Source organism: Ambystoma mexicanum, chromosome 8, assembly GCF_040938575.1.
Source record: "Ambystoma mexicanum isolate Mex_15411 chromosome 8, UKY_AmexF1_1, whole genome shotgun sequence".
Classification (NCBI taxonomy): domain Eukaryota; kingdom Metazoa; phylum Chordata; class Amphibia; order Caudata; family Ambystomatidae; genus Ambystoma; species Ambystoma mexicanum.
Window position 1 is genome coordinate 1,166,895,126 of NC_090929.1, and position 72,089 is coordinate 1,166,967,214.

The window sequence follows — 72,089 nt, forward strand, 5'->3', positions numbered from 1 at the left end:
TGGTAAGATTCCTAGAAATTGTAACTTTATTAAGGGCAGGTGAATTCATAGTTGCATTATGAAGAAAATAAGGGTCATCAGAAGTAAAATTCATGATATTACTTTGCCATTCTCTTTTATTGTCAACCATAATGCAATACGCAAGTGGAGATATTCATACTTTGACCTTGAAATGTCCTTGACTGGTAATGAGCTGTGCATGACACTATTACCTACAGGTCCTCCTGACTTGAATCTCCTGGAGTAACACTGTTTGACTAACTGCGAGTTGGCCATGAGAATTAAACATGCTCAGTCCCTAAAACTCACAAGAAACACATTGATATGGATGAACGAACTCCAATTTGGTTAGAACACAGAAAAGCTTAGCAACATCATAGTCAATGCACATGTTTGTTTAATAGAGCGTTTGTTGTTTGGTGGAGATGAAAAATTGCAGCAAATGAATCAAAGGACACCCAGGTATGTTCTAAATGGTTTCTGTGCAGTGCTGTAAAAGTAGCAGATGGTAAAGCATGACATGTAAAAGAAGTATCTTAATGCACGTAAAGAACGTTGGATGACTGCAACGCTAAAGTATTGAAAATAAAAGTAACTTTTTTATGTGAACTCGAATGATAATATACGCTGGATCACACAGAAGCCAACATTTAGAATGGATACAAAGGCACTGAAACGCAAGATTATTGAATATGGTGGCAGCCTTTTTTTGTTACTGGAAATTGCCCATGCACAATAAGCCTGGAGGCCATGTCCAGCAACAAAAAAATAAGTGTAACTATTGCACTTAGAACGGGACCCCCGGGTGTGAATAGCTATCGCCCCCTTGTAGGGCGGGGGTGTGCACCTGGGCTGGTGGGCTGTTACTGGCCAGTTACACCCTCGCCCCACCCTTCCCGGGCGTGGGTGGTTGCTGCAATCTCTGTGCTATGGCAGTTCATTTAGCCTGCGGATGTCCAATGAGAAGGCTTTATCAGTATTCCAAGTGGGATAAAATGCACTCTTGACTCATTTCATACCATTGTGATTGCGGGGAATATAGTTCATTGTTGTTGTGTGCGATGTGTAAAGATGATATTCCAGGAACATGTATTACTTCTTCCGCTACTGCTTCTTCCATCCATTCCTGCCCTGCCCTGTGATGTGAGGGTGATGTATTGCCAGACGGACTGCTCTGCTCTCTGTATTGCATCCTTATCGTCAAATATTGGGGCACAACGTGTTGTTGATCATGTCGGGGGCAGAATCACTTGTTTGCGCTATGTGTAAACTGACGTTTGCAGGCCTCGTTGGCAACACTAGTGCAGACGTGCTGTAAAAAAAAAGGTGAACGTAAAACCATGGAAAATAAACTTTAGCATGGTCGATGCCCACGCAACAAAACAATTGAATGTTCTTGAAAGGCATCAGTGGTTTGCATTCATTCAAGTACAGGGTCGGAACATGCTTCATACACGCACTATGTTTTTTTTCGTGATGTCTCGGGTTCTGTTGCTTGATGCTGTATGCATATATCTGCAAAAACGCTGCAACTGCGGGCGAGGGGCTCATTTCTGCTAATCACCGGGTTGGCAAGATGGAAATTGTCTGACAAACGGACCATGCCGCTGCTCTGATATGATTTATGGCCCAGAGCCTGCAGACATCTAGTAATGAAGCGGTTCTGAGTCTGCTAATGCTTTCTCAGCTTATTTGGAAGCAACTGCTGTGAAGCAGAGTGCGCTTTACTTCCATAACTTTTGCATTCTGTCGTGTGGCCACACTATTCAATTTAGGAACTGCTCTATGCATTATAACACTCCCCCAGTCAGCCCTACCCCCTCACTAAATACACAGCTTATTTAGAACAGTGAAACCGTCAAAGAGAATAAGGTCAAACGCATCCTGGAGTTGTAACACCTGCATACGTCTACATGATCTTGTGCGCGAATATAAGTACTTTAAATGAAACCGTATATGAGGGAGTATTTTGTGAAAAGTCGTGCTTTAAGAGAAAGACGATGTCGAGAAAAAAAAACATTCCCATGTGATCTAAGGCCTTACTTAGTCGCGCGGTGTGACGTCAGACCCGGGTCACCCTTGGTTGGCGGAAGATGATCTCAACCCATCTTTATCTTTTTATGTATTGTTGAACCTGTTTGATTGTTGTGGCTTGCAATGTGCTAACTCAGCACAGGCAGCCTATCTGCTTGCATTTTATATTTTAGAATGGCAAAATATATGATTCGATTAAAACTGTAACATTATTTTACCCCTTTTAAAATATTTAGGAACCCTTTAGAACTGTGAGATCATGATCAGGAAGGTTGATTTCCGAATTTGATTAATGTGGGTGGTCGCAGTCCCTTGCTCCTGGCACCATTCCCTTTGCTATGAAGTTCAGTGGCTGGAGGTCAACATCTCACATGTATCCACACTGGAGCAATCCAGGTGAGTATGTTATGTTATGGTATGTTAGGTTAAAGGTTCTTCTAACGTGCGCTGTTGCCACCTGCGTAGTTTCTTGGCGCTCTGGCGGATCTGTAAAGCAATGGGGTAGGGGTAAGTTAATAGGACTGAGCTGGAGAAAGAACAAGAGAGCTGTGATGTGCTGTTGGCAGCTTGTGTTCGGTTGACACAGCTCACTGAGCGTAGAAGTTTTTTTCGGTTGATAGCCGCCATGTGCTGTTGGGCGAGGCTGTACGTGTTTTGTTTTGGTGCTGTGGTATCAGACTGATGATGTCTTACCCTCTCCTGAGATGCCCCTAGTACTTGCAAATTATTTTCAATAAATGCATGCTCTTAATTCTAAAGAACAAATGCACCCTGAGAATGTTTAACCGAAAGTCAAACATCAGAAAATAATTCCCTCTTACGCATGTCTTTCTATTCATCTCTACCAAATTATACTAGCAGAATCAGGATAGAAAGCATGAACTCGGCTTAATCCCAATTTATTTCATATCACAAATCTCACAATATGCCATCTCAAACTGTGAAGCCTCTGTGCCAATAAAACGCATCCCTCATAGAAATTGGTCAAGCACTATGACGAATGGCCAATATGACGTATTGCCATCTGTGATGAAGTGAAACGTTTGGCCCTTTCCATTTTTATTTTAATAACATGATGTAGGTAATTCTGTTTTCAAAACAGAAGCTAGTCACCCCCACGTTCATGAATGCTCCAGTCCCAAATTAAAGTGCAAACATGTTCCTTTGCTGACTACAGGCCACCATTAGATACACTTCTGTTATGGCATCAAGCAGGTTCAAAGGTCAGATGTGCATTCGTGAAAGCTGTTGGAACGCAAAGTTCTTAGAGGCACAGCTGGCTTTTTGGCTTTTTAATCTTCTTTACCGATAATATAAATTACAATAAGCGTATGCTACAAACAGTCAGGTGGAATTAAGCTATAAATATAAGCCTATAAGGCATGGCAGTGTTAGGGCGTGGTGACTGCTAAGGACACCTCAATGCAGGCAGAGTAACACCTTCAGCCAGGGCACAGAAACCTCTCCCCGGATTTCCCCAGGGAGTTGCCCTTCAGAGGCAGCATTGAAATAATAAAGTCATTCTCATAGCAGGGTGCTGTTCACTGGAGTACCTTTGAAGCCAGAGGGCCTAGGATGGTGGAAGGGAAGGTAGGCCTGGATAGAGGCCCCACCATCTTGATTCTGTTAGGGTGCTCTTCCCTTTTCCTGTTCCCTTTGTTTCCTCTGAGGAGAAGTATTCAGGGTGTTATCTCATAGGGTAAAGGGCACTTGTTGCAACAGTGGGGATTGGACCCCTTACAACTGGTTTGCTTGGGACCAATCCCCTGTGGCATGTTCCCTTAAAAGTAGAAGAGCACTCATCTACCTTTAAATAATACTCTGATCTCTTTTAGGGATTTAGACTATCTCAATCTCCTCTGGTGAAGACAATAGGGACCCAAGGTGGAGGGGAGCCCTCTGAGGAATGGTAAGGTTTTAAAAACTCTCGCTTGTGTCACCTGTGTGCATGTTATTAAATATTAAATAACAAAATAAGGGTGATCTGCTAAAGAGACTGCAGATTCAGAAACCTCCATGCCAAATGCATAGCACCCACCTGCACTCTCAATCTCCTGAACTGCAGCACCTGCTCTCCAGTAGCACAGGGCCGGTTCAGAGGTCACTGGTGCCCCTTTTGGCAGATTCTGTGGCAGAAAGGTCACTGAATTGCAGAGGTCGCATTTGAGTCTGCACCTCTGTTCCAAAAACATAATAATTATGACAAACTATCACCTCGTGTCAGGGTCATCTAGGAAATATAATCCATACCAGGGTTTTGTTATGGTGGCTGATAGCCACATAATTATTAAAGCCACATCTGATTTACAGCATACCAGTGTCGACCTTATGAATTCAGACCAGCTATGACAGGGGATGTGGATTCCAGGAATCTGAATGTCTGTATTACAGTGAATATGACAAAATGCAGAAACCCTGCATCTGTTGACACACTGGGAGGATAGGTAACTCCCCCCAACTGACACAGTAGCTCACAACAGCAGATTTTCTGGGGACCTTCCTTCAAAGAGGCAATTCTATTTCAAAGGCATGCCTCACACTAGTGCTTTGCACATCAGAGAAACTTTGGAGTTGCAGGCTGAGAAAGGGGCAGAGTTAGGACAGTCAGGGAGAACAAGATAGCTTGAGTAAAGGTTCTACATCTTGATCATTGTGGAATTGAATCTTCTTCCTGTCCCCTGCATTTCTTGCAGAACAGGGTGCCCTTGATGTAACATCACAAAGGAAGAGTTGGTTGTCTCAAGGACAGGGGTTAGACCACTTAAAGCAGGATTGTTTTAGACCACTTAAAGCAGGATTGTTTTAATCCAATAGCCCATAGCCTTTTACCTATAAAAGATGGGCTCTCCCAATCCTTCTGTGATTCACGTTTAGACCTTCAATGACATCAGGAAGAAGTCATTTGGAACTTGTTGGGAGAGCTGTCCTTTCCAAAGCCCTCTGCCAGAGATGAAAACTAGTTTTCTAAGGGAGATTAAAGCTCTGCACCTTACCCATTCCCAGAGCACATTGGGGGTGAATGTCCTGAGGACGAAGGCGTACCACTCTGCTAGCAAAGCTCTCTAAGCTGTACAATCAGAAGCTGAAAAGGTATCAACTTGCCCTATAGCTCCTTTCAGTTCAATTCACAGCATCCATATGGCAAAAGCATCCATGTCTCCTGTTTTCAAAGCTCAAACATCATTCAACCCGTGCTCACCACTTTCAAGCCACCACGACCCGCTATGCTGCCTTTAGCACTCAGCTTCAAACTTTGAACCGCTGTTGCTGCATCATTGAACCAGATCAATGCCACATTGCTCCAGCAGAGCCTTATCCTGTCCAGCTCAAACACCAGCGCACTGTTCACATGACTTTGAACTGCAGCATCATCAAACCAAGCATCAGACAACTAGAGCTTTGCCTCGCTGCTCAACTCAAACCATTGGACAAGTGTATCACCCATCTACCTAAACCAATGTAACATATCATTTTAAACCACACTTTATGGTCAAACCCCTCCTGGTGATCCATAGCCCTAACTCATTCGACACCACCTTCAAACCGGAGGACTTGTCAGCTGGGATCAATGTGATGTGCCACCTTCAAATCGAGTTCGACTTGCATGCACCCCTTCAGAAAGGTTGGCTAATCCTCATCCATACTCTTTGGAGCCCCTGTCAACCCTGGTCCATTTGTGGGGGCCTTCAATACTGGGTAAGGCCTTTGTTGTATCTCTTTCCAAATGAACATACCCTTTTGAGTGACATTGCTGCAATTCTTGCCTTTTTCCTCCAGTTCTGCATGTTCTGTCTTCTTTTACAGGGTTGGGTTTTTAATAATTAATTGGACCTTTATTCGACATTGGACAAGGATATATATCTCTTGGCTGTGCATGTTTTACCTTCATGATTGGGACAACTGTTGGTTTGTAGAAGTGTGAGGGTTTGTAGAAGTGTGAGGGTGACTAGGGTAGTTTAGCCACTACTAAATCATGTACTTCGGCAGAACAGAAGTCATTTGGTCACAAGCCTTGTCCTCAGTAACAGTGGGGATCATTGCTACTGTACCAAGACCTGGCCCTGATGGCTGCTCTGGAACCAGACATATGCTCACTAGAGATGAAGGATCCTCTGTGGGTGCCAGTCAAGTTCCCTAGAGTGGGGGTGCAACTGAAGGGCCTATCATGTCCTGGAGTCCCTGGTAGTAACTTCAGGAACAAGAAAATTAACCAAGACTTTCTCTGCATCTCAGAACCACATTGCTGCCGGTTCGGGCACATTCAATGGTGTCCAAGTTGTAAAACAGGAACTGCTGGAGCATGTGAACATGGTTACTTTCAAGAAAAGTAATCATATTAGTGATGTGGCATTGGGCATAATCACATAATGTGTGCTTACACAGCATCCCCTTGTACAATAAAGAGAACACATGTAATGATCCATTCACTCAGCACAGTACAAGTAGCAGTACCTTATTGTGTTTTTAGTTTAACAATGAAAGAGAAATGTTTTAGAGAATCCTCATCACTAGTACAATTTATCAACTCATCAATGAGTTCATATTTTCTCTCCGCAATCCAATATCTTTCTCATTCAATCAGTCCGCCAATATCGGCACCTTGTGAATCATCTTGATCCTTCTATTTCATAAATTTGGCTAGTAGGATGATGGCTGCTGCTGTAAAGCAGAGGTTCCCACCTTGGATGAAGTGCAGCCACCAATCATCCATATCATATGATTTGTATTCCATCAGATATGTATGCAGGCTTTTCATCCTTATACTAGCAACCCCAATACAGTCCAAAAGGACATGTCGTGTTGTTTCTGGTTCTGTTACTTTTTTGAAAAAATCAACAGGATCCATTCTTAACGCCTTGCTTTCCTGTATTAAACTTGTAGGCATTAGTCGGATATGCTCCCAGTATTATTTGCATCAATCTTTCACTGATATGCTTAGTGTAAGATTGATCTAAGTACGCTCGTAAGGATCCACTCTTACCATAATCTATTGCAGCAGCCTTTTGTGATTTATATAGTAAATGTAATTATCATGTTAATATCCAGTCTTGAGTTTTTTCTTTGTTTTTATTTTTCTCTGGATTATTTATTAATTCGTCTTCTGAAGAGCCAAGTTTGTCAGTTCTTCTGTTCACTTCTTTTTCCACAGGGTCAGCATCTCTGCACTTTTACCAGGTTCGAAATTTGTGAGAATTTGATAGCCTGATATTGGTTGTGGCAAAATAATTTTTCTTAGTAGGGACATCGATTTCCATCTTATGACAGTATAGAGTGATTTCAGTCCCAATTCAGCTCTTATTGCCACCATAAGTGTACATCTTGGGAGATTTAATAGTCGCTTCCAAAACTGACTTTCCAGTTTAATCAAAAATTTCCAGGATACTTGCAAGGTTGCCTCACCTCCATAAGTTAAAGCTAGCATTACTTTTTAGTTTCCATACCGTCTGTTCACAATTGCCACTTGTGTACTTAATCTTTTAGCTTTAACGTACAGTTCTAGCTCCCAGTTCCTTTCAGCAATTGACTGATTAAATCTGATCCCCAGATATGTTATTTATTTGACTTTTTCTACGTTTTCCTTGCCTATTCTCCAGTTGAATCTTTTCTCTTTCAGCTTTTTGCTTCCTCCAATCGAGACAACTTTGGATTTACTGATGTTGATTTCCAGGTCATTTGACTTCATATAGGCATGTCGATCAGTCAACATATGCTGTAGTCTAATTATGTACGATCTATTAGTACATTATCATCAGTGTAGCATATGATAGGTATTTCCACGTTATTCAACGTAGGTGGAAATTTCCTTGTGTTTTTGAGGCTATGTGGGAGATCTGCTATGCAGAGCTTAAAAAGCGTTGCCGCTAACAGGCAACCCTGTTTGACTCCTTTTTTGGTCTTAATGTCTGTTGAAAGAAGACCTTTGTTGTTTATCCTAATTTACATTGAGGTCTTGTCATGAAGGACCACTATTGGCTGTAAGATCTCACTCGGACAGTTCCAGGCTGTGAATTTTCTCCATAATGATACCCTACTTACACCATCAAAAGCCTGTCTCAAGTCGTCTATGAAAGCCAGATGTAAATTCTCTTTGGCTTTGATGGAGTGAAGTCTCAGGGGTGAGAGAATAAACAGGTTGCGCTCTGTGCCTGTGTTTTGCAAAGCCTGTCTGTGGCCCGTCAATGATGTGATTTTGCTCAGTCCACTGGCTTAATTTCCTTTGCAAGTCACTTGCAAACAACTTTCCAATTGGATCCAGTAGGGCTATGGGCCGGTAATTACCAGGATCACTTCTCAAGCCCTTTTTGAAAATTGGAACAATAATACTAGTTGTCCAGGAATCAAGTATTTTCTTATGAGTTTTGATGTTCGTATTTATTTTACTAATCAGACTACTCAATGTAACTAAATCTTTTTTTAGATGTATGTTTGTAATCCCGCCAGGACCAGCAGCCGAGGAAGTGGATAGTTTGGATATTCTCATCCTGATTTCTTCTTCGTCTGTTAGCACATCCCACGTAGCTATGCTTTGTGGCAGTTCCTTGCACATCATTGCTCCCAAATACTTTTGAATAGTGTAGTACCCACACAGGCTCGGAGACTCCACACTGCAGTTGACTTTGTAGATTGAAGGTTAGATTATTAATGATAGGCCACAGATCCCTGGTGTTTGATTTGGTTACCACCTGTAACATTAGTTCTCCTTGTTTTTGATCTCTAATTTTCTTTAAGCCTTTCAGTCAGTTCTTATATGCTTGTTTTTGGATTTTTATCAACTTTCTTTGGTCATCAGGATGTTCATTCTTCTTAATTAGTTTTATTTGTTGTCTCACATTTTTTCTTTTAACCACTACTTCTTCACTATAACAATGTTTGGGCTCTAGGAGTGGATTTTTCAGCCCTGTCTTTTTACATATATAGTCCTTCAAAAGTGGTGTATAGGAAAGGATACCCTTTCCAATTTCATTTTGTGAGTTAAATTTCTCATGCAGTTCCAGAATAACCTTTCTCCTTAGTCATAGGCGATTACCCCCTTGATTGATTTCCACTTCATTCAATATCACATTTGCACATTCGTCTTAAAGGCCATCATGCCATGCGAGTCTCAGGATGTTGTGATCACTACATGATTGATTCAAGATTTCAAAATGGACCACATGTTGTAGATGACATTTTTTAATCCACATATAATGAATCGTGGACTTTAGCATACCGTTTGACCATGTGTGTTTACCCGGTATATCGCCATCCACCTGTCCATTTAGCATAAACATGTCAAATGCTGACATTTGAAGCCTTTGTGCTATGTCAGAGTTGCCTCTGATTTTTGATTCAAGGTCTGGCCGGCCCATTGTGTCAATACATTTAATATTTAGATCTCCAACTATTATTACATTTAGGAGGGGATTTTTTCCTAATTCATTTTTTATTTTTGTTGCCATTGTCTTTATTAGTTTCCCGTTTTTTCTTGGGCATGATTCCAGTAAATATTTACAATCATTTTTCGCTGGTTTATGCTGCAGCCACATTGTCTTTTTTCGACTAATGCCCATTGGCTGAAATTCATCAGACTGCCATTTTCAATAATCTATATATTTACAACTTGTTTTATGAGCAATAGTTACCCTCCATATGGCCTGCCATTTCACCCTTTTTGTGCCGGATTCATTTATACCTCATAATTCGGGCAGACAGTTTGTTCTTGTACCCACGTCTCTTGTAAGCAGATGATTATGGAATTTTCTAGTTCCTTATCCATTTTGTTGAAGAGGTGCTTAAAACCTCTACTACTCCAGGACAATATGGAGTCCCTCACCTCTTTTATGTTCTCTTTTGGCTAATAATAGAAGTAGAAAATGCACTTGCAATCCAGGCCCAATCTTCCTGTTGACTATCATGATGTTTATGATCATTGCTTCTATTATGGCCTTCGGGTTCTCTCAAGGCATTTTCAAAAGTGATTTTTATGTTCTCTCTTTGAATTGGCTCCTTCTTATTTGAGACTGCATGAGCTTTGGTGTCTCTTTCCTTTGGTTGTGCCTCTGATGGTCTCGCATAACAATCTTCTACCTCATAGCTGAAATTTTAGAAGCATATCGCCTGAGTCTAGCAGGATTTATTTGACTTTTGATGAGTTCAGATGAATTATTACTCGATCCACTATAACTTCGTCCACATATGCCACCACCACTATGTCATCTGTTTCAATATTTCTTAATGAGCGAACCCATGTAACAGATGCAAAACATTATTTCTATTTAAATTTGTCACATTCTGCTCATTCAAAATATTCGTTAGTTGGATTTTTAGTTTGTCATTTTCTCTTTGCGTCACACCTTTATACTCCTTTTTTCTCTGAGTTGCTTTACCTTGCTAACTTGCAGGTTTCTTTGGATTCCAATTATTTCTGTGGAGTTTATCAGAGTCTTCTTCGTAGATTGCTGTTGTCTCGAATCCTCAACTTCATATTTTTTGAGTTTATCTTCCATAGACATGAAGGGGGAGTAAACTAATTTCAACAGCAATATCTTGATCGGAGATATTATTTATATCTTCCGTGGCTGTGTCCTGCATGTCACTTTCCTTACTGCCAGATGTTCTTGCATCTTTGCTTTCTTAGATGTAAAAGGAGGCATCATCAATTAAATCATGCGTTTCATTTCTCTCATCCTCAGAGTCAACATTTGCTTGATCGTCATCAGAAATGCTCAGTAAAACCACCTCTTTCCTCGGCTTCGGCTTACAGATCTTAGCTTCGTCCCCCTTTCTTCTCCACCAATTGAGAGCCCACATGTGGCATCATGACTTTCCTTTGGGGCGGGGCTGTATTACTTCCTTCCTTCTTTGTCTGTACCAAGCTATCCGTTTTTTTATGAAACACAGTGTATGTACTATCAGACGCTCCATTTTTCGTTATTTTTTCATTATTAGTTCCCAGCATCATCTTCCCTTTAGCTGATTTTTCTTGTTTTTTGGCCCTCCAATTAGGAGTGTCATCTCAGGAAGAACCCCAGCTGTTGTGACTCGCTCAAGACTTTTCTTTATTTCTGCAGAAGATGAGCTACCTGGTGGTTTATTGGTCATCATGTGCTCCTCTTTTACACAACCTGTCATACCAGGTTGATTAATTGATTGCTTTGAGTGTGCCAAGCATTTATTTCAGGCAGTTGCTCTTTCGGAGTACACCTCAGTGTCCTTGCTTTTTGCAGTTCCATTTCTGTGACTTCCGACACTTGAAAGTGATCACCCTTATGTTGTTGGTATTCTTCTCTCATATGCTCCAAATAATGTTGTTGGTCTTTTTCATTTCTTTCCACTAACTTCCTCATCCATGTCATTGAGTCTAGGAGAGCTATCGCGATGGTGGCAGATTCCTTTTAACTGGCAATAGCTATGTCATTTAAACGTCTTTGCCAACTGGTTGAAGCTTCGGCTTCTCGATTTAGGCATTCTTCTATCTTGGAAGTAAAGGATTCAGACAAGTTTGGAATTAACTAGAATTAACTAGAGCTAACAAAGTGGTATTGTCCTTCACATTTTCACTAACTGATTCATATAGTTTTGTATATGGTGCCAGGGAGATTGAGAGCACTGCCATTACATTGTTATGAATCTGCACTCCCACGGCTATTGACAGATTGTTTTTGTCAGCTGGGAGCTGAATATTCTCTTCTCTATTCTTTAGGTTTTGGCCCTGCACCTCCCGTGGCTGTAAGCTGGAGCCGTTCTCGACTCCATAGAATCCTGTTAATTTGTTGGGGCCTCTTATAGATTCAGCCGCCGGCTTTGAACTATTAATGGCCCCTACACAAAGGTCCCTATCAGGTGTTCGATATTCACCTTCAGAGTCTGCATCATGTATGGACTGAATCTCAGTCACATGAGTGGTTCTTTGTTATGATATTGGCAGCTGACTATCCGTCACTGTTGTTCTACTTCCTCTTTGTAGAGCAATTATTTCCTTCTTTTTTCTTGATCACTCATAGCACCTCCTCTTGTTCTTACTGAACGATTGGTATTTTGACCTTGTGCACCCTCAATGTCTTCAAATTGCTTTTGATTGACATGAGGCCCTACATGTACACCTAGTGGATGGCCCTTGTTGTCTTGTATTAATCATTTTGATAAAGGAGTGTCGCCATTCAAGTTCATGAATTTCATCAGCAATCAATGTTTCCTGGAGACTTATGTTTTGTTTCTTTACCTTCCTACCAATCAACGGTGTAGACATTTGGTTCTTTTGTAGTATTTTGTCAGGGTAAGTCTCCTCTGACACGAGGTTGGCAGGACTTATTTTCTTCATCTGTCTCATCTCGGTTTGTGTGGGCTTTAATAGGATGACTCCTTTCATCCATCCATACATCCTCATCATCCAGACCGAGGGTAGGTTCTTCCCTATCCTTGTGCCATAGTCGTTGTTCCAATTCCTTATTATGAAGCGACTGTTGCGACTGCTGCCCAGCCTCTACGGAATCACAGCCTCCTTGCTTAATTCTGTCTGTAGAGTCGTATGTGCAACATTCTTCCTTTACTCAGGTTTATAGACTGCTTTTAAATCAGATATCTGTACTTGTGAATTCTGAGCACCTCGCTGTGGGGTCCCGCAGTTGCATGATCATTACTGGGTTGAATTGGTGTACCCATTACAGGGTCCAGTATTGCACTTTGCTTTTCCTTCTCCATCACTTGGTTCTCAATGTATGGGTCGGTAGGTCTCACTAATCTATCTACCATTCTAGCACCCATACACATTCCTTCATGGGTAGAGTAAGAACACAGGCTTTTGTCCGTCCCGCAATCACCCTTTGCTTTCACTCTGGCAACTAATGTTGCTGCTTTACTCTGCTTGCCGAGCGTTTGTTCTTGCTCACGCTCGGCTGTCGTCATATCCAACACTTCCTCGGCCAAAAATGCTTGGATCTTATTTGGAGTGATCTTATTGGGGTCATTACATTGTTTTTTTTTTTTTGTCCCTGCTCAAGCGTTCAGCAAATGGTTGGGTCATGCTCTCTCCTTCTGATTGTGGTTCTGCATGTTGTGATCTCTGTCTCCGTCTACATCAAGCGGGCAGATGGAGCACCCGCTCCATTGATATGTCCGATGTGGCGTTGGAGTGGGAGTAGACTTCCCTGCCCTCTGCGTCTATTGCAACCTCATATACTGCAACTTCCCGCATCAAGCCGCCATAGGTCGCCAAGCCAATTTCAATCAGCTCTTACGTTCATCACATTGAGGCTGTACTAGCTTCTAATGACACAACGGATGCTACCAAAAAGCAGGCAGCACTCATTTGCTTTATGTCCAGTTTGTATATTGACGGCAGAGGCACTTATCCATCGACACCTGGTACCTATCGTCCTCACCTTCTCACAGTGGGCGTTCTGTAACGCTGATGGAAGTAGCAAGGGCTTCTTGCAAGATGAGCATGGGTGTTAGGTCTTCTGGCTACGTCCACTGCATTTTCTTCTCTCGCCATCATCCCTGAGTCAGACTGGAGTGTGACTGGAACTCCTGCCGAACTCACACGTCGCGCTACGTGCCTGTGATGGGTTTTTATCGGAGGTCCTCAGCAGTTAAAGGCACAGTCTTTTCCAAACAAAAATGCTGAATCCAGTGAAGCTTATTTTGGCACAACATCTCTCACACTGAGTAGTAGAATGTGACTGGAACTCTTGCCAAACTCATGACATACAAATGGGGTCACCATTATGGAATCAGATGCACTGTGTGAGAAACCTGAAGGTGTCTTCCTGACTAGTCCCTGGGGATCTGTCATCCAGGTGCCCAGGACACAGCCATCGCTATCAGATCCAGTTCCTGGAGTTGGAGCAGTGAGGGAGGATCACCTGGATGGGCGGTCCTCAGGGAGTGGAAGTGGGACACCGATGGATGAGATGTGGTATCCCCCTTCTTCCAACACCTTTTCCCCATCCTACCATGTAGCATACGCCAAAGCTTTACCCCCTTTTCTGACACAAGTACATTCGCACACCACGAAAGACAGCAGACTAACACCAGAGCTGTTTATTGACATGTCCCACCCAACACAAGGATCAGGCAAAGTCAGGCAATTGGCCAGAATCACACACACTTGATGGCCCTTCCCTTTCCCACAGGGATAAAAGGTGGAGCAGAGAGCACACAACGAGCAAGGCAGACCGCACGAAGAGACAGCTATCCCAGTGCGGCAATTCAAGAGGAGCAGAACGGCAGTGAGAACCGAACGGGCACCAAGGAGAGAAGTGACCTTGCCCTATCCGACCCAGACCTTCAAAGCCCCCATGAAAGCAAAGTAGGACAGCGAACAAAAGCCAGCATGTGTTGCAACAGATGTCAATGGTACACTAAACCCTATTACACTGATAATCAGGACAGGGATAGACACTTACTACTGTGGTACCATCCTTGACTCCAGAGATAAGAGAAGCCAAGTGGTTCATCACAGCTGGTGAGTCAAGGGGAGAACCGATAAGAAACGAAACTGTGTTGAATGAAAGTTGAAAATGGCTAGTTAAGGGAAAATCAAAGAACTGTTAACTCGTAAGGGGAAAACCAGCTGCAGAGGGGTCCAGGACCACGTGGGTGATCACTCGAGAGACTCTGGTAATTCTGCCATTGTTGAAACTACTGATACCAGAATGCCTTGGGAAAGCCACAAGGAGCAGGTCAAAGTGGTCATGCTGTGAAAACAAAATCAAAATATCGAGGCTGAGTACCCCAAAAGGAAATACACCGAACACGGGTTACAAAGGAACATACAAAGTACTTTATTTTATACTGAATCCAGTTACGAAGAACAGAGCAAAATCAGATAGCTATCGGCCCTCAGTGCAACACAACAAACTCCAGCGTGGTTCAGTGTGTTCAGTGAGAGATGCTGTACATTAGAATGCATTGGTCTTTTATACTCTTCGTGAGCACAATGTCCAGCCCTACTTTGGGTTAATATTCCGCTAATACATCACCGATCTAGGGTTCATGCCGAGTTTTGCACATCTACATGTAACTGGTTTGCTTTTAATACATATATCAACAAGCATATACGGCAACTGTGTATTCTGGGATTTTCCATGCAGGTGTTCTCAAACATTAATACAATGTAGTTAATCAAGTGTTCTACGTTCAGTATTTGAATACATTGTTCTTAACATATGCTCGCGGATTAGTTTCATTGCACGAGTAATTCTTTATACACAGGTCAACGAAGGACAAGGTCTCAGTTCACGACCTCAACAAGTGGCCTGCAGGCAAGTTACATATTAGCTACATACAGAGGTCAAGACAGCCATGTTGTATTTCAGAATGACATTGTCCACCATTTTAACTCACAAGGTGACTTTACAAAGCAAACCTAACATGGCGGATTGACCTAAAATGGCAGTTTACATTGTTTTTAAGGTCAGGACCTTGCAACACGGACCTCAGAGACCCTCTTGACGACAATAGGCGCTCTGGTTAATGTTCACAGGACCCAAGGGCACATTCCCTTGTGGGACATACTGACCTCCAATCTGAGAACTACCCGCTCTGGGGCCTCTAACAATTTGTTGTAATGGCACTTTAGTCTTCAAATCACCTTTTCGTTTTTCAACCCTATCTTTTTCATTATTGACACGTTTCTCAGAGTACTGAGCCATATGCAGCACTTCTGATTGGGACTTTGCCTGCCAAGCACTCTCAGAAGACATCATTTGTGACTGGATGTCAGGCAGCAATCCACGCACAAATTTCTCCACAAATAACCTTTTCCCAGACTCTGTGCCTAGGTCTTGTCCGCTGAAATCGGAGAATGCCTGTTCGAACCGATTAAAGAACTCGGTAGCACCCTCAGACTTCCCTTGGACACAGCCCGTAAATTTGTCCCAAATAATTCCTTTCTCCGGGATTATAGTTTTTAATTTTGCAATGATTCTATCAGGCAAGGTTTGTATCACCTGAGGCGGTCTTTCTCCAGCTGGCCTTTCTCCATCGAGTCTAGTTATATTCACCCATGTATCTCCCAACCCTGGCACGTCGTCTATAGTTCTAACTTGTTTCCACAAATCTACGGGCAGGGCTACAGGAAATAACAGACCAATATCTCCTAAGGTGAACACTGAGGACTGCAAGATGGACTCTATTTCTTTATAGAATCCTGTCGGATTTTTCCTAATATCAGGAATAGATTGCCTAATAGTATTCACTTCCTGTCTTGAGAACGGGATGTGAACGAATTGCGATACTTAATGTGCAGGAATGTTCACAGCGACTACATTTGTTGCAGGATCAGCCGCAATCTCAAACTTTGGGACACATGTCGGAGGAACCTCTCTCATAGGCAACTGAGAAGTAGGTGACTCCGAACGCTTACTAAGCAACAGAGCCAAGTTGAGCGCTAAAGCAGTTGAAGAAGTGTCAAGTGAAAAAGCTCTCTTATAAATACTCAATAACTCTGTGGGACAACTAATCTTTCGTTTTACACAATCATCCTGTAGGTACTCTATCATTACCTGTATCACTTTCCTCTGCATTTCTGGCGTATACTGACTATATGTGTCATATACTTCAACTGGAGGTATCGACATATCTGAAATCCATCTAAGCGCATACTTCGTACAAATTCGTGCTTCCTCAGATATCGATTTACGACAAGGAAGGAACCGTTTCTGTACATACATACTTTCCCCCTCGTCATCCTCATTCTGCAACTTTTCTAACTCCTTTCTATACCCAAATAACCTCTTGACATGCTCATTTACTTGATCCACAGTGTCTCTAGAAAACGCTAAAGTATTTAGATCCCGTAACCCTTGCGGGATACCTGTATTATTTAATTTTCCCCACATTACACATAAATGAATCCCTAAACCTTCAATAAAAACATTTTTCTCAGGAAAATTATCCATATTACAAAGTGTGGCAAAAACATTAGCTTGATAATCCCTTTCCATACAATGCTTAGCCTATGCAATCAAATCACGTTTCTTCTCTGGTGGTACAGTATTGCGAGTGACAACCTTCGACCCTGCACCTCGAATACTACAAGCGGCTCGAGACCACTTGGAAGAGAGGGAGCAGGCAAATTCAATGGAGGTACTGTAACTGGTGCGATAAGAAGAGGTGGAGGAGCTGGAGGAAGGGGGACATTAGGGGGAGCGGGAACAACGGGAGCAACAGCAGGTAGAGCAGGAATAGCAGGAGGAAGAGGCAAAGCAGCAGGAAGAGTAACATACGGAGGTGGGGCAGAGGCACCAGGCCTTCGTTCATTTAACAATTTGTGTATGAATTCATCGGAAGCATGGAGGTCTTTGTAAGGATTGATTTTCTGAATTCCAAGTGAGAAAGCCCTATCCATATTCCTAGTCGATTCAGAATGTTTATCTTGGTCATACAATAATGCTTTTTCGGCATTCGTCTTATGACGGCGTGCATGTTTTTCTCTACTTTTAAGTTGCTGCAACGCTTCTTTTTTCCAATTCTGCAAAACATCACATGCTGCAGGTCTAGCCTTTTGCTTTAAGAGAATTGACTCTAAATACTCAATATAAGGGATTTCAAACTACCATTGATTGGACACTGAAGTTCGGAGGCATGTCTGGTTTGACTGTGCAAAATGTCATTAAATACTATACTTCCAATGCCATGCTTACAGTACATAGTACATGTCGGCAACCCCTCCTGTGGTGCGGGACGGCTAAATTCCAAACATTGTCTATCACTGTGGAACAACGCCCTGAAGCAGGTAGACACTTTCCCAGGCATATCAAATCATTGGTGTTACCTGGTAAATAATTGTGTCTGCAGATACAATGCGCCAAATTCAAATGATCAGGGTTGAATTAAGAGTTGGGTCATGACTCACCTGAACAAACCTAAGGAGGTCCGATCGGATTTCAAAGAATCTTACCTAACTAATCTTACCTCGTTTATGGTGATTTCCGCAAATCTGCCCGCCTCGATAAGTGGACCCTCGTCAAGATGCCGTCTCGGACCACAAGCTAATCGTCCAGGGATTGGGTCGTGCAGCGCTGCTGAGGTGTCGCGCCTCGTTCAGTGGGGCCCCTTTTTGTCACACTGTCTGATCCCGGTCCGATAGCCAGCGTCAACCTTCAACAATCCGGCATCAATCATGAGGGTCCCTATTCGTGCGCCAACTGTGAAAACAAAATCAAAATATCGAGGCTGAGTACCCCAAAAGGAAATACACCAAACACAGGTTACAAAGGAACATACAAAGTACTTTATTTTATAATGAATCTAGTTACGAAGAACAGAGCAAAATCAGATAGCTATCGGCCCTCAGTGCAACACAACAAACTCCAGCATGGTTCAATGTGTTCAGTGAGAGACGCTGTACATTAGAATGCATTGGTCTTTTATATTATTCGTGAGCATGATGTCCAGCCCTACTTCGGGTTAATATTCCGCTAATACATCACCAATCTAGGGTTTGTGCCGAGTTTCGCACATCTACATGTAACTGGTTTGCTTTTAATACATATATCAACAAGCCTATATGGAAACTGTGTATTCTGGGATTTTCCATGCAGGTCTTCTCAAACATTAATACAATTTAGCTAAACAAGTGTTCTACGTTCAGTATTTGAATACATTGTTCTTAACATATGCTCGCGGATTAGTTTCATTGCACGAGTAATCCTTTATACACAGGTTAACGAAGGACAAGGTCTCAGTTCACAACCTCAACAAGTGGCCTGCAGGCAAGTTACATATTAGCTACATACAGAGGTCAAGACAGCCATCTTGTATTTCGGAATGACATCGTCCACCATTTCAACTCACAGGGTGACTTTACAAAGTGAACCTAAAATGGCGGATTGACCTAAAATGGCGGTTTACATTGATTTTAAGGTCAGGACCTTGCAACACAGATTTCTTTGCAGGCAATTTATAAGCAGCTTGGCGCAGGCCAATATACATATATTTATTGCGATAGGAGGCATGATATAATTTCTCATTTGACAATACAGGGGTCTAGCAAAATCCTTGGTACAGCCAAAAGTCTTTGACTGGCAGGTAATTGGAAAACCAAGGGAAGTGAATCCTGCATAGGACAAAAGTGGAAGAAGCTGAGAGGCTGGCAAAATGTGAACCGAACAGAGGGAGGCCTGCAGAACGGAACAAAGCATGATGCCCAGATGAACAATGTGTTTGACAAAAGTGAATCCAACGGAGGGATGTCCATAGTGGATTGTGTAAAAGACATTAACACTTGTGAATACAACAGGTGAAAGTGTTTTGAGGAAAGCCGTAGTGAATCTGACGGAGGGAGGCTAACATTCGAGAAGGGTCTGAGCCCAGAAGAGGGGGTTACTGGGGTGAAAAGCCATTACCCAATGACACATGAATTTAGAAGATGTAGAAGATGTTATCTTTAAATGCAAGACATAGTGAACCCAATGGAGGGAGGCTGAAATTCAAGAGGGGTCTGAGACCGGAAAAGTGAAGAACCATCACCATACTGCAAATCAGAAGGGAACATTTGTTTATTATTTTGAACATATCAGGCCCTCAGAAGCAAGAAACCTAACCACCTAGGATCTGAGCCCAGAAGAGGGAGATCCATGGGTAAAAAGTCATCACCCATCTTGCATGTAGAAATTAACTTTTTGTTTGTTATTTTGAACACATCAGGTCCTCAGAGGAAAGACTTTTTGTAGAAAAGAGACTTAACCACTGAAGCTCCTGATTGCTGAGAACGAAACTGTCGTCTCATGCTGGGAAAGTTTGAGAGGGTTCTGTGCTCAGGAGTCTCACTGTGTTCCGTGCTCAAAACGTGGGGACGGGAGATCCACGCCTACCACATTCTGATTTATCATTTGTGAGCACTTCTTTATTTCTTGTGAATCCTATCCAACACTTTATTTGTATTTAGTTGCAAGGATTGGTAATTGTTTTGCTGTTAGTATAGGCCATTTTATTTGACAAGACGCCACTAGGACTGCCTTATTATTATTTAATGGTCATAGCTTGCTCCCATCTTAGATATAGGTTTATATTAGGTGTTTTTCCAACCTGCATATACAGTTTAATAAACACCCTTGAACTGTGATCACTTGTGTCTGTCTTTATTGTTGCCACCATGAGTTCCTTACAACTGTAATGGTGACTGTCCTATTCTGCCATGGCTCCCTCCATCCCCGGTGTGTGTTTCCTTTTTTTCGCTATGTCTGACTTTCACGTCCAAGCTGCTTATGTGGAGTCAATGGGCCTGGGATAAGTGGTGGTTTACAGTCCACTCTGTGGGCCATGATCATATGCATAGTTTTTCTCCTCTTCTCTGGCTGTTTCACAGGCCATGATCATGATTGTGAAATGTGTTAAAACACACCCTGGGTTCTCCGGGAAAAAATGTTCTTATTGCATTCCAGAGAACACTTTTTTTGCTTAGAGGGTAGGAATGGGGGAGCATATGACCATTAACATTTCCGTTGAAAACCAGGTGTTCAAAGGCAGATAAATTATGGCAAGGCTTCCATGTCCATTTGCCAACTGTTTTTGTTTTTAATTACTTTTTTAAAGGAAAAAACAATATTGAAAAAAAACGAATTGAATATCTTTTTTTCTATTTGGTGGTGTTCCCCAGCAAGCACCCCTTCCCTGTATTTGTAAACCTACCCCAACCCCTCCCAACCTCTTGTGTCCCCTTATCCCCCCACTCCCTACATCCTAACTCATTTTTTTATGGAATGTTTACCGAACAAATTCCAACGAAAAAAGCTTGTGTTGGCCAAATGACTGTATACGATGACAAGATGATTCTGGAGTTTAAAACCAAATATTATTCTTTAAGACCTTCAGTAGGTAACTATTTGATGATTGTTTTATTTCTGGCAATTTCATTAGTGTAGGGAACAGGTAATTCCCAGGACTGACTAATTCGGATAATAGATTTGTCACACAGATTAGCAAGTACACACAAAGGTGGGCTAGATATGAAGGGTAAAATGTTGGAGAATGAATCTATTGTAAAACAACTCTCGAAATGGAGATTAGAACATTTAAACTGTTCAGGTATTTCCTTTTCATAACATTTAAAAATTAAACAAAATCTAAACATATGATAGGGAAACATATAGTCATACTTATCAACTATATACATTGAACCCTGTGGCCAACATAACATACAAGTGGATGGTAGCATACTAAATATTTTTTTCAGAAACATCTGAGAATAGTGGAACACATTTGAATGATGAGGAGGTAAGGACCAGCAAGACTGACAGAGATTAATGGTACATAGCACCCCATCACTCTTTTTTTTCCAGACATGTGGGGCGAGAAGGAATAGCCAGCATTTTATCATTTTTGAAAACCAACTTAAAAACAAACCTGATGAGGGTAATTCAACAAAAGCAATCAACAGATTCATTACTGTACCTATCGTCAACCCATCATTGTGAAAGAAATCAGTGAGCTAGTTGTGGCCCAGCCAACCGTACCAATTCATACTTGTGAAAATATAAATACAATTGTTCCTGTGAAAGATATGTTTAGATTATTATTTCAGTTAGCAGACTTACTTAGCAGAACATGCCATCATCAAATTGATGCCCCATATGGTTTTACATTTCCCATCTTCAACTTGAGTGTAGGGCTCATAATATTTGAAACCGCAAATTAGGGAGGCATAGATAAGGTAGAGAAACAATGTCCAACCATAAGGAATACTATTGCTAAAACATCAAATTATCTGATGGTCACTAAATTACAATGAAATTATTTGATAATCCTTGATAAGTCTACATACCCAAATGGACCTGAACAAACAATATGGTGTTCAATTAACCCTAAAAAATGGATTTTCCTAGCTTGTTGAAAGAAATCCTCATTGTTGACAATGTGCCAACAATTATTGGATGGATCAGTAATAAACCAAAATCCCATCCATTTACGCAAGTCTTAAATTCATACACATTTGATAAACACACTGGATCATGACAAGCATTAGATCCGTTTACAAACCTTTCTTTCCAACTTCATTTTGTAGAAATCCCTGTATATGCCAGTTGCTGCCCCCTCATAATCTCAATGGTAGAGCGATTACCGCCCAAATAAGGAAAGGCGATAATGGTCGTGTTACTTTTAGAAACTCTATGCACACAATATACCACAGAGAGAATGCATGAAGTGTTTTTAGAAATGTCGAGGAAAGGTATGATAAAAATGTAATACTCAGTGAGTTCATGAAAGAAACTACCGAGATAGCTATAAACAAGAATTATTTCATTTTCAAAACAGACATCTATTCTCACATCAAGGGCAAACACACAGGCACAACATTTGTGCCCAGTACAGTACAACTATGTGTTGGATCATGTGAACTAACGCATATTGAAAGACCATAAACTATGCCATATATACTTCAGAAATGTGTTGTTTCTTTGAGAGTGCACAGAAGTAGAGGTGTTGCTGGGTCTGGAAAAGATCCAGGGCTGCGCTGTCAGGACTGTCGGGATTCTGGGCTAGGCTTTTGGGTGTAGCCTCTGAGCTTCTGTTAGGGTATATAACCAAAAGACACTGGGTTATAGCCCCTCTATCTGCCCCTGCCCCAAGCAATGCCTCTGCACCGAAGATGAAGTACATGAACTGTTATGTGATGTACATGGTGCCCACAGGTCAAATTTACAAATAATTGAAGCAGGTCAGTAATGTTGTTTCTAGCTATCCTTTTCAAACATGAAAGTCAAATTAATTGTAGCACCTTATTCATTAAAAGTATGGACAAAAACACGCTTTTCTGTTTCAGAAGCTTGCAAAGTATTGTCATTATCAGGGATAACATATAAAAAAGGTCTGTGTAGTCACAATAAAACTTTTGAATATGAACAAGATTCAAATTGAGTAATTCACATAAACATTATTAGTAAATACCCCAAACACCTTGGTAAATATACCATGAAAAAAGACAAAATTAATGGTGCAACAGTCCTGCTAATGACAAAAGAAAAGACAGATCAAGATGGGAAATTGTGCTCATTTCAACATTTCATTTGTTTAGCAACAGAATAAACAAATTGATACAGAAATATTGGCACATAATTTGAGACAGTACACACAAAAAACACTGGTTGCATGGAAGAGAAATTGAAATATCAAACAGCTTCTAATGGATACTAGCAAGAAACCAAGAGAGAGCAACATTGAAAATGCTGGGGCTAGACTTGATTGGGTTCATATACATTTCTACACATGTAATGGGTAGCGTTAGTTTACCTGCCCCTCTTGTATTACTACATACAGTACCTGTCCTCAACATTTGTAATATTGACTGTATTGACTGTCACTCAATGCACAATTCGTCTACGATTTGAGAGTCTTCGTCTAGGCGAACAGCCTCTGAGGAATGTACTTCTAATTTGCTAGCAGAGATAGGCCTACAGAGATAATAACACCCCCACTCCACTCACTCACCTGTTTGACACTGGACCAAAACCACGTTGCCCATGTGCAGGTTTTTGGCAGAGTCCATAGTAAATTATCAAGGTGCTTATGCACACGTCATAATCAACACATGTGTACTGTAGATTAGAAGTGACAGCACTTGTCTCCTAAAACACAGCAGCTGGAAGCTGAGTTCAAACCCTGTCTTTAATTAAACATTTTTGGAATGGTCTGCAATTACAGCCTTTGTTGATTCACAGGTGTAGATTAAACCAAACTACTAAAATTAACGGTACTGTGCATTGTATTTATTTTCGGAAACAATTAGACTCACTACTTTCTGTAGGGGTTTTGTGTGGCAACCAATGGCAGAGATGTTTTCCTCCCTACAAAAAGTGATGCACTTTTTAATTCTTAAAACAATTTATTTTTAAAACACATCATACTGCTTCATTACAATATAGGTACGTTTGCGTATTATAAAGTGCAGACATGGCTATAGCATAGCAACGTAGCTCTAAGCATAAGGCAGCCAAACATGGAGTAAGAAGTACAAACACATGGACAGTAGAGGAGCTGGGATGGATAGCAAAAGAAGAGCAGCTTACGTGATGGATAATTAGGGTTTAGTGAAGAATTCAGCAATTGGCATGTTCTTGTTTGCCTGGTAGGGTCTTCTGGTACTTCCTAAAGTGCAGGATAGAAGGGCTCAACTGTTCTACTTTATGGGACAAATGTTTAATAGGTTTTCATTTGAATCACACAGAACTATGGGCAAAGATATATTCCTGGACTTGGTAAGTGGTTAAAGTGCGGAGAATCACATTGTTTTTGCTACATACAGATGTCCCTGTTCTGTGCTTCAGCTTACAGTGTTTAATATACTTGTATGTTCACAAAATATGTTTCACTCAGCTTTGAATATGTTAGTTACAAAAGGAGTGGCTATTAGAGCTGTCTGTTTATCCCTTATTTTCCCTTACTAGTGTAATATTGACCTTAATCTAAATGTATTCTGTTGTACTGAAACTTGGATCTCACAAATGAACAATGTCGCACCTGCTGCGCTTGCTACTGCTTCCACTGCCATTGATACATACCCCTCACCCCTCAGGTGGGAGGCTTGGGTCGGTGTAGGCATCCTCTATCATTCGTCTTTCTTTCTCCTCCTCCCTCCTCCTAACTTTCCTACCTGTTCCTCCTTCGAATATCAGTACTCATGCTTTTAAGGCCCCTTCTCTGTCACCTTCCTCCTGTTCTATCACCCCCCCAGTCCTATTGCCTCACTCTTGAAGGACCTAGACTCACTTCTTTCTATTCTTTTTCCCCTTGAGGCTCCCCACATCTTCCACATCTTATTAAGGAATGTTAACCTTCATCGTGTTTCTACTTATTCTTCCATTCTACTTATCCCTATTCCTAATTCTTATCATCTACTTTCTGTCCTATCTCCTCCTTATGAAATCTCTGGTTCCTCTCTTGATTGGATGTTTTTGTCTCCCAGATCTACTACCTCTGTTACTGCTCTGCCTATCCATCACTCTGTTCACCATCTCTTCTCCTTTTCTATTATCCCTAAGCCTTTTGTCACCTGCGACTTCTTCCACCAAGTCTGTCCTTCATCGTGATGTTTAGGCATTTGATATTTCTCTGTTTATCTGTACTTGTACTGCTTTTCCCTAACTGCGCTGATCCTTCTCTATCCTCCTCCCTCACTGCGTCTCTTGATGCTCTGCATCCTGCAACTCCACGCTTTCCCAACCAGAAGTCCCTCCAGCCCTGACTCCCATCCCAGCGTCCCTCTTTATGCCTCAATCTTCGCCATGCAGAGTCTTGCTGCACAAGTCTTTTACTGATTCTGAAGCTGCCCATTTTCCTCTCTTAATAGTACTATACTGACAATCTCCATTCCTATTCTTCTTATCCTTGTCATCTTTTCCAAACTTGATCTCGTATTCTCTCTCCTCCCATCCTTGATCCTGCTATATATCCTCGTCCCAATTTACTTTTCCTGTAAGGTCATTCTTCTTTGAGATTTTTTTTCCCTGTTCTTCTTTGCCCACCTTCCTCACTACCAATACCTATGGTGTCTCTGGTCTCTTTCGTTCCTCTCTCTGATTCTGACATGGCAGCCTTACATCCTACTTCTGCCCCTCTCGGTCCAGCCCCATCTACCTTTATTCTTAAAATCTATCCACCGCTTTTTCTTTTTCTTACTGCTCTGTTCAATGCCTCTCTCTCCACTTCTGTTTTTGTTTCAGAATTCAAACACACAACTATTCTTCCTATTCTTGAATAACTCACCTTGAATCCTTCTTTTCCTTTTTATTTCCACCGTATTTCTCTTCTTCTGTATATTTATGAGCTCTTTGAAAGGCAGTGTACACCTAAGCCATCTCCTTTATCACTTCTCTTATCTACCTTATTTCCATTCTGGCTTCTGCCCCCGCCACTCCACTGACACTGCTCTAGTCTTTGTCTGCAACTCTCTCCTTTCTGTATGATATTTTAAACATTCCTCTCTTTTAATTCTTGTTGATTTATCTGCAGTGTGTGATACTGTCGATCACTCTCTCCTACTCCCTTCTCTTTCTTCGTTGGGGTTTATTGGTCCTGTTGTTACTTGGTTTAAATCCTCTCTAGCTAAACACACATACTCTGTCTCTTGGGCTGGCAATGTTTCCCCTTCCCTCGCTCTTTCTCATGGAGCTCCCCAAGGCTCTGTTCTTAGTCCTCTACTTTTTTCTCTATACAGTACATCGTATAGCTTCCATTATTTCTTCTTTTGATCTTTCTCAACACCTATATGGGGATGATACTCAACTTGTTCTATCCTTCTCTTCTTTTCCACCTGTAATTTACATTACTATCTCACCTTGCCTTTTGTCCATCCAATCTTGGATGGCTGATCACTACCTTGTCTTAAATCCTTCCAAAACGGTGGTTCTTTTATTTCCAGCTTTTTCTATTCCCCTCCCTATACCTGCCCTTCTATTTATTTCCCCCCCTCATCACTGCCACTCTCTTCCGTTGCTCCTCATATTGTGGTTTATTTCGATTTTTCTCCCTCTTTTTCTTGTTCTTGCTGAGTTCATCTTTTAAATTTCATAAGGCCAGACCTTTTCTTTCCTTTCATGCCACTAATCTTCTCTCATCTTTTCTACTGCTACTCCTTGATCTTTTGTCTTCCTGCATCTCGGTTATATCCATTCGTATCTATCTTAAACTCTTCAATTCATCTCTTATTCTCTATATCTGCTTGTGACTCTATTAAACCTGCAATTTCTTCTCTGCTCTAGCTCCCCTGCCACTCTCAACTCAAGTTAAATTTTCTGTATCTCATCTTTAAATCTCTTCAAAATGTATTCCCTCCTTATTTTTCCTCACTTGTTTCCTTCTATTCTCCTATTCGATCTCTTCAATCTCAATTTTATGTCGCCTCACTGTTCCTCGTCCCCTCTGTTCCCAATCCCATTTTTGCTCCTTTACTCTGCTTGCCCCACTTCATTGGAAAGCGGTCCCACTGGTTCTTCACTCTCCTCCTATCCTCGATGTTGACACTTGTTGTACCGACTTAATCGTGTACAGCGCTTTGGTGTAAAGTGCTATATAAATACAAATACAATCCAACAAAAATATATCCTGCAGATTCCCTGGTACCTTTGGCCTTTTACAAGGTGTTCAAACCTTTTTACATGGGTGATACATGGGTGGTTTCTGTCTACCAAGGTTAAGGCGCAAAGTGGTGCTCTCGGTACACAACACTAGTTTAGGAAAACATGAAATCCCAGAATTCTGCAGGTCCTGTTTGCCTGAGCTCCTACTTGTCCTATTACCTTAAAGGACCCTGTTTTGTATAGGACCACAAATGTATTATTGGTACTTTGAAACTTGTGAGCTACTACATCTGCTGTATTATCCAATAGCCTGTTACAGCACAATGCATATAAACACCTGCCCAGATATGGGTGCCCAGTAGTAAACACTTTTCAGAAATGCTAACACAATTAAAGAAATAAAGAAATGTCGTGTAATTCGTGGGATTTTCCCTATGTGGTATACTCTCTGCTCCCACCCAAGAAATAAGCACATTCACAGAACGGGAGGATTAAGCATCAGGACAATTTTCTATTTTCTCTATATACTTCCCCTCTTGCAGCTGTTATTTCTTCCTTTCATTATTCACATCACTTTTATGAAGACAACTCGCAACCTTTTCTCTCTTTCTCCCTGTCCTCTTCTGAAATTCACCACACTTGTTCGGCCTGTCTGGGAATGGAAGTCCTCTTTTTCCCTGCTAACAGTCTTCCTCCTCTCTCTCCACTTTCTTTCTTCTCTTTTCATCTATCACAGTTTCCAATCTCACTCACTGCCCAAAATATGGCCTTCTATTTTAACTCTATTCTTTCCTTCTCTCACCACATTTCTTTAACCTTGCGCCCTGTCGCTTTCACCTACACAATATTCTTAAAGCCTGTCCATTCTTTACCTTTCAAGCTGCTAAATTTCTAATTTCCTCTTTAATTTTTTCTTGACTCTTCTACTGTTCTACAGCACTTTTTGGACTTCTTAGTTCTCGTCTTGACCCTCCCCAACCTGTATTTAATTCTTACATACATCTTCTCTGTCTTGTCTCTTTCTGGGATTCTATCTCCTGTTCTCTTGCCACTCTTGACTGGTTAACCTTTCCTTCTCAAATGAAATGTAATTGTCTTTGTCTTGTTTTTAAATCCATGTATGGTCTTGCCCAGAGCTATCTCTCTGCTCTGATATCTTTCTATAATCCGTCTTGTTCTCTTTGTTCGCCTTCCCAGTTTTTACTGGTGGCACCTCACCCTCCTTGTGCCCAATCAGTCAGATTGACTCTCACACAGCCTTCAGGAAAGCTATCAAGTCTAGGCTCTTTGTATGACATGTCTTCTTGGGCACAGCCATAAGCGGCTGCACACACTGTATGCTTCCTTGTAATTTTAAATGTAGTTGATCACTATGTAATTGATCACTATGCACTAAGTACTTTTGTGGGGCCGCATTCTTGTAACCCTGAATCATGCCTTCATCCAGGTCCTGTAAATAAATAAATAAAATCCTGTTTTCGCTCCTTTAAGCTTCAAGCCCCTCTCATTGGAATGCTACTCCCTACTCTTTTCGCTCGATTTCTGTCTATTATTTATTTTGTGGTTCACTGAAGTCTCACTTGCTGCAACACTCTTGACTGATTGCTTTCTGAATTCTTTTGTTTATTATTTTTTATTGTACTGCTTTTATTTTTCTGTACAGCGCTTTGGATTAAGGTGCTTTACAAAACACAAATAAAATACAAATGATGTGCTTTGGGCTGCTAGACAGTGTATGCTGATTTTGGGGTTAGTGCAATATATAGGGTGTTGTGGGAGTTCTACAGTAAACACTTAAGTAGGAGGAGAGGCTCTTCTGCATGGAAGTGCAATGTCTTGCGTGGTGTTTTGCACCACTATAACTACACTAATTTCTTTGTTTGACCTCTTCGGCAACTGTGAAAGATCATTGAACCTCTCAGTAAGGAGGATCACAGAAGAACTGTGTCCTCGCTCACATCTCTGCTGTCCCCTTTTAACAGGGTTCAAGTTATGAATAATTAAATATACAATGCTTGTTGAGCTTTGGGTTGGAAACTGCAGACTGCTATGAAAGTCAGACTTTATAGTTGGCATGGACATAGTGGGGCGATCACACGTAATTAGAGTTGTGTGTCTGTCAACTGTTTCTCCACCTTACAGTAAGGGTGCATTATTAAGGAAATGTCATTTGGTTCTTGAGCATTGAGGATGATTGGTTCAAAACCTGTATGGGTAGCAACTTTTTTGGTAACATTCTATATTGTTGCCTATGGTCTGTGGATTGAACAAGGAGAAGTTGGTGTTGCAATTAAAAGTGTGGTTCAAGACAAGCAAAGACTTCAAACACGTCTTTGCGTACAGCTATGCATAAATAATAGTACACTAACAATAATAATAATAATAATATTAATAACCAATAATAATAATATCATAAATACAAATTACTAAGGTCTTAGCACCAGTTTAGACTGAGACACACAAATATACAAATCGGAATGTAACTTTAGCATGTGTTATTTAAATATTATGTTAATATAAATATATTGATACAGTATGAAAATCATCTCACATAATATTATACTGTAAACAAATAAAGCAGTGCACATTAGTTAAGGTTTTTACTGAGATGACAGCTAAAGTTGAGCAGATGAGAGCAGTCTGAGGAGCACTTGCATTGATACTTGAGAATGCTGGTATTGCAGGTATTGAAGACAGGGATTGACGAGGTACAGCAGAAGTCCAGGGCAGGTGGTTAAGTGGATGCTGCTTGACAATTGGACAATGGCTAAAATTGTGCAAGTGTGAACAGTTTGGGGAGCACTTGCGTTCCTTCTTTAGTTCTTCCTTAACCAGCTGCATTTTCTGTGCACCAATCCCCCATGCTATTGGCCCGAATCATATAGACAACAAAAACCAACACTGTTATCCGATATTCCAATATTTCTATGCCAAATGAAAAGGAATGACACTCTTGCAAATTGTAAAATCCCTGCACACAACACTGAAAAGCTATATCAAATATTTCCAAGGACCATATTGCAAAAAGGGATGGGAAATGCACTAAATAATGGCAACATGTTAATAGCCAAATGGGCTAGCTAATATTGTACAATATGTCGAAAGGATACACACCCTACAGCAGCGTGCCCTCGATGATGAAGTGGAACTTTGTTTTTCATTGTGCCTTAGCCTGTGGGGGGGTGTTTTCTGTCTTGTGCAGTTTGGACCCCCATCGGAGATTGCTGCCATCAACAGACTTGATCTGGGCACATGAAGTCTTCAGTCTTGAACAGGTAGGTGCCCCTGATGTGTTCCTCATGTCACCGCGGCTGTCCGTGGACATAAAAAATGCACTTCTGGCTATTTTACATTACTATCTTATTGGTTTTGGGTTGTTAGTACAGCATTGATTGTGGTTTATATCCTGTATAAGTAGCCCGTATAGCACACTAAAAATGTTTGATTCTACGGGTGTGTTATGCTGCACTGGTTGTGGCCAGGGCCTAGAATCTTGGGTGCATGTCCGAAGTTTGTGTGCTGTTTGATTTGTATAGTTTGCATGTGAAGTTTTGGCTACGTCATGCAATTAAGATTGTAGAGTTTGGTAACAAGCACTGCAGTAGAACATATCCATTGAAGTAAACATTTTGGATTGTGGTCTATGGTTAGATATTTGCTTCAATGATTGTGTTATGGAGAAGTATTTGTGAGTGCAATTATTATATACTTACTGTTTGATTTTTTGTGATTGCATATATTTTTTTCATGACTTGGGTAACTGGAGCAGATATTCTTTTTCAATTTCTGTGATAAAAGAAAAGATCATGTTAGTGTAGGTAGTTCATAATGAGTTATTGCATTGCATAATAGACATTTGTGAATTATTTTGACCCTCATATTTAGTAGTTTACAAACCAGTGTACTTTGCAATTTTCTCAGTTTCCGTGTTTTTTAACAAATCATTGGGTTTGTGGGAAAAGAAATCCATGCTGGTTAAAAAAAAAACCTTTTTTGTATGGTACAATATATTTCTTTCTTTGTTTTCAGTGTTTATTTGTTGTTTCTGGCTACTTTTCTATCTGTTGGCTTGTTGAAGATTTTTTGGGGCAGTTAGATACCAGTTGGCGTATTCTAACTGGTTATAGGTTTTCATTTATATTTTCAAGTTACTCATCTATCTGCTGGGTTGTTGCAGATTTTTGGGGCAGTTAGATACCTGTTGGCGTATTCTAACTGGTTATAGTTTTTTATTTATATTTTCAAGTTACTCATCTATCTGTTGGGTTGTTGCTGTTTTTTGGGGCAGTTAAATACCTGTTGGCGTATTCTCACTGTTTATTTCTTCTTAAATTTTAGTGGTATTGATGTATCGGTTTGGTTGTTGCAATATCTTGGGGCAGTTAGAAACCTGTTGGCGTATTCTAACTCTTTATATCTTCTTATAATTTAGTGGTATTGATTTATCTGTTTTGTTGTTGCAGAATCTTGGGCAGTTAGATACCTGTTGGCGTATTCTAACTGGTTATTTTTTTTTATATTTATATTTTCAAGTTACTCATCTATCTGTTGGGTTGTTGCTGTTTTTTGGGGCAGTTAGATACCTGTTGGCGTATTCTCACTGTTTATTTCTTCTTAAATTTTAGTGGTATTGATGTATCGGTTTGGTTGTTGCAATATCTTGTGGCAGTTAGAAACCTGTTGGCGTATTCTAACTCTTTATATCTTCTTATAATTTAGTGGTATTGATTTATCTGTTTGGTTGTTGCAGAATCTTGGGTCAGTTAGATACCTGTTGGCGTATTCTAACTGTTTATAGTTTTCTAATTGAAGTTTCATTAATGTTTATGCCCAGATTAATTATTAAATTTTGGTTTTAAGAATATTAAATAAGCGTTTATAAGATTTGCAGGTAATCTCTGCTTTCGAGTAATGGTACTATCATTACATTCGAACCATCCACAATTCTTTTTTATATATGCAGTGTAGTGACCTGCATTGGTTGTGGCTCCTGTGTGGTAGATTATAACTATTATTATGAAGGTTTTCTTACCAAGTGATACTTGACCATGTGTGAATTCAGTCAGCTTGCAGTTATTTTTGGTACCATCTGCATTTTAACGTAAAAGCATTAGTATTACGTATTTAATATGTGTTTGTATTTGTAAGGTGGAGAGATTATCTGAATTGCAGGTAGTACATAATCTGCCATGGTTTGCATTTTGTACAAGTTGCTGAAATGGAATAGATTCACAGTTAGGTATGGATACATAAACAAAGTGTTCATTAGGGATTTGTTCCTTTGCCACATGGTTTCAGAGAGTGCATTTGCAGTGAGATCCTGATGCATTTCTGTTTGAAGTAGTTTTCTTTTACAATGTTTTGCTTTTTGTGGAACAGGATAGGTTTTTAGATGGAGGTGTGCAGTGAACGTAGTCTATTGTATTCTAAAATGCAAGGAATATTAGCATTTACTTTACTTGCATCAAAGTTGATTAGAAATACACTGTCAAGTGTATGTAAGCGTGATAGTGCTGTGTAGCTCATGCCTTCTTTAAAGACGGTGTTTGTAATATCTATCAATGCTTTATCCAGGGTAAGACCTTGTGATTTGTGAATGGTGACTGCAGTTAGAGAAAATTGTTCTCTGCCTACATACATGTCTTTGAAAAGAAGGAATGGAGCTGTTGAGCGTCCTATCCCTTTAACTTCTGATAGTTTGTCAAAGAGAATATTGACAAATTGAATCTTGTTGTCACGTGTGTATGTTTGAAAGCCAACAACTGTACGAAGTGCTCCATTAACTAGTCCTTGCTCCACATCAAGGTTACGTTTAAGCATTACTCTACAGTTTAAAGATAATTTTAATATTTTCTCCAAACCAGCTGTGTTGGAGATAAAGTTTTCTAAGGTATTTAGTCTTGTTGTAGCTTGTTGACACATGGGTAGTGTCATACCATGTATGTCCAGTTTGTCTTTGGAGAACATTTCCATTATTGGTTGCATGTCTTTTTTCAACATTGTTTCCATGTTTCCATGACATCAGTAGCACATGAGTTATGGCCATAAAGTACATGGAGACCATTCTCACTTCATCTATTGGTAGCATTTTCATTTGTTTTAAATCTCTGTGTAGTTTAATTTCAGCTTCTGTAGAAAGTTTGTAATATTGTAATTTGTTTTGGTGTTATACTGGAAGGAGTAGTAATCAGTGTAAATTGATACTGCCTATTTTCTAGGCAGCTTAACCTGTGGGGGCAGTTCCACAACAGCTGACAGTTTGTTGTTTGTCAATTGTTGAAGGAACTTGCTGATGATTTTGATTAAGAATGTTTTGCCTGAACCAGCTTGACCACTGACTTATAGTAGTATAGGTTTGTAATTTTGGCAGGTACATTCTTTATTTTCATGTTGTACACCGTGTGCAATTTCTTGTGTTACATCTTAAAAAATGCTACGCTGGTCATTGTTCAGTTTTGATTTCAGTACAGTTAAGTCTTCTGTATCTTTTTTCATAGTGACACATGGTGTTTCCTACTTCTGTCATAGCTAATTGTGCCTCATTTGCTATTAGTGGCTGTCCCAGTGGTTCTTGGCTTCCTGTTACAGAAGGTTGACTACTGTCAGGAGTGTCCTTAGCTAGTTGGGCCTGGAGTTCTTCTTTGTGTTGCCGTTCATTGTGCAACATTGTTTTGTACTGTCTAAAGTTTATGGGCCTCATTACACGGATGGCGGTAAGGGTTTACTGGTACCGGTATTTTACCGGTACCGGTAAATCCTTACTGCCTTACTACGAGGTCCCTTTGCGGGTTGGGGAATTTAACGCCTGCTTTTTGCAGGCATTAAAAACCAACCCGCAAAGGGACCCAGGGAGCTAATTACGGTACCATAATTTGCGGTACTGCAATTAACGCCTTCCCCATTCCCATTATGCCCTATGGGGCAAAAATGGGAATGGGGAAGGGCAATGGTGGAAGGGGGAATTACCGCCCCGCCGACCTTGGAATGGGGCGGTAATTCCCCTTTCCACCAAGGCGGTGCCGGTATTTTACTGACATGAACCATGGCGCTATAAGCGCCATGGTTCTCCGCCATCCGTGTAATGAGGCCCTATATCTGTTATAGTGCTTTCATTTGCTTTGAAAGTGTCTTCATAGGATTCATAGATATCTAGTAACTTTTCTTCTTTTCTCCATGGTTTAAAAAGTTGTAGCAGGGACATGTAATGTAGTTCTTTATGTTGAGGAGATATTAATGACAATTTGATATGATTGATTAAACTTGGTTTGGTAAGTTTTACTAAGCTGCCTTCACAATTTGTCGCTCTGTATCTACCTTTGTTTTCATCTGGTTTTATATTATTTTTGTATGTGAAGTTTTGGGCTATGTGGTATAGAAACATGGTTTCCAAAGTGGTACTCCTGTTTGGGTAGTATTTGTCTAGTACATTGTTTTTCAAAATGTCTTGGCTGTTGGGATCATTTTGGCTATTGTTTCTATGTTCTCGTATGATTTGAGAACTCTTTTTCTAGATTTAGCAGGACCAAGACTTAGTCATGCTATATTTTCAGACTTTCCATACAAACCAGTACCGGTTAAACGGTCTGCAGCTTCATAGCAGCCACATTCTCTATGAGAGAACATTTTTATGCCTAAGCTGTCCAATTTCTGAGACAGTGTTTTGTCTGATGATAGGTCATCCCAGAGGTCTTGAAGCTCTGTTTTTTCTGCTTTGTTTAAGTAGGCTCTAACATATTGTGCAACTGCAATGTAGTGCACATCTATGTTTGCATTCCATAAGAGGGCAATGATTGCATTGTAATCAGTGATATAGTTTGCTTCTTCTGTTCTTTTTATGTAATCTGTGTTCTGAGGTGATTTACCTTTAAGACTATGGGCCTCATTACACATTGTGCGGTAAAAATCAACATTTAATGGCATGGCGCTATTAACGTGTCCGCCTTGGCAAGAGGCCGCTAATAGCGTACCATTACGAGTACGCGGACACGAGCATAGCGCCATGCCGGTAATGACCCTACCACCATGCCGCTAAAGACCCCAAAAAGACCCTTAGCGGCACCGATGAAAGCGCTGATAGCACTTCCGACCTCCCGCAACATGCAAACAGCGGTCACCCCTAATAGCGGCCATCACAATTAGCGGTCTCCGCAATTAGCGGTCACCGTTAAATAGCGGAACCGGAAATAGCGTACATTGCACAGGAACGGGAAACAGCACGGCGGCCATCTTTAAAAACACAATCCATTGCTTTCCTCTGCCCACTGGACCTGTATCGAGAACTGTGCCATTCCAAAGCCACAAGGACACCCTCGCCATGCCTAAGGCCATAAAAAAACAACCGACCGCCAGCACAAGGAGAAGTTCACCAACGAGGAGCTAACAATGCTCAGTGAGACCCTTGCAGCGAATGCCGATGTGGTATTTGCCAACAACATGCGGCGTGAGACCCTGATCCGGAAGAAAACTATCTGGGCAGAGGTTGCCCTGAAAGTGAGTGCGGTGGGCACCACCACCCGCACTGTCCGGGAGTGCAGAAAGCGGTGTGATGATCTCCGCCTCTGGGTCCGCAGGATACTGTCTGCGAACCGCAACATGGCCATGGCCACAGGAGGTGAAGCCGAATCGCCAATAAAATTGAAGGAGTGGGAGGAGACCTGCACCAACACGATTAGTGTTGAATCAATCGAGGGGGTCGGGAGCATGGAGCATGGTGTGGCCACTACATCAGAGGTCCCCCCAAATGTGAGCCCAGATTCACCTCATGGATGCACAAACATCTATACATGCATACAACCCTGGCCATGTCAGTGTCAAACCCAAACACACACACATGCACGCATCACAACAGACAAGTGCCACACAGAACCATGCATGGATGACCCACTCAACAGACCCATCACCTGCATCCCTGCCAATGAAGTTCCAATGCACACAACAGCATGATTAACATATTCTGCATGAAGTACATTGAACCATCACCAATGCCATCCTCCTCTTTGTCCCCCACAGGCTCACATACAGACAGTGAAGAACCTGGCACTGCGACTCAGGCACCCCCTGCCAAGAAAAAACCCAGACCACAAGACACAGGGGACACCCCCACTACATCAAGGGGCAAAGGGAGAAGTGTTCCCATGCAGAGTGCCAAACATCGTCGGAGTGCCACTGCTACCATACCGCAGTCCACACCAGCAACAAATGCCACACCTTCAGATGTGAACCCCCACCACAGATTCCAGCCATGGAGGGCCCACCCTCCGCTGCCACAAGTTCCACAGGTGAGGCGGCAGCCACAGCACCGCTCTCAGATGTGGAGGACCCGATAGAGTTCTCCATGGAAATGCACACCCCAACCCCCCCAGGAACCCCGGAGGCAACTCCACAGCAAACACCAGGGTCCAGTGTCCATGGCCAGTCTGGCGAGGACAACACGGGAGGATGCAGTAGCCCACCGGTGGCTTCACCAGATGTCCTGGATGCAGAGGAAGGCGCAGCAGCCACACCACGAGCACGCCACAGTGCCCTTGACCTGGCCAGCATCAGGCAGTGCCAGAAGGACATTACTGTGCTGGTTGGGCAGCATGTGGAAGAGGCTGCCCGTCTCAGGGGGGAGATAACAAAGACTGCCAGGCACTCGAGGGAGGCGATTGAAGCCTGTACCAAGAGGCTGTGCGTGGAGATTGGCCAACTCAGGCAGGTCCTCACGCGTATAGCGGACGCGATGGACCGCCAGTTCCCACCACCACCACAGGGACAGACAGCCACCTCATCATCTGCTAGTTCGAGGCAGACAAGCCCCCTCTGCTGCTCCACGCACACCACGAGGCGCATGTCAACCCAACCTCCTAATGCTGGTGGTGGCAATGGGGAATAGGGACTGCAGGGTCAACCTTCCACGTGTGCAGCAGGACAACAACATTGTGCAAGACACATAAGGGGTTGTTGTCGGGGGGAGGGGTAAAGGGTGTTTCGGGACTGCTGTGGGGGGAGGGAGGAAGGGTGTTTCGGGACTGTTGTGGGGGGAGGGGGAAGGGTGTTTCAGACTTTTGTGGGGGGAGGGAGGAAGGGTGTTTCGGGACTGTTGTGGGGGAGGGAGGAAGGGTGGTAGGTAGTTGGGGACATGCACTTTTACATCTTAATATTCCTTAATGCACTGGTGATTACTCAAAACACAGGCTTGGATTTCTTCATTGTGTATGTGTACTTTATTGGTGACAGGGTCCATTGTGCGCTTCAACACAGACACCATTGCATTACTACCCATATCCATCCTACAGAGTTAAACCATGTTACTCAGAATATTTGGTTGATCAGATGCTGTCTCACATCACGTCCCTCCTGGCCATCACCTCTTGCATGACCTGCATCCCCGTCACCTCCGTCCTCATCACCATCATCATCCTGATCAGGTGCTTGTATTTCAACGTCAGGGGGCAGAGGCACATTCCGTCTGATACACATATTGTGCAGCATGACACATGCCTTGGTGATCTTGGCCACCTTCTCATGGCCGTACAGGAGAGTGCCACCAGACCTGCTAATGCACCTAAACTGTGTCTTCAAAAGGCCAAATGTCTGCTCTATCATGACGCGGGCACGGTTATGTGCACAATTGTAGTCCTCTTTGTGCTGGTTCTGTGGGTTCCATACATGGGTAAGGAGCAACCTCTTCAGGGGATAGCCGTCATCGCCTGTATGGGGGGAAGAATGGGGACCTGTTACTGGCCACCTCTGGAGTGGCCTGTACATATCAGACAAATCGATTTTGCATTATGATTAATATCCATGACTAGCAGCATGCATGCAGACAATCTGTGTGACTGCAATGTGCAAAGGTGAGCTTGACCCTGCAAGTGGACATGCCCAAATCATGGCGGCTCCGACACCAATTAACATGTCCTGGGTGAGGCCAGGTCTTAGGTGTCCCTGGGCCCAGGCAAATTTCATACCACACTGCTAGTGTGGTGGCATTCCGACATCGATGTTGCAATGCTGTGTAGAATCACTTCACCGGTGCTATAGGTGTGTGGTTGAATGCTATGGCTAGGGGTGATCCCTTTGCATGCATTAAAGGGCACATTTCTGTATTGATGTTGTGCTGCGCTAATTCTGTATTACCATCTTGCCGCCATGTTGCTGATGTGTGTATTATGTGGTGTGGCATGGTGTGCAATGTGGATGTGGATGGATGTGTAGCATTCGTTGACCTGGATTGTTCTCTATGTTGTGCAGTTTATCATTGCTTGCGTGAGAATACTGGTTGTGAGATGCCATGCATCTGCCCCACTGTATGCTGATAGGTGCCTGTGGCCAGGAAGTGGAGCACAGTCACCACCTGTCTATGAGGCTCACTATGTCGTCATGTATCATGTCCACGATGCTGGTGATGGTATCCCGGTCCAGATGGTGCAGGGTGTGTATCTGCTCAGGGGTTAGGTTAAATGGACTGGCTCTGATCCTGGGGATTGGTGGCTGCCTCTGTGGTATGACTAGGTGCCCTGGTGGTGCTTGCTGCACCTGTCTTGCCCTCCTCCTCCTCCTCCTCCTGCTTCTCCTCTGTGCTGCCTGTTGTTGTTGCAGCTGCACTGTAATCATGTCCTCGAGCCCATGTAATGCTGCAAGTATTGGAACCATCTTGGTGTGGGAAGGGGTGTGGTGTGCTCCTTTTGTGCTTCCACAATCTCCATTGCCTCCACCTGTGCTGATTGTGTCCACCTGTGGCAGGTGGGAACACTGCTCTGTTCTTTTAACGGGTGGTTCGCGATGCCGGTATTAGCGCCATGCCGGTAAGGGGTTTTTGGGGCTTTACCATGACGCTATTAGCATGTCCGCATGGCTTGTGATGGTGGGCTATTAGCGGCATAGCGCTATTTACGGGATGAAGGGTCGCGCGCACGCGAACTGACCGCTATTAGTGGCACCGTAGTTAGCGGTGCCGCTAATAGCGGTAATCTGGGTCGTAATTGGCATGGGGATTTAACATTACCGGTATTCCCTTACCAGTAACGTTAATCCCTTACCGCACAACGTGGTTTAGTACTTAGGGCAATATGGGACAATAGTTCTGTTTTTGTCCTCAGCAACACATTGCTAGGTGTGCAATCAACTGAGGCATGTTTGCTTTCATGCTTAGAGCTGGTATGTTGTTCTGTAATAATGAGAATATTGATTCCAGTAATGCTGTTTATTTTAAAGAAGATGGCATTTCTTTATCTTTTATGGGAAATGCCATGCTGTTTTGGAACGTAAGGGTTGCTTTGGAGAAGCTTATGTGAAGATTTTAGGAGTAAAGTAAGAACAAAAAAAATCACAAAATAACTGGTGTCTGTCAAGCATCTGCAAACCCCTCACCCACCAAAAAACGGCTCTTTTCAGAGCCAACCTCAAATGGGAAATGGGGCATGCTATTTAAATTTAAATTCATCACGTTCAGATTTTCGATATGTCCGCGGACATGGGGGTAGTCTGCAGACACTGCGTATTACATATGTGGATTTCGGGTTGGAGAGGCACGCAAATGTGAAAGAGCAGAGCAAGGGATTGGTCAATAAAGTTCACTGGGTGTGTTGTGTAAGCAGAGAGTTTGTCTTTTTTTCCTGAGAAACGAACACATAGCTATGGCTGTGTGTTTCAGAAAACAGATTATCTGGATTTTTAGAGACTCATGGATACATTGGTTGGAGGTGCATGCAGAATGCTGTGGAGTAGCTGCACATCTTGGATTCCCTCATGTGGAAGTGGACTGCCATGGAGTGCGTGGAATTAAGTGGCTGGACTTGGTACCTCTCTGTGCTACTTTGGAGACACAGCATCATCCAGACATAATTATAATTAATTGTGGAGGAAACAGTTTAGGACATGTTTCTGGAATTTCTTTGCAATTTGCAATGAAAGAAGGACTTGGGAAGGTCATGGACATGTTTCGAAATGGCCAAATAATTTTTTCTCGTATTGCGCAGAAACAAATGTGGCTGCGTTCTTCTTCATTTGGTCCACAAATGGAGAAAGCGAGGTGTAATGTCATTAAGGCTGTTTGTGCCTTTTTAAGAGATGCTGGCTTGTCCTCTTTTCACAATGAAAATATTATGTTTCACAGAGATGGAGTCCATCTTACTTATGCTGGAAAACAGATTTTTCTGAGTAATGTACAAAATGCATTGCAACTTTTTTTGGAGTTGCAGCAATCCATTTTGCAGTAGGTGTTGACCATTTGAAGTTTGTCAAACACAAAAAAACCCCACCAAAAGGCTCTTTTCAGAGCCATCACGTCTTCCCATAGAAAAGTGCCATGGTTCTGATAGGGAAGCACCCCCCAAAAATAAATGTCTGCAGACTACTAAAAAATGCACAAATCCCAGCCCTATCTATTTATCACTTCTATTTTTAAACTGTGAGAGGAAGCTTTGAAAACAGCCTTTTTTTTGGTTCTTGTTGTTTTATTTTTTTTTGCTATTTTAACACAACACACAAAGAAAGGAGGGGAAAGGAGGGTAAGGAAGGGACCCAACCACGGGGATAAGAAAGGGCAGGTGGAGAGAGGAAGATGTAGGGTGGACCTTATTCAGGTATTGGGCAGATCGTCTTGTGCTCCTTGACTGCAGTCTCCAAAGCACTCCGAAGATTCTCCCCGCTGCAGAGTACTGTGTCGCAGTACATTCACAATATTGTGACCCTCGAAAGGTAAGGGTCAACAGCATCATGAATGGCCTGTGAGGCAGATGGAGGGATGCGCTGTCCCACAGGAGTTTCTCTTGTGGTGACAGCAGCGGAAACGGAGGATGTTGTAGAGGAACTCAACTTACTACGTTTATCACAAGGTACAACCTTGCGAATAGCCCCACCGTGGAACGACTTTAGGTGTTGCTTCATTGATGTAGTACCAAAGCTATACGAACCAGGCCTCCCATGACTCAGCACCATGTGGCACTGATCGCAGGTGACCTTATTTGCACATGCTTTTGGCACTCCACCAAGAGTGATAAACAAGCACCACACCAAAGACTCACGGCGAGTGCTGGTAGTAGGGACTTCCACTACCTCATCCTCTTCATCGGTCTCCTCTACATCCTCACGCCTGTTCCCCACTGCAGGCCCTTGGGAGGTGGCCATGGTGGAGGGGCTGGGGGTGGTGCTGAGGGAGAAGTAGCACCAGCTGGAGCATCAGCAACCATGGATGCCATCAGGTTAGATGATGGAGAAGAAGCAAGAGCAGCAAAAGCCGAAAAAGGAAGTCAATCTGCAGTAGTAGAACGACAGAACAAGGATGAGCTCTGGGGTGTGCCCTTTTATTTGGGTGCAGGCACACGGACAGATCGAACACCAAAAAAAGGCTTAAAAAAGTTCCAAAAAGTATGTAGATCACCAGGGACATTGTCTGGGACATGTGCAATGGTGAACTTTTACTGTAAAATACTTTGGATTGTCCAAAAAAGTACTTTTAAAATGTTCGGGGACCTGGACAGTGCCCGCAAATCAGGACACATGCTCAGCTTGGGTGCAGTCACATGATGATATCGCGGACACGTTCACGAATGGGATCGCTGTCCACAGGACACCAAATGTGCAGCAACGGTTGTGCCCAGGCGCGCGGTCGTTCTACGGACAGTTTTCGTGTCCTCAAACTAATTAAAAGTGTGACACACGTGCGACGGACATTTATGGACAGGCGAGATACTCGTAGGATCTGTGGTTGTGGTGCGCATGTGTGTAGATGTTCTACGGACAGTACGGACACTCTCATTTTAATTACGAACAGTACGAACATGTAGTGTGTCCTTAGGACACCTCCATTTTGTTTAATTATGGACATTCCAGTCATTGAGTGTGTTTTAAGAACAGTTCCATCTTGATTGAGGACAGTACAGACAGGTATAATGTCCTTAGGACACCTCCATTTTCGTTAATTGTGGACATCCTGGACACCGAATGTATTCTAAGAACAGTTCCATCTTGATTGCGGACAGTACGGACATGTACATTGTCCTTAGGACCTCCATTTTGGTTAATTGCAGACATTCCGGACATCGAGTGTGTTCTAAGAACAGTTCCATTTTGCTTGCAGACAGTACGAACAGGTATAGTGTCCTTAGGACACCTTCATTTTGGTTAATTGCGGACATTCCGGACACCAAGTGTGTTCTGAGAACAGTTTCATCTTGATTGCGGACAGTACGAACAGGTATAGTGTCCTTAGGACACCTCCATTTTGGTTAATTGTGGACATTCCGGACTCCTGCGCTGTCCGCTGACACCCGAACTGCCTTTTTAAAAGACACAAAGGACTGAATTAAAACACGCATAATATTTGTTTTTGTTTTTATTATATACAAATATATCATTTATGAAAGAGAGGGGGAAGCAGAAACTGACACAAATACAATGAAATTAGGGGTTTGAAGAGGATGGATGGGAGGGGATGAAGGGATGCAAGTCTCATCATAACATTTTTCTAGGTACCGATGGTTTGGGGATAGTTGACTGGGACATGGAGAGGGGGAACAGGTACATGTGGGACAATGATATTTGATTTTTTCTTTTATGTGGTCCTCTACAAAATGTTTTAAGAAATTGAAATTTTCCATAAGCGTATCCATTTTTTGCTCCATGCGCTGCAGAGCATTTTCTAATGTCTCTTTTGCTATATTATTTTCGCTGTTTGTATGGTCTGTTAAAAAAAAATGTGTTAAGTACACATGAAGCAATGATTATTAATTTGCTTATATAGAGAAGTGTCTACCATTAGTATCACTGTCTTCACTCATTTCATCACGTCTGAAATTTTCTTCAAGCCATGCCAAAGAACTGGACATTTCTGTGTAAAAAAAAATATATTACTTTTAGTGTGCCTAATACAAAAAGTTTAAAAATATATAAGAAAAATGAAGTTTACTTATTAGTTTCTGGTAAGTTTTGTTGTTACCGTTGTGTCAGTCTGCTGTTGCTTCTTGCTGTGCAGTTTCTGTGAGATAATTATGTTGGAGGCATAGCTTTATTTTTTGGTATATTCCATTTTAGTACATATGATATTTAAATGGAAGGTTGATGTGTTACATATATAGGTTCCACTTCTTATGTATTATTACATATAATGTGTTCATGTGCTGCTTTTTGAACTTGTTCAGTGTTTATATGGCATGATAGAACAATCTAAGATACCCCCTGAGTTTTTGGGTGATGTTGATGTGGTACGCGTCCATCCGCGGACATACACACAGTACGCAGACATCAAAATCACTAGCAGGGGTTCAGTATATTCTATGTTACATGTATATAAAGAAAGGGAATCCTAGTAAACATCTATCAAATTCACACTATGTACATGTATATTCAGTAAAAAAAAACTTTGTTAAATGGAGGTTATGGTTAAGTTGCGCTTATTAAAAACCTATGAAATTCAGTAAAAAAACTTTGTTAAACAAACGCTATGGTTAAGTTGCGCTACTAAAAACCTATGAAATTCAGTAAACAAAATGTTGTTAAAGGGACGTTATTGTTCCAAGTAAAACCGGAAAACCCCTGAAATTCGCTAGCTGTGGTAAGCTAAGCAACCATAACTCATGCCACCACGTGCATCGCTAAGACTAACCCCCAGGACATCAAAGATGACATCACAAATGTCATTGATGACATCACTGATGACATCACTTGTGCATTTAATTTTCATGAAATGTCTGTGCAAGGGATTCTTATTATAATGTTGACAAAAAAAGTGTCAAATGGGATTGGGGAAGATGTTTTTCTGGTTCCCAGGAATGGGCAAATACTGGTTCCGGCAAGGCCGTAATGACCCGGTAATTGCCAATTTCTGGGCGCCAGAAAAAAAAGAATACTGGCGGTAGCCATGCCGCCAGGCTCATAATGAGGCCCAATGTCAACATTTAGATTCTCAAAATCTTTTGGGAATCAATGTTATTTATTTATTCTGTGTATGTTGAAGCATGGATGTGCAATCAGATGGTTCTCAGTGATTTCCTCCACACAAATGTAAGTTACTTGGGAGTAGATTCCATTGCAGGTGTTCTTTATTCTTTTCATTTAATGGGGGATCCCTGCACCCATACTCCATCCTTCCCCCTACCCAAACCCTCCTCCACCCTTTAGCATCCCCATCCCGCCTACCTGACTACACATATCAATACAATGAAACTTACCACTAAGTATCTTATCACTTTGTAATGTGTGGCGATAAAACTATGGAATATGCAAAAAGGTGATCACTTCAGAGTTCTGGAGCCAGATTTGTGCAGCCAACAGAAAGGTCCATGGGGGGAAAGGACATGGGAATGGAGGAAGAGCAAGCCGTTTGATGGAGGCGAATGATCATGGGTACATTTTGACAAGATTAATCTGGCCTCATAAACATGCTGGCAATCCTCCACACTAATATGACTTCTTAGAAAGTGGTGACTGACCCTGACTGATGTCCAGATAGTCTATCAAGATGACCATGTTGTTCAATCCTTCACCCTTCAGTCCCATTCAGACTTCTGAAATCAATGACATTTGGCCATTCTCTATATTGCCGTTTGCTGAAGTTTGGCAGTCAGTCAAACATCCTTTAAAGCAAAGACTAAAAATCTAACATACATATGTATTATGGTGGACCGAGCGCACTCAACTATATGACCATTTGATTTTTACAGTAACCTTTTAGTGAACCAACTGTGTAAAAGAACATTCAAGGCAAAACAATGTAATTAATGGGAAATGTCAGGCCTTCCTACTTTGAGGAAACATTTGATAAATAACGAAACTCTGATCTTCTTTTAACCCGTTATGTACTCAAGAACACATGAGACATCCTCTACTGAGTTAACTCTATGTGCCCTGCTAGAGAAGATCACCTATTTGCATATTACTCTGATTGAGCCAAAGAGTGCAGTCAATCCCAAAATGTCAGATAGATCTCTGAACAAGTGTTACAAAGGCAAAGCAATTATTTTTTCCTGCATTCATCCTAACTAGGCACTGAGAGTAAGTGCCCAAGTTTGGATTTCCCTAATCACTTTTGGTGAAACACAAGTGATTGCTTTCGGTAGTCTAGCTCAAAGGTAAGTTGCCTGGCAGTTTGGACTGAAACAACATTATTGTGGGGTAAAACTCAAATCAAATGCAAATGGGAAAATTGCATATGCTATGGTACACAGAAGTAAAAGGTGATTGTGCATCTCAAGATAGAGCTATTTTGCATTCTGAGCACCTGGTGGAGAGGAGCTGGCCAATCTTGTGGCAGAGAATATGACTGGAATCCAATGGCAAACACCTGTGTTCTCCCTGGCCTCTGGCATCTCTCCCTAGGTCCACTTTGCTGTTTTCAACATCCCTCATGTGGCCCACTCGCAGCACCTGATTCCCTCCTGCAAACTCCCCCAGTGTTTGACCCACTACCCAACACTCTCAACATGCCTGCCCGAATTACCGGGCCACTGCTTCCGGATTTCCTCCTCTCCTGCCTTTTGCATTGCTATCCTGGCCACCATGGAAATAGTAAACAGACATTCTTATTTTACCATTTTACATGGTGGCCATCTTTTGACGCATGGGAGTGTTCATCTTTTGATGCATGGGAGTGTTCAGGCTGAAACAAACAAAAAAAGCTTAGCACCAGATGGGTATGTCCTGACTGCTAATAGCTTTCATCCCCTTGTACAGTGGTGTGTAGGGGTATTTGGTGAGCCGAAAAAACACAGGTCTACCTGCCGCGATTCTTATATTGGGATCATGATTGGCAAGCCAAAAACTGGACCTATGGGACAATTTCTCTACCATGGTGGTATTTCATAGGTGGTATCTCACTGGTGGTTTGGACTGGAGGCACAGAATAGGCTTACCAGGCCATCTGAAACATGATGTGTTTACAGTATTGTGAAACCGTCTACAATAACCGTTACCTTGTCCAGGACCTCATAGAGAGAAAACTAGATTTTGATGCAGCGCTAGATATATACCTTTTCTACCAAGCACTGGTCTCTACACATTGCAAAATTAAACATGTCACGAATAAACAGCCTTGTACCTTCTTAGTTATTTCATAAAATGCTTTATAGATTGCCGGCATGCCCAGAACAAAGCGCACAGAGGAAAACACAACATGCTATAATTGAACATTGAGCATTGTAGGCGTGCTAAAAGCAAAGAAATGTACACTCATTTACCAACGGATGCCAGTTTCCTAAACTGTCGAAAATGATGCAATCTAGAACTCTTTCTGCTTCTCACAGAACAAACATTTCCCTCCATCTGCCCAGTGACAATACTGCTGCTCACCCCCTGTTCTTAACTTGGCAACATACATGTGTTTCATGTCTGAACCTTGAGATAGCCTTTTGGCAGTTTATTTCTTCAGACAGCTAATCTAGCCATCACAAATGCGTAATATAAAATAGCTTCAACAATGCCTATTTTACTGTTAATGAATGATCAGAGTAAGTTCTTGGCAGATGCACAAACACACCACAAACTTAGAACTGGTTGCTCACCTAAAAATGTCTTAAGAGTTTTCAAAACCATTGAAGGGCAGGCTATGAGTGCCCTCAGTCTGCTGGCCTGGGGTTGCCCCATCCTCCTCTGCTGCTGGGATTCTCTCATCCACAGGCTTGCACATGGAACACCCTTCTCATCTGCTTCTCTCCCTTTCAGCAGGAAAACCCAGCCAAACTGCCAACCAACTGCAGTCAGCAAAGGCAGCCAAATCCTCCAAGAGACAGCCCCCCTTTCTCTCTCTGCACACCCCTTTTAAGGCCTCTCTCCTCAACTGACCCCTTTGTGTAAGTTCCCCTATGGAAAGTGTAAAATCTGCCTGACCCTGACTGTGGTGCCACATGCCAATCGGACACCACCTCCTCTGACCAAACCTCTAGAATCTTGCAGAGAACATGTGTTTTGCCTACCACCTTTGCACAGAGGTTCAGGGCAGCAAACAGATGCCACAAGAGTTACATTTTCCCCTTCCTGTGCTAGAAGCTGAACATTTCAAACAATTAATTTATTTTTCAGCACATTCCATGTTCCTTATATTGTCACATCTTAACAGCAAAGACAGCTTTAATTCTTCTGTTTGATCTCTAAGCAGCCTTTCAGCCTGCAACTGCAATTTCATTAAGTGGCCCATTCTGTACTAATGATTTGCACCAAAGATTTGCACCAATGATCTATGGACTGAACTCTGGACTGAGCTGCTGTCAATATTAATAAGGGATTAGCAATTAGTAGGTTAGGGGTTAGTGATTATTAGTCTTATGTGCCATTGCAACTCAACCCATGCTATACCATCGTGTGGTGCACTATGCTATGGTATGGCTACTGTGCAATGCTGTGTCAAACCCCCCTTTTGCTTTGTTCTTTATGAATTCACAGTACTGACTCACACCAGATGCACATCAGAGTCTCACACTTCTTGCTGCCAGAGTCTGAGTCTATGATAACATTCTTCCCCAGCTGAAATTCAGTGCCCCATTTTCCCTACAGGTGGACAGCTCTGTAAACAGCTCTGTGCAATATATTAAGTTCAGACATGTGTTCTATTACCAGCTATGTATGACCACGAATGTGGGGTGGTAGCTTAAGTTGAACCTCGATTCAGCAAGGATTACGGTAAAGTAACAGAAAGAGCCAAGGCACAACCTCACTTTTGTCAGGCACCATTGTATGGTCTAAACTTCTTCAAAGACCACACAATGGCAACATATTCACACTCTATGGTTGCCACCTTGTTTCTTTTTCCTACTGATGAAGCAAATGGAGTGCTCCCTACTTTTCACATCCAGTTGACTAAGGACTGCACCTATACCTGTATTGGATGCATCTGTCTGCACAATGCAGGGTTGGTGATAATCAGGAGCTCTTACTACTGGAGCTTGACAAAGGGCTTTCTTCAGGTTTTCAAAGGCTTGAATGCACTCCTCATTCCATCTAAACTTTTTAGGGAATTTTGGAGAGGAGATCACATTCAAGGGAGAAGCTATGGTCCCATAGTTCTCTATCAAATTACTGTAGTACCCATTGAGACCTAGGAAGGCTCTGACTTTGGTTTGAGTATTAGGGGTGGCGCAGTTTTGTACAGCTTGTACTTTGCTGGGCAATGGCCTTATTTCACCTCCTCCTACCTCATGACCAAGGTAGACCACTTTGCTATGACCAATTGCCATTTGCTTGCCTTTATGGTCAGATGGGCCTGCTCAAGAGCCTGCAAAACATATCCTAAGTTATCAATATGTTCTTTCTTGTAGGGCTGAACACTGCAATGTCATCCAAGTTTGCCATGCAGAAGTCCTCCATCCCATTCAGAACTTGATTGACCATCCTGTGGAATGTAGCCGGTGCATTTATTAGTCCAAACGGCATAACCTTAAACTCGTAGAGGCCTGCTGGGGTGGAAAAGGCAGTTTTCTGCTTGGCATGGTCTGTCAGGGCTATTTGCCAATAGCCTGATGCCAGGTCAAAAATACTGAGGTACTTGGCTGAACCAAGTCTATCCACCACTTTATCTGTCCATGGCAAAGGATGGGCATCAGTCTTAGTGACTGCATTTAGAGCTCTATAGTCCACACAGAATCTCATCTCCTTGGATCCTGCCTTTGGTACTAGAACAGCTGGACTAGACCATGGACTTGTAGGTGGCTCTATAACCCGAGATCAAGCATCTTGTTGACCTCTCCTTTGATGTGGGATCTCACATGTTCTGACATTCTGTAACCTCTGCTGTTCACAGGTAGACAGTCATCAGTGAGAATATCATGCTGACCCCAAGGGGTCAAGCCTGGTGAAAGTGAAAACCGGGAGTCAAACTGATTTAACAGAACTTTGCACTCCTCCTGTTGTTTAAATGTCAGTTGAGAATAGTGATTGACTCCTTCTATTTTCTCATCCAAAGGTTGGCCTCTGAGGAGGTCAGGTAGAGGTTAACTCTTCTCCTCCTCTTGGCTGAAGCTAGAAGCGAAGCTCCCACTTCTGGTCTTGAGACATATGCCTTCAAACGGTTGGTTTGAAAGACTCGGGGAGCCTCCTTAGATCTGCCTAAGTCCACCAAATAGTTTACCTCTCCAAGTTTGCCAACAACCTTGAAGGGTCCTGTACATTTGTCCTGCAAGGCCCTCTGCCTTGTTGGCACCATAACTAATACAAGCTGGTCTTGAGTAAACTCAACCATGCTGACCTTCTGGTCATGCCAATGTTTGACCAGAGCTTGAACTGTTTTCATGTTATCACTAGCTTCTGCCATAATGTGTGACATTCTCCTGCGGACACCTATCACATAGTCAGTCACTATGACTGGTTTGGGGGAAGGAGCACTTTCCAGCCCCTCCTTAATCAGGGCCAATGAACCTCTGACTGGATGGCCATAGAGAAGTTCAAAGGGACTAAAAGCAACTCCTTCCTGAGGGACTTCTATATGAGCAAAGAGAAGGCATGGCAGTAAAAGGTCCAACTCTCTTTTAAGGGGTTCCTCTAAAGAACCTATCATGCTCTTCATAGTACAATTAAACATCTCTACCAGTCCATTTGTCTGTGGATGATAGGCTGTAGAGAACTTGTAAGTGACACCACAGTTTTTCCACATGTCTTGCATGCAGTGGGATGTAAAATTGGATTCCCTGTTGGATATCACTTCCTTAGGAAACCCTACTCTTGTAAAAATACCAAGTAGAGCCTTAGCCACAGTCTGAGCCATAACAGCCCTCATAGGTATTGCTTCTGGGTATCTTGTAGCATGGTCTACTACAACCAGGATAAACCTGTTCCCTGAAGATGTCTGAGGGTCAAGGGGACTAACAATGTGATGCCCACCATCTCAAAAGGAACTCCCACCACTGGGAGAGGCACCGGGGGTGCCACATTCTTGGCTCCACTCTTGCCAGAGGTTTGGCAGGTGTAACAGCTCCTACAGAATCCGTCAACTTCTGAACCCATTTTATGCCAGTAGAAGTATAAGGAGAGCCTTTCCTTGGTCTTTGGTCGAATGGCCAGCCAAAGTTATCTCATGGGCCAACTTTAGGAACTGCAGTCTTTTGGCAAGGGGCACTACAATTCTTTTGTAGTCCCCAAGGATATACGCAGTCGGTTCACTGTAGAAGAGGCCATCTTCCCAGCTTAACCTTTGCTTTCCAACTTCTTGCCCATCAAGTTGAGAAGCCGCCTGTTGTTAAAGACCTTAGGAGAGTAGGACACTCTCTTTGTCCCCTGCTGAAGTCTGCCCTGTTGGGTCCACCTTCTGCCAGTAAAGACTGCAGCTCAGGATGGTCAACAGGGTCAAGATCTCCAACCAAAACAGTGTCTTCCTCCAGATCTGACTCTTCAGAAACTGGATCAACCACACAGGGTTGTACCTCACACTCTGCCTCAGCAGATGGAGGAGTCACAGGTATGACTGTGGATAATCTTGGGGATGTCCTTGTTGGTAGCACAGGGGTGCCATCTGTCTTTTTTCCTTGAGGTCCTGGGTTTCCCATGTGCCTCTTTCTTTCCAGAAATAGCAGTGAGCAACTCCTGTGGAGTGGGAGTGATAGCTTCCTCTATCAACATCTCTGGAGAGCCTCGCACGGTCCTCTCCCTTTCAGACCTAGTGAGCTCCTGTCTCCTTTTACTGGAAAGCCTGGGGGAGCTAGACACAAACTCCAAGAATTTTCAGGTCATTACCCAACAGGACTCTCCAAGGCACTTCACTCTGCACACTGACAGGTATCTTGCCAGTCATATCATTACACTGGAGGAGAGCTGGTAACTTGGGAAGCATTTGCACAGGGCCTCCAGCTAACTTGATGAGGCTTTGGATGCCTTAGCAACATCCTCCATCTTGAAAAATGATCCATCCACCACAGCTATGCTGGCTCCAGTGTCTCTGATGGCAGGGGTCTCCTGGCCATTCACAAGAACACTTTCTTTATAATACTCTTTTGTATGATCTGGGATGGAATTATACACATCTAAATTTGTTGTTCGCTGACGCCCAGGGACACTAAAGAAACACTAGCTGAGACTCTCATGGGTTCATCAACCAGTAGGTGAAAGTTTCCACTTGCCATAGGTACTTCTTCCTCTGGATAGAATGCTAAGGAGACAGTGTGGACCCCTGAAGGTTTTTTTACATGTCAGATCCCCATTTCACATAGTCAGTTGACCCACAAACATAACATTTCCAAAAAATCTTGATGAATGGGGGTTTGTTCTGACCTCCATCTGGTTTGGGTCCAGATGGTGCACTAGCCTGAATCAGTTTTCCCTGTGTTTTACCCTTATGTTGCTGTTTGTGGCCCTCTTTTGGAGTGGAGGTATTAGAATTCTCCTTATTATCTTTCTTTGGCTGCTTTCCATTATCCTTCTTCTGAGTAGCCCCAGAATCCTTGTGAGTAGCCCTGTTGGCAACCCACAAGTCAGCAGCCTTAGCTAACTTCTTTGGATCTATCTCCTTAGGATCAGCCAAGTGCTGTATGAGCTCAGGAGAGCAGGCATCATAAATGGACTCTAGCATAACAAGATTCCTCATACCTTCATAAGTGTTCACTTTGTAACCCTTAACCCAACCATCTATGTTTTTCAAACATTCACATACCCAGGTAGGCCAAGGGGTACCATCATGCTTTTTGAGGGTCCTACACTTCTTAAGGTACTTGGAAGTGGTCTTTCCAAATCTAGCAATTAAAGCTAGCTTCACACACTGATAATCCATCCTATAAACCTCCCCCAACTCCATCACAACATCAGATGCAACAGAGGGTAGCCTAGAGAAGAGCCAAGGACGCAAATGATTCCCTGTAATGTCTTGAATCCCATGTTTATATTCAAACATTGTCAAGCAATCCAAAATATTAAGCTTAACATCATAGATACCCACAATTTCTTTAGGCATACGGGGTCTCTTAGGACTGGAAGACCTAGAAGACTCTGGGAGAGAAGCATTTTCAAGAGACAACTTTTTCATTTCTAGTGCATGTTTCAACTCCATTTCTCTGAGCTGAAGTTCTTGATGCTTTTGTTCAGTTTTAGCATTTAAACGTTTAAATTCCAATTCAAGCCTCATCTTTTCTAGATCAATGAATTCAGGACTGAGTGTAGGACCTGTAGGGGTCCCAGTGGACAAAGGTTGAGGTTGCTGAGCAGGTAAGGGAGCAGTGAGGCCTATATTATGAGACACCACTGCCTCTTCTAACTCATCAATAATAAACATTATCATCCTCATTATTTTCCACATTTGCTGAGGGGTCATGTATTTCAGACCCACCCTCCAGACTTTCCTTCTCTAACAACCTTTCAATCAATTCAGACGTTTTGCCTTTAACGGAGTGATTCCTTTCGCTACACAGATTTTTCAGATAATCCACAGTGTAACTAAGGAGGGTCTCTTGACTGTAGCTTTCCATATCAGACATGATTAATATTGCATTTTAGTGATGTGTAGCCTTGTGGTTAGTTGATCCAAGGTAATAGCAGCACTCTAAGTGTAATCATTTTACTTGATCCTCACCCCTGTACACCAGTTTTAGGCAGAATTATATGCTGTACCCTTTGGGAACACCACACACAATTAAGACTACAAGTGACAGTACAAATTCACCTTTGATACAAGCCTGTACTACACAGTAAAGTGGTAGCGATGGCTGAGCAGCCAGACTTATCTCAAGAGTAAAGTGAGCAGTATCAATAGTTACACAAAGGACAGCAATTACTATGATTAAAAAAAAAACAATGACTCAAGGTTTCTGAGGAAAAGAATATACAATTATTTACACATCAGTTATTAAACATTTCACTATTGTCAAGCAGTTGAAAAATCATGTTACTAATAGATTCTGGGCAAGTTAGGCTCAAACTGAAGTGTGAGTAAAATGGCACTCCAGCAATTTAAAAGGGAGGGAAAGACAAAGATTAGGCAGAAGTTGAGCAGCACCAACAAGTTCAAGTGACCTGGCCCAAAATCACTGGAACAGAGTCTTTGCTCAAGATCACACAGTTCAGGGTAGTTTGGGGTTAAGTCTTTGCCAAGAGTTCAGAAACGAAGTAGGTCAGATGAAAAGTTACTTTAAAGGGTGGAGAAGGACAAGCCCTTGGATTGGCGAAAGGTTTCACACGCTTTAACCGTGGCTGGACGAAATGAACAACCGGACTTGAACAGTACCTTAAATGGAGAAAAAGGTTGTAGCTGAGGCAGACATTCCTGCAGATCCTGCAGGCTCACGGTCCTGAAGCGACTGTCGGACTGACACGAAGTCGGGAGACTGGAGGGTCCTGCACTGCTCAGGGAAGAAACCAGCAACAGAGCAAAGCAACACATAAAAGGTGTGCTTCTTAAAACGCAAGCAGGGTCCATTCCTCCTGGCTATCTCGTTCACTGTAGCTCTGTAAACCAAATTCGACCAGAGGAGGGAGGCCTGGCGAGCAGTTTGTCAAACTGGTTGTTCCAACCAGCTCAAGGACAGAAGATTCCTTGCAGATCTTCCCTGTAGTTGGACTATGAATATTCAGACCTGCAGCAGGGCTTCAGTGGGCGGTTCAGTCGTGGTAGGGGTCCTCTTCTGTCAGCTCCTCTTCGGTTCTCTCATTCCAGTGGCAACTCTGTCTTCCAATCTCAAGAGACTTGATTTTTATGCAGTTTTCCCCATTCACACAGCCTGGCTGTCAATCACAGTAGTCAATCCCAGAAAAATGGATTCGGAGTTCGGAAGTCAAAAAAAGACAACCCTGTGTCAATGCACTGAAGGTGCTGTGTAAGACACAGTAAAAAGATGATGCCTATGAAGTAGGTGAAGCTCCACAGTCCAAGTACACATAAAAATGTAAAACACGCACAGCAAAACGCATGTAAGTGTGGGAAAAAGGCTCACACTCTTACCAGGTGAAAAAGAAAATCCTAGAAATCCAGCAAATCTGCTGAGGGACTCAGTAGGTAAGGGAAATTAGCCATTCTGGAGAATTCTCCCTAATAACCCGGAAGTCACGGCAGCACCATGGCTAAACTTTGTACCTTCCCCTGCAACTCAAGGCAGCACCCTGGCAAATCTGTGTAGTGCCCCGCGTATCTCAAGGCAGCCCCCGGCAATGCGGTGCACTGTCCGCCATAAATCAAGGCAGAACCTGGACAAATATGCGTACTATCCCCCTTACCTCAAGGCAGCACCCGGGTGAAACTATGCATTGCCCCCCATAATTCAAGGCAGCACTCTGACAAAACTGTGGACCGTCACCTTTAAATTTAAGCAGCACCCAAACTATGTACGTCACAGTCCAAGCAGCATCCCTGCAAAATTGCAGCCATCACCTCTAAATCATAGCAACCCCCTCAAGTCCTCACTCCTCCAACTACCCCTACTGACCTTCACCCCAAACCCCAGGCAGCCTCCAGCTAGTCTGCACTACGCCCACTACCCCTCCCCCCTCTGCCCATGACCCCTGTCAGCTCCCTGCTAGTCCGAACTGCTCACACTAAACGCACTCACCACTGCCCATCACCACTGGCATCCCTATGCTAGTCCACCTACCACTCCCACTCACCTCCATCCCAACCCACAGGCAGCCCCTTTCTAGTCTGGTGTAGTCCCACCAACCCCATTCACCTCTGCCGGAACCCCAGCACAACCCATTTTGATCTGGCCTGCTCACACTACCCCTACTCACCTCCACCCATCAACCCTGAAACCCCCCTGCTTGTCCACCCTCCTCCCACCCCCTCCACTGACTATAACCAACGCCCAGACAGCCCCCTGCTAGTCCGGCCTAATCCCACCACCCCCACTCACCTCTGCCTCAATCCCAGGCATCCCCTTGCTAGTCCAGCCTACTCCCACCACCCCCACTCACCTCTGCGCATCACCAGTGGCTGCCCGTGCAAGTTAGGACTACTACCACTATCCCCACTCACCTCCACCAAGTACCCCAGGCAGCGCCTTGTTAGTTTGCTCCCTAACTAGTCCAATGTGTAGCAACAACCTACCTTCAATCACCAGCCTGGCTCCACCATGAAGTACACATGCCACATATCCTCCTCCAACATGATTAACTGGGAGGATTGCAGTTTTTTCCAGGACTGGAGTGTACTCACTGGTAGACCACATGCAGCTACATTTCATCTGGACAACATACTGTTGCACAAGATACACTTTGCCAACTCCATGTACATGTGAGATAACAAAGCAATATAATGCAATGTGTTTTTTGTGTGGTTTCTTTGTGCCACTAAAATGGCCTCAACATGCTGAATTCAAATGCCTTTGGAGGACCAAAGTATGCGGAATCATACATTCCTACAACTGATTTACAATGTGTGTGTGCATTTCATATTGTACAAAGGAAGGTAGGTAGGTAGGGCTTGCAATTTACCTGCTAGTGACCCAAGTAAAAAAGGCTTGTGGTTGGGTGATGCGAAGGTTCTGAGAGAGTGTGCAAGCCAAAGAGATTGTTAATATGTTCAGCTAGACAGAAGAATCAATCATGGAACACAGCTCCATTCCAGTGGCAGAGGCTGTGGACAATATGAGTACAGGGAGTGGCTGATTACAGATGTGTGCAGTAGGGTGGCCATACCTTGGTAGAGGTACAGCAATCTATCATTGAGTGCACAACTGATCTAGCCCACTCATTCACAGTGAGGTCACATCCTTCCTCAACATCCACAATGCTAAATACCTACAACAGTGAATGAAGTGTGCGCACATACACATTCACAAGAAATTGCCAAATGAACACCTAAACAACAGTGGACCAGAAAGAAAATCAACGTACAATAACCTCCACCTCCAGTAGCAAATGTGCAGAGGCAAATGAGATGACACCAGATACAAAACACAAAAAAACCATGTGTAACATGTGGCAAAACACATGAGCAAGTATCCATCCCCAATGTGAGACTACAAACACCGTCTTAAGACATCTCACATATCACCACAACCATACCTATATGTACACTAGTACAACACAAACAAGACTTCACTCCAACAACAGAAACACACTGACAACAAACATGCAGTGCCCCTGCACACAGAATGGAATGTGATAATCAGCAAGTGCCCCCTCAAGCTGTCTGATTAAAACAAACTTGGATTAAACATCTACTATTTACAATAGCATTTTGGGAAGGTTAAAACTGTCCAGGGATACACAATAAAAAAATCCCAAATGAAACCTAAGCCTATGTATCAATCAATCAGCTATTTGTATAGCACTCATTCACCAAAGGCATCTTGGTGCTTAGACATCCAGCATCCGGAGCAGCACACACAAACACAGCTAAGAGCAGAGGACATTTAACTAAAGAGAAATATCTTGAAGCTTTGTTTGAAGATTGGAAAATCCTCCATTTTCTTCAACTCGGGAGGCAGCGAATTCCAAAGCTTGAAACTGAAAAGGCACAGCCACCCAGACGTTCTTTCATATATTTAGGTATTTGCAGCATTGCTGCATTTAAATATGTTAAGGAGGTGCCGGAGTATGTCTCTACAGTTTCTCCTGGATGGCCAGGCACCCATTGCCACTTAGAGCACAGTGCATAATACACAGTGCTTTAAATTGTACCCGTGCTTCGATGAGTAGCCAGTGTAGAGATTTCAGAGCCCTCAACACTCCTACTCCTAACAGAATATGTGTAACCATGTGCACTGCTACATTTTGTAATTCTTGTAGGCGCTGCATAAGAAAAGCTGTTTGCACCAGATATGTGGCATAACAATAATCCAGGCTCCCATTAACACAGGCTGCCAGCATGACATTTTTATCTGGAATAAACGGAAGAACTTTCTTTAGCTGTGTAAGTTTCATAAAACCAGCACCATATACTGAATTTACCTGTGCCTCCATAGACAAACATTCAAACAGTTTAATCCCTAGCTTCTGCACTACTTTATAAGGCTTAGGGGCCCAGTGAGAATGGCCAGAAGTTGTTTGTCCATTCATCGGCTGCACCAGGCGGACCAGAGACCAGAATCTCTGTCTTCCCGCCCTTTAATTTGAGCCAGTTTGACTCCATCCAGACCCGGACAGCTTCTAAGAATGTTTTGAGCCTGTCTCCTACCTCACCTTGCATTGGATCTAAGCGAAACAGAACCTGCGTATCGTCTGCATTTGAAAATACCCTGAAGCCAAACAAATGGATAAGAATCATCAAAGGGCAAATAAACAGATTAAAAAGCAGGGGAGAGAAAGCTGACCCCTGGGGACCCCACAGGTAATCATAACCGGGAGTGAGTGATGGGGGTGAAGAGAAACTATTTGGGAACGTGAGGTCAGGAAAGCAGAGAACCAGTCCAGTGCTGCCCCCGAGAACCCAGCCTCCTTTAGCCTCTCCAGCAATATCGCAATGTCAACAGTATCAAAGGCAGTGGACAGGTCAAAAGAATAAGGCCTGTCGTACCGCCCTCATCACTGATCATAGTGAGGTCATCTAATACCTATACTAAAACTGATTCAGTTCCCATCAGAGGGTGTTAGACAGCTGTCTAGAATTTTATGAGTTTTCAAGAATGTTCTCAGTTGAGGGGTTAACACTGCTTCTAGGACTTTCATAAGGAAAGGTAGGAGCGATATAGGCCGACGATAATTTGCCAAAGTCGAGGCGTCCAATGTCGGCTTTTTCAACTCTGGTATGGCCAAAGCTGCTTTAAGTTTAGAAGGGACATGGCCCCACTTCAGGGATGAATTTAATGCAGTGGGCAATGGATCATAGAAATCGAAGGGTGCTGCTTTGAACAATTTCAGCAGGATGGGATCCCGGGGTGCCGCCGATTTCAGCCTTGCCACAGTCTTAATCAGTGTCTCCCTGTTTGTTAAAGTATAGAGAAACTTAGCTCTAGCTCTTCTTCCAATGCCAATGTTAGGGTATTACTATTGACCCTCAGATTACCCATGTCATTTAAGTTTCCCTTCATTACAATTACACGCCTGATCTCTTCAATTTTACTAATGCCGAAGGTGGGGAGTTCATCACATAAAACCTGTGAGTTAGCCGTCTGCGTGCTACCCTCAGGTTTAGTCAGTTTCTTTATGACCTCGAATATTTTTTCGGGAGTATTCACAGCTACTTGAATTGAGTTCTTAAAGTATAGATAGTGATTTGGTGATTTTCAGAGCTCTGTGATAGGCCACCCACTGCTGTTGATATGCATCACAGAGATGTGTCTCATAACCTTTTCTCCAGTGTTACGATGCTTGTGGAGTCAGCAGGCGACAAAACACAGAGGACAATGCCTGCAGGTTCCCCCTGTGTACCTCCTGCCTCACTGTTAGGGAGAATTCTCTCTTTAGGCTGAATTTCCTAACCTAGTGAGTCCCCCAGCAGCTTTGCTGGATTTCTGGAGTTTGTTTTTTTCTCCTGCCAAGAGTGAGACTCTTTTTCTCCCACTCTTGGACGTGATTCATGGTATTCCTTTGTCTGGTAATGTGTTTTATGGGCTATGGGGTCCTTTACTCCATAGGGTCTCATGTGTTTTTTCCTATGTGTGTTACACAGCACCCTCCATGCAGTAACACAGGGGTGTCTTAGTGACACCCCACCATAGACTCCATACCCTGGGACTGACTACTGTCTCCCAGGGCATGTAAAGTCACCATTGGCTATACTAGTCCCAAATTATTAACAGAAACCAGTACAAACCATCATATTGTGGACGTACTGGTCGGGGCAATTCGATTGCCCCGGGGTCTGTTAGTCGAGGGGGCACGTCCCCGTCCCCCTGATCGAGTTTTGGCTGGTGGCAGTGGATACTACTTTTTATATTCAACTGCAAATATTTCTCTATGGGATTTTCCCATTGTTCGAGGCTACCAACTTTAATTATTTAATTCTCATAGCCTTGAACATACCGCCGGTTTATTTAATTACTATTTATTCTCTGGTTGGTATTTTTTGCCAAGACTCTATTCTAAAATGGCGTTTGTGTTCTCTTCTGTGACTCCAACCCAAGTCGAGCCCTTTGTTCCACTTTTTGGCGGGCTTCTCCACAGAAGCCTCCAAAAGTGGTGCCACTCTGTCTGGGTACCACAGGGAGTGTGGGAGGGGGTTTAGGCACCCTGGACCGAGTCACCTTGGTAACTCAGGTCGCACTCTTGTGTGATTGGCCCAAGTGGTGAGCCGGCCGGCTCGCCACTTAGCATGTTTGAGTGACAGCTAGGCTGAGTGAATGGGGGTATGCTGCATAAAAGCAGGGCTTTGGGGACTGGAAATTCAGAAGTCGCCACAGGACCTGAGAATCCGATGAGGGAGAAGCTGAGCCGACCTACCACGACGACACCACCGGTGGAGCCCTGCAGAACCGACTCACCACTTCCCGACGACAGAGAAGATCTCCTGGCTGGAGAGGCTTCTTCCCTTGACTGGTGGGCACAACCAGTTTACCTTTCGTTCTTCGCACCCCAGCCCGGATTGTGGTCGAACTGCCCGTGCAAAGCACCCCGGCGGCCAGATAGCCACTCACCACTGAACCGCGAATCACCGGACCACTCCTTGTACCTGAGAAACTCTGCGGCTGGTTTCTTCCCTGGCAGTGCAACGGACTCCTGTCTTCCTCCACCATGAGATCCTCTCTTCCCCCGGATGAGGCACCGACTTGCACCCGCTGCCAGGAACAACTGCCCCGCTGGAGCGTTCTCACCACTTTAAGGTACCGTGTCCGCCAGGCCTCCCTTTCTAAAGATTGCTACAAGCTAATAATAACCCCTTAACCTTCTGGACTGGGCTGGCCGCCTTGACCCTCTAACTGGTCCCTTTCTTTGGTCCAACTCCTTTTTGAACCGCTACAAGACTTTTGTGCACTGCAACCGTGTGATCTTGGATACATTTAGTTTGGTTCCCCTGAAGTGGATCCGGCCGCTTGAACTCTAACTTCAGGGTTTTACTTTGCCTTCCTCTCTTGTTATGTTCTGAGAAAAGTGTTGGGATCTGTTTCAATCTGTTCTCTGCTCTTCTCTCCCTTTTTTTAAAACAAACTATTAGAGTGCCATCTATGTTAAGCGTTCACCGCTGTCTGAAAATAAGTGGGGCTTTACTTAAGACTTGTCGAGTATTCGTTTAAGGGAGTGTATATCTTTTAGTGACCGTGTTTTTAAACTGCTTAATATTAGTGCCTGTGTGTTTTTCTAGATGTGGTTTTAAATAAATAATTATATCTCTTTTACACCAAGCCCTGGTCAGTATTTACTTGTTCTACTGTGTTCTCTTGACCTATTGTGAATACTCTGTATACTGCCTAACTCTTCTTGAGGGAAGTCTGACTGCTCAGCCACAGCTACCAAGTGAATCTGTGTGGTACAGACTGCTACCAAGTGGGTTTACTGCCAAACACCTGTAGTCTTAAATCTTTTGCAGTGGTCCCAGAGGGAACTGCACAGGTTTCTGCCTAACACTCACTTGTGCCAAATGCTTCCTTGGGTGATAACTACTGTAACAATTTGACTCCTCATAGTCACCATCTGTTACTGAGTGCAAGCTTCAGAGGTACACTCTCTGGCCTGAGACTGTTGACGTGGGTGTATGGCACCTGCACTGCACTAAATTGCCAGCTGTCCCTCCACTGCCTGTTCCTGTGTTGGTGCCTGGGCAGGCACAGTGTGACCATCTTATCTGCCGTCTCAGGGGCTCACACCTAGAGCAGGGGCAGTGGTAATGGGACTGGTGCACTGGGGGCTGTGGTGGTATGTGGCCCATGAAGCTCACTGGAGGATGACTGGGGCACAGAGGAGAAAGTGGAGGAAGGGCCATTGCACTAAACACCACGGAGAGCCCACCAAGAGCTGTCAGCTTATCTCATTGTGATGCTGTACAAGCTCCTGGTGAGAACTTGTGAAAGATCTTGAATTGACACAGTCCGTCCAGTGACCCCAACCAGCAGGGGTAGCACCCGATCCCAGATGGACACATCAGGTGCAAGCGGAGCATTGGTCTAGGTGAAGGCATCCAGGAAGGTGGTCACTGCTGCAGCAGATGGCCCAGGGACAGGAGGTTGTGCAGAAACTTCCACTGTGGACGGCACATCCTGATCTCCCGGGGTGTGGCTGAACACCCTCCTTGATGCCGCCACCTGACCCGTGGGCTGGGCTGTGATGGCCTCCTACTCCACCTTCACCTCCTTCAACCCTCATGATTCTAAAGAATCATCCACTCTCGATGGCTCCTGTGTAGAAGTACATTATCCCACCATTGTTGAGGTGTCCCCTGCCACAGTCACCTCCTGGGACTTACCCCCAATAGCTCAGCACCATGGTACAGGCGCTCCCTCAGTCACATCGCTCTCGGAAGAGGAGGTGTTAATAACATTTTGAACATCCTTGCCCCTGTCACCCTGTCATGAGAATCTGGCTGAAGCCTACATCCAAGTGCAATTCTTGTTATGACTCTGACCTCCCCGCCCTGAAATGCAAGTACATAGTGGCTGAGAGGAAGTGGAGGGCTTCTGGTGCCTCCTCTGACAAACTGGCTTGCTGCCTGTTCCGAAGGCAATACAGATTCTCTGTCCTGTCCAAGAATAGAGCTCACATTCAAGCGTGCATCTCTGAGGCTTCTAACAACATGGCCAACATCTGCAAGGAACTGGCCAATCCTGCTGCACTTTGTACCTCTCCTGTTTCCCTCCAGCCCTCTGTATGGTCCTGGCCTCTCGCTTCACCACAAAAAATCAGGATGCCCTGACCTCTATTTCCTTTCCTCTCCCTCTTTTGCTCTTGGCCCCCCTTTGGCCATCTCTCCCTCTACTCCTCTTTCTGTCTGACAACACCTGATGCGGTTTCAAGACAAGTCTGATCTATGAAAGTGTCATCCAAAAAGGTACTCCCCTGCTTTTCCAGAACCATCAAGGACTATATTGACACACTTGCTATAGTCTTGTCCAATTTCTGTAATCACTCTTTCACTACTGGAACGTTCCACTCTCTCCTGAAGCACTGTCTTGTGCACGTCCCCCTCAAGAAGCATTCTGCCAATCCTACCTATCTGGAAAACTATTGCCCAATCTCTATCAACCCTTTCCTGGGCAAACTCCTGAAAAAGCTGTCCATCTTCCAGCATACACTCTACACTGAATCTGTTGGTTGTCTCCATGACCATCAGACTGGTTTCAGAGCTGCCAGAGGCATGGAAACTGCTCTCCTCAACACCTGTGAAGATCTGCTTTCTAACCTTGACCTCATCATTCCATCTGTCCTCATCTTCCTTGATCTTCCCTCTTCCTTTGACATAGTCAACCACACCATCATGATCAATTGACTCTGTGAGAACCTGGGCATCACAGATCAGTCCTTGGAGTGGTTGACCAACTTCCTTTTGGACTGCCCCTCGCATGATCCAATTTCTCTCTGACACATGTCCCTCCACCTATGCCATCCCCCAAGGCTTTACCCTCTCACCCTGGTTTTTCAACCTCTAATTGGCCCCTTTAGCCTACCTGATTGCTGCCTTCTCCTCTAATATTCAGTGCTATGCCGATAACACTCAGCTATCCTTCAGGCTCCCTTCAGCCTCCTCTCCTCTCTCGCTCATTCCTGACTGTCTATCTGCGATTCAGGATTAGGGCACCTACAGCAATATCTGCCTTCTCTTTGGGACTCCTGCTCCCGATTTCCCTCTCTCACTCTGGCCGCCCTCCATGGGCCCCTCTTCCTCTGCCTTTCTGTGAGGCAAAAAACCTTGGTGTCATCTTCGACTCCATTCTCTCTTTCTCTCCTTACATCTCGGTTGTCGCCAAGATGTCCCACTACCAGCTGCACCTCCTCAAAGGCACTCTTCTCTTTCTCACCTTCCCTCAAGAGTTCACTGTCTCCGGAGCCCTGGTTCTTTCTAGGCTGGAATACTGCAATAGCCTCTTTCTCAATCTGCCTTCCGCTACTTTCCACCCTCTGCAACTAATCCAGAACAGGACAGCAAGACTTATCCTTGGCCTCAAGCCGAGGGGCCCCATCTCTCCAGCTTTGAAATATCTCAACTGGCTCTTGGTGGCTGCAAGGATCAAGTTCAAGAACTTTTGTTTTGTTCACAAGGCTTTCTGGGACTGGGAACTCACTACATCCAATGCTCTCATCCTAAATACCTTCCTTCTTGAACGCTTCGCTCAGCTACCTTCAAGTCTCTAAGGGCCAGAAACTTCTCCAGGCAGAGAGTGGGGCGTATATCTCTCTCTTCTGCAGGTGCTTCCCTCTGGAATGGCCTCCCTGCCCCTCTCAAACTTGATCCAGACCACCTAAAATTCCGTTAGCAGCTGAAAACGTTCTCTCTCTCCCTACCCTGATGACCTACTTGCCTGCCACACTGACAGGCCGTGTGGCTACTCTCAGATTCACTAGTTACCAGGCTCTCTCTTGATCAGTCACCCCTACACTGCCTCCCTGCCTTATGCACTTAGGGGCCATAACTGTAACCTCTACAGTCAGTTGCCTCCTGCACTTACCCAGAGCCACGCTGCCCCTGTTCTGCACTTACTTGGAGCATTACTGCCCTGGTTTTTCATGCCCCTTTCCCTTTCCCTGGTACTTATCCCCCCCTCTCCCTGGCACTTCTGACCCCTTTCCCCTTGCACTACTCGTTCTTGCACTTGCACGATACGAATGACACAATGCCTAATAAGATCATTTGTCTTGTCCTCCCTCTGTCCACCACTTGTCTTGTTGCGCCTAGAAACACTTGTGTACAGACGTGTTATAAATGAATGATCATACCATATCACTTCTAGAACTTCAAACTCAACTGCACATCCATCAGAAAACAAAGAGACAAATGTCTCTTTTCAATAAGAATCTGCAGGCCCTTCAAACAATGCACAGACAGAACTATCTGGTCCATTTAAATTCAGAAACACAACTTGAGTAAAATATTATACAAATGTAACACTCAATCTTCTCTTCCAATTGCCAGCAATCATCACAACATTTACTTAAACGGCTCAGACCAGCTGTGTTTGCAGATTTACCATAAAGATAGGAAGATCCTTGTGAATTACTAATGTACTTACTACAAGTACTAGGAACCAAAAACATCCCTATACATGAAATCTTCCAGATTTCATACACATGGAAAAATACATGCACACTCTGCAACCATGTTTCACAAGATCACATCCCTAACAAACAATTTGTATAAGTACCATACTAAATTGTGAATCTATTCCATTTCACCACCTTCTGTAGAATGCAAATCATGGCATACTATGCCCTTTTTTCAATTCACACAATTGCTCCAGCATACACATAAACTCACATAGCCAATATGTCATACTAATGCTTCTAAGGTACAATACAGAATGTACCAACAATAACTGTAAGCTCTCTAGCTTTACATATGGCAATGTATATATTTGCAAAAAAACTTCCAAACAGTAGGCATAATATACCACACTGGTGCTACAACCATTTCAGGCCAATGCACTGCATATGTGAAAAAAAGAAGTGGTTGGTTTGAATGTAACAACACCTCAGTTACTCCAAAACATAGGTTACCAGCAAACCTAACAAATGTCTACTTAATATTCCTTCAACCCAAATTTACCCACTAAACTGTATCACAATGAACAGTTAGAATAGGCCAACAGGTATCTACAGGTATCTGCCGGCATCCATAATACTACAATAGTACTTGTAAAAGAACAGGTGTATAACTACTTAAAAAATGTCCTTCATTATAATACACTTCAAATACGCCATCACAATTCATGCTACTAGAACACTTCTTCTAAAGACTAATGTCATTAGAATATGCCAACAGGCATGTAACTACATTCCCTTAATGACAACATACTATCACACTTACACTCACACAATTGTAACAATGTTTTGTAATCCTGTATGGATTTTTTTCCAAATGACCAAATGATTATTTAATGTCAATACAACAACAGTTTATCATACACTAATGTTGTACCAAACATAGTACATAGAATGTACTGTTAATGAGGTAAAAAAAAGTAAATATATGTGTACAATTGTATGTAATTAAAGCTCTTAAACTATCCTGCTTGACAAATGATACCGTTTTTTTCCTCCACATAAAATGCACCAGAGATTTCAGCTTCATTACTGTATGCAACTAAGTAACCATACAACGTATAAACAAATGCATATTCCATAAGCACTATCCTCAATTGTACTGCAATCATAAATACCATAGACAGTTCAATTAAATAATTCCACATTATTACAAACACGTTATACTCCCACTACATTACCTATAATTACTATACACATATGACTAATGTGGTTGTTGTGGACAGTGGGCAGATGCTTGGCGCAATGCCCCCAAGAATCTGGCCACTGGCCACAACCACCACAATACAATTGTTTGGCAACAGGCATCATCCTTAACAATGCAGGTGCCCTGAACATTTTTTCCCTCAAGTTCTTTGAGGGCGGTAAAATGTTCCTTGGTGTTGGATTTAGCCAAGTTAATACGTAAACCGAAGGTAGCTTTTGTAGCCTCAATAATCGCATTATTATAAAGGTCTGCGGCCACCGAATGCTGGGATTTATTCTCAAGAGATTGTTGCTTAGACCACTGTCTCTCCGCTATGGTTTTTTAAAAATTTTGCTCAAGGGAAATGCTATCAGAGAACCATGCACTTTTACTAATGTTCTGTTTAACTAATTTCGATTTGGACAAAGCAAGAGAGTCGATCGTAGTAGTAACAGCAAAGTTACAGAGAGACACAAGATCAGAGACATGATGAGATTGTTTATGTGATTAAGTTTAGGTTGGATAAAAGAGGGAACATTCTCTGGAGTCACTGTCTGAAGGTTATGGCAGGTTATAGTGTAGTTAGGAGGGTGAGGAGGAATACAGCGATATAAAATATTAATTTTCGAAAGGCACAAAAAAGTGGTCGGACCAAGGGCAAGCAGAAGTAGAAGGGTCAGCGATTGAAATATTCCGGGTAAGGACCCAGCCGAGTGTATTGCCTTCTCTATGAGTAGTATAGTGTTTTTTTGGGGGGAAGCCACTGCAATTAAACATAGACTGAAGAGAAATAGCACATTTGTCAGTAGGATCATTAGTCAATTTGTTGAAGTAACCTAGCAGTAAAATGCATGTGAACGGTTTCAACAAATCATAAAATAGTCCCTGCAAATGATGTTCAAAGTCTGGCATAGGTTGAGGAGGTTGATAAAGGGTAAGGAGATTATAAGCGAGGTTGTCATTAATCTGGAGTTTATCATGGAGCAGCTCATAGTCAGCCATAGTCATGGAGTAGCTATGGTTGGCTCTTAATATTTTATATCTCAGAGGACTGGCAGAGATGCAGCATGGCAGCAGCTGTATGTAGGCATGTTTCAGTAATAGCTAAAATGGATATGTCATCATCAATAATGTAACCAGCAATCTCCGCAAAATGATTCATGAGAGACCTAGTATTAAATAGCACTGAGGTGTAAGTTCAGGGTAAACAGTACCTGGATTCAGCTCCTGGTGTGTTGATGGAGTCATAACCATGTCAAACATTGATGCAATGGGATCAAGCTCAGTTCAGGCACGTTTGATCGTGTGTGGCCAAGCAGCTAGCGGGTGTCATGTAGGAGCGAATGCGGTTGCTCTATGCGGTACAAGAGAGGCTCTCAAAGATGCAGGTCGGGGTGGTCCCAGGATCTCTTCACAGTTGGACCAGCCTGAGTCAGGCTTTACCCACGTGGAGGGGTCAATGCATGATGCTTTGGCAGTTCGAGTCGGTGGGCGATGGTTGTCGATGGAGTGATCTTGATTGTGTCAATGTGCAGGCCCATGGGACACATATTTGAGGCTAGCTGGACCAAACCATGGTGGTAACCTCTGGTCACAGCAGGGCTGTGAATCACCAGTGATTCATCTCGGGTTGCATGGTCAAGCATTTGATTTGGACTTAGCAGGTGACCGGCTTAATGAAGGCATGATGCAGCGTCAAGCTGATACAACGTGCAAGTTTAAATGGGTGGAGGGGCACAAAAGCCAGCCATGTCTCTCTTGTTGAAGGTGCGGTGAACATGGAGAGACTGGTTTGGTGAGGTAGAATAAAGGAATTCTGCAAGTCTGGCTCTGTGGCTGCTGTGAGGCTCACTCATGCGGACTCGAGGACAGGATGGTTCAATTTGGGGTGTGCTCTCTCAGCTCTAGGAGATTTGGGTGCAGAGTGGTAGGTCCTGGTGCAGAGCAACTGTCACTCCCAATGTGCCATGAGAGCGGATAGGGGGCCGATCTTTCTTCTGCCTTGAAATGAAATGAAATGAAATGATATTTTATTTATATCGCGCTCGTACACAAGTGTTTCAGAGCGTGACCAGGCAAACAGGGAGGGGAACAAGGGAGAAAAAACAGAAAAACAGCGATCTTACTGGGCCCAGTGACATTTAAGAAAGCGCAAGTGCTAAGGCCTGAACGCCTCAAGCAAAAGGAAATCAGTGGAACAGAGGCAATCCCAACTGACAGCAGATATCATCTGCCTACAAGAAACTCACCTTCTTACCACAGGTCTCCTTTTCCCGCTATCCTAAGCGCTACTTCGCCTCTTTGGGCCAGAAAAAAGGGGAGTGGACATACTACTCAGCCGCGACCTACCACTAACCCAGATCACAATCAAAAGGGATCCAGAAAGGCGTTTCCTACTGCTGAAAGGTCTCCTGGTCGAGCTGCCTATTATTGTAGCAGCAATTTATTGCCCAAATAGTGCGCAAAGCTGCTTCCTTCACAGCTTCCTGCCATTCATTGCAGCCTTCATCGAGGGGCTCTTACTAATTGGAGGGGACTTCAACTTAACTCTGGACCCGAATCTGAACAAAACACTCCCTCCTACCAGGGAAGACTTCATCAAAGCGCTAGCCATGGCAGAGTTTCTGAGGGAAACTGAGACCATCGACGTCTGGAGATTAGCCAATAAAGAAGGGAAAGATTATACATTATTCTCAAATGTACATAGCGGGCATTCAAGAATCAACCTAATTCTAGCTTACAGCAAGCTCTTGCCCTTCATGGAGGAAGTCCAAATAGGGCATAGGGCCATATCAGATCACTCTCTGGTTACAATGCGCCTGCGGGTGCAAGGCATGTCGGAACCCACACAACAGCCCTGGAAGCTGCAGGACCAGATTCTAGCAGACGTAGCCATCAGGACGGAAATAGTAAAAGCACTCACAAACTACTTCAAGGAGAACACAACGAACAAGGTCTCAGAAGATGTTACTTGGGACGTAATGAAACCAGTGATCCGGGGGGGGGGTAGTGATTAATTGCACGGCAAGGTTCAGGCGACTGAAGCAACTGCACCAAGACATACTAGAGGAGAGGGTCACGGCATTGGTGAGTGATTTAAAAAAACGCCAAACCAGGGCAACACGCCAGGAACTCAAACGAGCGAAAGCAGAATTGGAGATGCATCTGGCGGATCACTCAGCCAGAGCCCTAGCCTACACCAAGCAGTTTTACTATCTGAACAGCAATAAAGCAAATCGCCTCCTGGTACACAAGCTGAAGAAGCTCCACACCCGGAACAATATCCAGTGCCTGTTAGACGGGAATGGCAATCTATGCTACATGAAGGCGGAAAAGCTTGAACTAATGAGGCAGCACCACGAGGAAATCATGTCTGGCCCCCCGATGACCAAGAGTGCACAGAGGCTCTACTTGGCGACTGCGAAGAGGGGCCCACGGGACCCCCGCCTGGAAGTCTTGGAATCTCCAGTCACGGCAGAAGAGGTGGGAGATACCATCCGGTCCTTGAAAAACACAACCCCGGGCCCGAACCCTAGCAAGCTGTTTAACTAATTTCTGACATCGGGGTCCACAACCCATCCATGGAGGAGTCACTGACGGTCCTTATCCCGAAGCCAGGAAAGGACCTCAACCAATGCTAATCAAATAGACCCATCGCCCTGCTAAACAACGATGCAAAGGTGTTTGCAAAAATCCTGGCAAATAGGCTAGCGCTGCTTCTCCCAGGCATAATTCACCCAGACCAAACGGGGTTCATCCCTGGCCACAACACGCAAGACAAGATTAGGAGGCTCATAAACACGATCAAGTCAGCAAACAGGATGGGAGTGGATCTGGCAGTCCTATCACTCGATGTGCCTAAAGCGTTTGACATTCTAGACTGGGGATACATTGAAGCAACACTTCAGCACTACAGATTCGGCCCTACCTTCGTGAGATGGACACTATTTAACTACCAACACCCCTCCACGCAACTCAGAGTGAATGGAGCCAGATCGGACAGAATACAGATAATGAGAGGCACCAGACAAGGATGCACCCTAGCTCATCTCATCTTTACACTTTCTATGTAACCATTTGCCAGTAAACTTTGCTGCAACCCTGCAATATACGGCCTCGAAGTTAGGTGAGAAACATATAAAGCGGCCCTATATGCCGATGATGTAGTTCTAGCGATCACCTGTGTGAACGAATCCATGCAGGTGCTCTGGCAAGAGCTGGAAGCATTCAAGGCGGCCTCAGGATTTAGGGTGAACTACCCAAAGTCATTCGCAATGAGTGTCAACATGCAGAAGAGTGTTAGGAAAACACTGGAAGCCGGTTATCCAATTCCATGGGCAAAATCCCACTTCAACTACCCGGGGGCTCAACTGCCCAGCAAAATGGAAAGACTATACAAAATAAACTTTTGCCCCTGTTCACAGAATTCAAAAATGACTTGGCTCAGTGGCAGAAGCAAGAAATATCTTGGTTCAGAAGAATTACAGCTCTAAAGATAAACTTCATCCCAAGACTGCTCTACCAGTGTTTGGCCTTACCGGTTACCATCCAGAAGAAGGCGATCCGAAAGCTTCAGGGAGATTTTCTAAAATTCGTCTGGGAAGGAAAGAAACCACGAATCCAGAGACACATTATGCTCTGAAGCTTGGCAGTAGGCAGCCTAGGAGTCCCAGATGTGACTAGGTACCGAGTGACGGATCAGTTGTCACAGGCCTTTGCATGGAAACTCAGCACCAACTGTCCCCGATGGCTGCCGCTGGAGGAAAACTGGTGTCGGACGCCACTAGAAATGCTGCCACATATGAAAAGCGCTAGAGTACCCCCGAACATAGGCCCTTTGTCCTCAACGAGGAACACAGTAATGAGCTGCAAGAGGGCAGCTTGCCAGTGGAACCGTAATACCACCATAGGTCCGCTCACCCCCAATCTGGGACAACCCGGACTTCACACCAGGCATCTCCCCAAATGGCTTCACTAAATGGAAAGACAGAGGTCTGAAGATCATTTCATACTTCTTCAAGAATGGGAAATTATTGACCTTTGTTGCCTGTAAAGACGAATTTAAAGTTCTGGAGGGGGGGGGGTTCCTTTACACACAACTCAGACATTGGCTATCAAGCAACCTGATAAAGCAGCACGGAAGCAGAGATCTAACAGCCCTGGAGAGAACACTCACAGCAACCCCCCCTACAGGGAAAATATCTACCCTATACAAGTTACTTGACAGATCCGACCCAAGTAAAAAGGAGGCCTACATGAAAAAGTGGGAAAAAGAAATAGGCAGAGATATTTAACCGGAGGAGTGGAACTGCATATGGATCCGAGTACACAAAAGCTCTAAATGCATAACCAATAAAGAAGGGGCATTCAAGGTGTGCTATAGGTGGTACCAACCTCCAGTAACACACAACAAGTGTAACCCTGTGCAATTTTGGAGAGGATGTCCAGATGAGGGCACACTATTCCACCTCCTATGGGCATGCCCTAAGGCAAACCAGTTCTGGAGATCTGTTTTTGATTACGGGCCTCACCATCCCATGGGACCCAGGAATTGTCCTGCTGGGGGTGACGGGTGAGGGTCAATTCCCACTGACCGGTCTCCTGGTGGACTTGTGCTCACATCTCTTAACTGCTGCAAAGATATCGATTGCCAGGCTATGGAAAAACCCAGAGGGCACGGCAATTCTAATGTGGTGGGCCAAATGCCCAGATATAGCGGTTGCAGAAAAAAATCATAGCCCTCTGGTTCGAGAAGAGGAACAAATTCGACCAGACTTGGGCATCCTATCTGGATTACACGCTGAAGTTCCCCGGGGTGGCATGACGACCATCCGTTGGATGGAGAAACTAGAATGAAAAGTGTGCGGGAGAGTGTGCAACAGAAGCGTGATTCCCCGTGGCCATGATTGTACTCAAAGTGGGCACTTAACCCAAGCCCTAAAAGCTGTCTCCCGATCTCTCACTATGTCGCCGGCTCAGGCCTGACGGCGCGATTCGGACCTTGCAGCCGGCCATAATGTGAAAACCGCTGTCTCCCGCCCCTCTCCCACTTCCCCCTCCTCCCTACCTCCCCCCTAGAGACTAGAATCATTGTTTTGTTTGGTTATCTCTTTTTGTTTGCCCTGTGGACTCCAGGCTTTATGGAAGCCTTCAGGTCCTATTATTTTACGAGATGCTTATATGTAGAAAAACCAATAAAAAGAAGCTTTGAAAAAAAAAAAGCGGAGGGGCATGGAAAAGGAAAATGGGGGAAAAATGCATGGAAAGGGGGGAGTGAAAAGTGGGAGGCAGAGAGAAAACATAAATACATATTAAATAGAATAGATAATAAATAAGGGTGATAAACCATGGTAGTGCAGCCAGCAAGTGGCAGGTGAAAGTTAGTCAGACAGGTATATCTGATAAGTGCAGGAGATAAGTGGGAGGGGGACTGTATGGGTACAGATACAGAACCCTAGTGCAGATGGTGGTCTGGAGGCAGTTCAGGAGGGTGGCAAGTTGAACAGGTACCTGCGCCCGAAAGAAGAGAGGGTGGCCAGGTGCACGATGCCAAGAGAAGAAACAGATCAACAGGGGAAAAGGGGGTCAAAGGCAGAGGCGAAGAGGAAGATCTTGATAAGTTTCTGGAACTGAAGATGTTTTTCCTCAAGTTTCATGGTGGCCGGGAGGCTGTTCCAAAGGGAGGCCCCATCCGAAGACAGAGATTTACCCCCAGCTCGTTTTTTGCAAAACGACTAACCCTGAGGGAGTTTGAAGTAGAGGAGCGAAGGCTCGAGAGGGGAGGTATTCATGGAGGGATAGTTGAAGGTATTTTGGAGCCATGCCCCAGAAAGCCTTGTGGTAAATGTAATCCTTGCATCCACTGGGTGCCAATGGAGGGAATTTCAAGGCTGGAGAGATAAAATCCCAGGGCTTGCGGTCAAGGAAAA